The 72,089-nt window shown below is 40.6% G+C and overlaps 1 protein-coding gene across 1 annotated transcript; it reads left to right on the top strand.

The window, feature by feature from the left end:
• Nucleotides 1–12,321: 12,321 nt before the first annotated feature.
• Nucleotides 12,322–71,450, top strand: LOC128740409 (serine proteinase stubble). The gene is made up of 6 exons (XM_053835950.1): nucleotides 12,322–12,556; nucleotides 54,804–54,983; nucleotides 70,075–70,252; nucleotides 70,317–70,464; nucleotides 70,654–70,803; nucleotides 70,879–71,450. Exons 1-6 carry the CDS (start codon nucleotides 12,322–12,324, stop codon nucleotides 71,173–71,175), a joined length of 1,188 nt encoding a protein of 395 aa, XP_053691925.1. The 3' UTR covers nucleotides 71,176–71,450.
• The last annotated feature ends 639 nt before the right edge of the window (nucleotides 71,451–72,089 follow it).

The following is a 72,089-nucleotide window of genomic DNA, read 5'->3' as shown; positions in this document are numbered from 1 at the left end:
GTCCCGTATAATGTTCAATAACTCTACGGTATATGGCAGCAAGCGAAGGCTATTACCCAATGTGGTCCAGTCCATACTTAGGAAAGGCGGACCGGTGTGGTCATCGGCGTTAGGAACCAAAAGTTACCTAGGTTAGTTGGAAAGTACCTATCACCTCATGTGCTTGAGAGTGGCGAGTGCGTATCGTACAGTTTCACATGACGCAATCTGCGTCTTAGCGGGTATGATGCCTATTTGCATCATCATCAGCGAGGACGTAGAGTGCTTCAACCAACGTGGAACTAGAGGCATACGGAGTACCACAAGATAGGCTTCGATGACCACTTGGCAGCGGGCATGGACTGATTCCACAAAAGGCCGGTGGACACATCGACTTATCCGGGTGGGTCAACAGGCGCCACGGCGAAGTTAACGGTCACCTGATACAAATTCTGTCAGGGCTTGGTTGTGTAAGACAGTATCTGCACAAGTTTGGGCATGCGGAGTCCCCCGGGTGTCCTGAATGCGTGGATGTAGAGGAAACTGCAGAACATGCTTTCTTCATATGCCCTCGTTTCGCGGGCGCTAGAAGCAACATGATGGCAGTGAGCAGACAGGTCACTACTCCGGATAACTTAGTCCAAAGGATGTGTTCTAGCTCGTACGTCTGGGTACCGGTCAATGCGGCAGCTACCCAAATTGTACTTGAACTACAAAACCGCTGGAGAGCCGATCAACGGCGAGTTAATAGCCTAACTACCATAGTCCAGTAGTTATCTAATAGAGTGCGGTAAACACAATAGCCCCTCCATGAAGTAATACCGATAATGTGCAGCCAGGTGATTGAGGCTGGAGACTCGAGTAGGGTTTTAGTGGGTCCGGATCCTCACGCCCCATTAGGGGGTCGGGATACCTAACCCCACTCCCTGAGTTGTCTTCTCAGGTGTCTGATAGTACTGTATCTTCTAAGGTGCTCAGCAGATTTCCCTACTCGTAAAAAAGCCTCCTGGCAGCCACAATGAGCTCCTCATTCGTGACCGGAATGAGAGCGTCATTCTCTTGACCGTACGGGGTTAAGTCGTGTTGCGGAAATAACCCTTCCACTTGTGTGGGCTGGTTTCCTGCAGAATAGATGCACCCGTCATCTTTTTCATCACTACGTGGTTAGCACCATCCCGGGCGTTTAAATCCGCATCACGGCATAGCTCCTAGAAACAGAATTTCTTGCTACGCCTAATCTCTTTGTTGAGCGCCAATCAGGCCGCTCTAAGCTCAACACTACGCGCTTTGACAACCGCATCGGATCGGGTCCACCGCCACGGTACATTCTGACGCGACTGAAGCAACCGGATGTCGTAGGAAGCTACGAATTATTTCTCAAATCCGTGCGGGTGAGCTGGATGAAGTCCCAGTTCAGGACTGTTAGAGTGCCGTGAAAATACTGAATCGACGTATCCCAAGTAACAATTGCAAGTTTTATTACGTTTGTATAGTGGTTTTCATGACCAATTTCATAAAAGCGCTAATAAAACTATGAGCTCCACCAGAACTTTCAGATGACCGCTATAAAATTGCTTGCGCATTTAATTTCATCGTGCTTATTGATATGATAGGTCGATAAAATCAGCGCGCCACTGAAATTTTGCAATTTTCGAAAACTGGTTGTTTTAACAAATTGAAAATATTCAGTTAGTCAATCTCAATTTCTAGCAAAATCATTTTAGTTGCTTTCTCTGACAGGAAAACTGATTAATAATAACTTTCTTTCTGCAAAATACTTTGTTTTGATGAATTGTTGTTTGCGAGCTAAAACAAAATACTAGAATATGGCAATATGGCTTCGCCTAAAAAAATGATTTTGATGTTGAGCTTTGGTATTCTTCATAATAGCAGCAAAAAAACTGTATGGTCAGGGTGTTACCGTTTTAATAGCTCTATAAAGCTAACAGATTTATTGCGGTTTGACAAGTAACCGCGATAAGATCAATTTTGATTGGTGCGCCATTTTGTATTGTTACGCCACACTTGTGGTAAGTTTATAGGAGACGTGGTGCAGCCAACTAGTTTTAACGTGGTAATTTAAGCAACCACAATAAATTTGCTTTATTAACAGTTTTATTATGGTTTTCTAGCTAGCTATAAGTGTGGTTGGACTCGTATCTTCTTGGTATTGCGCAATACCACAATAAACCCAGAGGTAATGATTAATACCGCAATAAAACCTTTATAAAATTCAAATAAAACCAAGTGGCTTTAGAATTGATACTTGAGATGTATCACAAGCGAAATTTGAGAAGCCATCCACCGGCTAAAGAACAACAATACTGGATTGAAAACTACCGAGCGATCACTATTTGAATGTCACCTGACCTGAATGCCACCTACAAAGCGCTTTCCCAAGTCATCTTCCATCGACTGTCGCCAATAGCAAATATGTTCGTGGGAAGTTATTAGGCCGGCTTGATATAGGGTTGATCCACATCTTCACCCTGTAGGAGATCCTCCAGAAGTGTAGCAAATACCGAGTCCCAAAGCATCACCTGTTCATTGATTTTAAAGCCGTATATGATAGTGTACACCGGCAAGAGCTATGGAAAATTCCGAACAAAAACGGTTTTCCTGGCAAGCTTACTAGACTTGTCATGGCTACGATGGATGGGATCCAATGCTATGTGAGAATCTCGGGTGGATTATGGGACCCATACGAATCTCGCAGGGGACTTCGACAAGGAGATGGTCTCTCCTGCCTGCTATTCAACATTGCGCTTGAAGGTGTGATAAGACGATCAAATCAAAATCGTCAGGAATCAACTCGTAATTTCCATACCAATAAGCCGGTAGAAATGTAGATTCGGTTGGGTTCCAGTCGTTTATTTACTAAAACTAACTAAAAAATAAATGGTGCAGTAAACCATATAACCGTACAAAACTAATGAAACGCTAGTAGTTTATGTTTCCTAATTACCAGCGACTAAGTAGGAAACGCTTTACGCCTAGGTAGTTTATGCAATAAATCCGGAAGGAAACGTAAAATCAACAATCCAACGATCGATCGACTAACAGAAGGGTTAAAACATTTACACCAATAAAAATAGTTATTTCCTTTTTTGCCAGTCCATTAATGCTCTCCTTTCACGTATATAAGTTAGTACTAGCGGAGAAACAAAACTGTGGAACTAAACCAGTTGGTTATTGCAACAAAATTGTGTAAAGCAGTTTTGTTTTCGCCAGCTTGTACTATTTCATTGCTTCAGCCTTACGCATTCAAATTATTTAGTTGTTTCGGAATTGGTTGAAGGTATTTAAATTTGGAATAGAAAATAAGTCCATTTAGAAGAAATAAAAATTAATTGTAGGGTTTCTCTAAAAAAATCGGAACGTATATATTCCGTCTTGTATTAACAAATATACTGTTTCTTGAAAAGAAATTTTAAACATTTTTTACTTTTCATAAACAACTCCGTCAAACATGAATACAAAGTTTTAATAACATTTTTTCCAATATTGCGGGAAATTCAAAAATGGAGAAATGATAATTCCATACTTACAAGTTTAAAATTAACAACCGATGCGCGCGTTACTGCAAGTAAACTGGCGAGTGCACTTGGACGGTGCATGATACATATATAATACGCGAGAGCCAGATTATTATGGTTATTAATACTAATTCCATTTTTACGGCTCTCAATGACCATTAAAAGCATCGCATTGCAATAACAGGACGATGGCCACTAAAACTTATTTGAATTATATAACTTGAAAAGAAAAAAGCATTTCTCATCGTGAATTGAATAGTATCGTATTTTACCGGGGACTTATGAAGTTATAACATTTCATTTCTAATTCATCATTTCTACATTTAAAGCAATGCTCTAATACTTAATGTCTACCTATTGAGCATCACTAAAATACTACTAGCGACGCCACGTTTAACAACATCTGCTCTGTTCACTTGGCTAACAAACAGAAAATTTGTCAACTCGGTTAAACAAACATGCATTTCCTCTTCCCGGTTCGATACAGCGAGAGCAACTTTTACTGAATGGCGCGAAAAGTTAGTTACTAGTTTGTTGCGTTGGAAGGCGAAAAAAGTGTCCCAACTTCACCGTGGCAGTAGCGTGGCGTTTCGAGCCAACTCCAAATCAGTTGTCTGGCTGGTTTGTCATAATCACCGTCGATCCGGGAGTTCGGGGTCGCTATCGCGCAAGTTTTGTTTCATGGTCGATTATGCAACAACATGCAGCAACCGTCGGAGCCGACAAAAGACGCCCATCATCGCACTCGCAGAGAACGGAGCAACGACGGTAAAAGCGGTGGGAAGTTGTTGCCGTCTGCAAGCGCGTCTACCACCACCTCCAATGGCTGGGCTGGGTTGCCCGTTTCTACATTGTCAGGGGCGCCGAGAGAGAGAGGGCGGTACGATCACAACTAAGTGGATTATTCGTGGTGCGGCCGCGATTCGTTTCGGTTCGTTCTACTAGGAAAACGGCGGCTCACGGTTCCCGATCGATCGATCGCCCCGAAATCGAGGCTTGCAGCAAGTGAAGTACAATTGTACTGTAAATTAGTGAAAATAGGAAATTATCCACTCGACGCCGGGGGATCTTGAATTGCGCTGATTCAGTTTTTGTTCAAGAGTGAGTTTATAGCAAGTGGAAACCGTAGTACCATTCAGTAGAAGAAGGAAAAAATAAAGCAATATCAATACTATATCACTATAAATTTTACCATGTGAAAGTGAAATTGGATTGAGACACATCGATCGGATCGATGCGCACTGCAGCCGCAGACCAGACGATGGGCTTTTTGCTGCTGTGATTGTTGTTAGCTCGAATCCGGTGGTTATGCAGTGCGGCGGCTTCAGAGGCTAAGGCTAATCCGAAACGACGAAAAGACTCGCTTTCGTGTCGAACGGTGGTCTGTCTCGCGAGAGCTGGGGAACTTGCTGAACTGCGAAACGTATGCATTATCGTGGCAGGACATAGAGTAGTTAATAACGATGCGAAACTTTCGATGCCAAAACAAACGTGTGTCGGTCGAGTAAACACTGAGTGATCGCAAACCGACAGTGGTTGACAGTGCTGGAGAAGCCGTTGGATTAGTGTAAAAAGATCTTCTCCTTTAAAAGTGATTCAAACTAAATGACGCTAATTGTAATGTTTATTGTTGAGATTTGTGCCATGTCAATCGATGCAGTCAATCAATGCTGATAATTTCTCCACTTTTATCTAAAAACTGTTTTGGCCAGATAACCACAGGTGCTTGCGACACATATACTTACATATCACGATAGTTCAGAATAATGGTCACAGTGATCTAACTATAGTTCTTAAACAAGAAGTCTAAATTTTCCGAATCAAGTTTATATATCAGAATGCATGTTTGAAGAGTTTTTATTTCGAAGCTTTCAAAACGGTGTAAACTTTCAAAATTCAGCGTGCGACGGTCTCTTTTCTTCTTGCGATACCTATAGATAAACTATATCAATGACAATCAATAATGTTTTTAATATTAGCTAAAACCAATCGTTCATAAAAGTTTTGTGCCTTTTCTTATATTCCACTGTCGAACATAAATACTTAAAAAGGCTTCCAAAACTTAACGTTCCGTAATGCCCAGTAACCAACGTAGTCTCTCACACAATTTACATTCAATGTTCAGTTAAAAGTATATTCAGCTTCACAGAGACAAGCGAATGATATACACCTTCAAACCATACCAACCTCAAACGTGATTTTGTGGAACAGCAGTTATATAATCCGCAAATATACAATGCTAAAAAAATTAATACTTTTATACTACCTAGCTAATATAATTATGGCATGGATGGAATGAATGAAAGGAATTATTTGTCGCCATCTGTCGAACAGGGGATCACCCCGACTGCTGCAATTGTCCGACAAACCCATCATTAATGCCGCCCACAAAGTTTTCTCCCAGATGTTGTTAAGCTGTCTGCCACCAACAGCTTGATTCAGAAGCAAAAACTGTGTTAATTTAATGCCACCACAAAACACAGTCGATCGAATTTAGCTAAAGCAGGTTATGCAAGCGTCCGAAATTATTGTAGTAAATCAAAGCATTCGACTTTAATAAAAGATGGCCCGGCTGTGCTGTAACACATTGATGACGTACGTCACTTTGAAGCACCATTGATTGATTGGCAGTCAGATGTACAAAAACAATTTGTTCACACTGACTGTGTACGTAAACGTTTTTAACATTATGGAAAATTTTGAAAATTGGTGAAAAATACAGTATCAGCGAAAGTATGCTGGGATATTTTTGCCAAGAAATCCAATGTCATCGTTCGCTGGTGACCCTTTACTGCGACGATGATCTATCCAAAATGCAAGAGTGTGGATTTTGATATGAAGGGCCAAGAATAAAACTGAAGAAGCAGAATTGGAGTCTTTTTTCACATACAAGTAATCAGTTCCAGGCTGCGTTGAGAGTCATCTAAAAGACATTTCGCATAAGCGACTTCCTCAAAATGCTTGGCTTGGTGAACGGATGGATAACGCGTAATACAGACCCGATAGTGGTCTTTAGTAACAGCGTAGCGGAGAAAGTACTAGACCGTGTGGCACCGGGTGGTTTGACGAAGAATGCCAGCGGATATTGTCTGATAAGAACGCAGCGCGGGTACAAATACTGCGTAGAGCCACACGTCAGAATGTGGAGCGATACAAACAGAAGCAGAGACAGCAAACCGGACTCTTCAAGGAGAAGAAGCGCCACCAAAAGGAGGAGTGCGAAGAACTCGAACAGCTGTACTGCTTTCACGACACACGTAAGTTCTATCAGAGACAGAGATAAAGATGGAGGTATCTTGACTGACGACCGTGCGGTGATCGAAAGCTGGAAGCAGCACTACGATGAACACCTGAATGGCGTGCAGGTGGAAGACCATGATAGCGGAGGAAGTGGCCACATTGGTGTAGCAAGTAACGAAGACGTGCCAACCCCATCGATAAGGGTAGTTAAAGAGGCTATCCAGCGGCTGAAAAACAACAAAGCAGTGGGAAAGGATGGCATTGGAGCGGAACTTATTAAAATGGGCCCAGGGAAGTTAGCCGGCTGCTTGCATCAGCTGATTGTCAATATTTGGGATACGGAACGACTACCGGAGGAGTGGAAAGACGGGGTTATCTGCCCTATCTACAGAAAAAGGCGATAAACTGGATTGTGAGAACTACCGAGCGATCACTATCCTGAATGCCGCCTGCAAAGGGCTGTCCCAAGTCATCTTTCATCGACTATCGCCAATAGCCAATAGATTTGTGGGAAGTTACCAGGCCGGCTTCATGGAGGGCCGGTCTACAACGGACCAAATATTCACCCTACGGCAGATCCTCCAGAAGTTCCGCGAATTCCGAGTCCCCATGCATCACCTGTTCATCGATTTCAAAGCCGCATATGATAGCGTAAACCGACAAGAGCTATGGAAAATTTTGGATGAAAACGGCTTTCCGGGTAAGCTTACTAGACTTATCATGGCTACGATGGACGAGATCCAGTGCTGTGTGAGAATCTCGGGTGGATTGTCGGACCCATTCGAATCTCGCAGGGGACTTCGACGGCGATGGTCTTTCCTGCCTGCTATTCAACATTGCGCTTGAAGGTGTAATAAGACGAGCGGCGATCGAAATGCTGGGCACGGTTTTCAATAAATCCACTCAATTTATCTGCTATGCTGACGACGTGGATGCTGTCGGCGGTACATTTGAGGCGGTGGAAGATCAGTACACCAGACTAAAAGGCGACGCAGAGAAGATTGGATTGAAGATAAATACGTCTAAAACGAAGTACACGCTGGCGAGCGGGACCGAGCGCGACAGGGCCCGCTTGGGCAGTACCGTGATAATCGACGGGGATGAGTTAGAGGTAGTCGACGGGTTCGTATACCTTGGCTCACTGGCAACAGAGGACAACAATACCAGCCGTAAGATTAAAAGGCGTATTATCAGCGGAAGTCGAGCCTACTACGAACTCCACAAACACTTGCGGTCAACAATTTCAGCCCCCGTATAAAGTGCACACTGCACAAAACGCTAATTAGACCGGTTGTCCTCTACGGGCACGAAACGTGGACACTGCTAGAAGAGAACTTACAAGCACTCATAGTTTTCGAACGGCGGGTGCTAAGAACCATCTTTGGTGGAGTGCAATAGACCGGTGTATGGGGGCGAAGAATGAACCACGAGCCCGCCGCGTCTCTACGACAGGGCAGGACATGTTGCTAGAATGCCGGACAACTATCCTGCAAAAATAGTTTTCGCATCGAATCCGGTAGGAACGAGACGAAGAAGGGCATCGCGAACGAGGTGGCAAGACCAGATGGAGCGAGAACTGGCGAGCACTGGGTGCCCGCGGAACTAGAGACCAGTTGCCGTGGACCGAAACAGATGGAGAAATTATACTGCGCAGGCCTTGTCGTAAGACTTTAGGCCAATTAAGTAAGTAAATAAATGGTCTTTAGCCTTATCTTATCTAGCAATTCGTATCGCTAGCTCCTCGTGATACCAGCCGGAATACGCGCAACCTTAGCAGAGATCGAGTAACCAATCCCGGTGAAAATTAGGGTCGTACACCAACAGGGAAGGAGGCGCAGTGTTATCTCGGCACTATAAGATGGCAGCCTCATTGCGAGACTCGGTAGTGTGGTCCTAGTAAGGTAACCTACCTAAATCAGACTATTACGACTGACGAGCGTTCAAGCAAATACGGATCGGATTATTCGAAATCAAACTAAGCGATAAAACAAGGTACTTGGAAATGCAGATCGCTAAACTTCGCTGGTGGCGAACGGATCCTTTTTTGTTTTTACTGGTACTGACTTAATCGCGGTCAAACGTAAACTCTTTTTTGATTAAAGCAGAGGAGCGTTTAGTGCGAAAAATGTTAGACTGAATACTGGGCAAGTTTCGATCTGCGGCTAAAATGTGTGTGTGTGTGTGTGTGTGTGTGTGTGTGTGTGTGTGTGTGTGTGTGTGTGTGTGTGTGTGTGTGTGTGTGTGTGTGTGTGTGTGTGTGTGTGTGTGTGTGTGTGTGTGTGTGTGTGTGTGTGTGTGTGTGTGTGTGTGTGTGTGTGTGTGTGTGTGTGTGTGTGTGTGTGTGTGTGTGTGTGTGTGTGTGTGTGTGTGTGTGTGTGTGTGTGTGTGTGTGTGTGTGTGTGTGTGTGTGTGTGTGTGTGTGTGTGTGTGTGTGTGTGTGTGTGTGTGTGTGTGTGTGTGTGTGTGTGTGTGTGTGTGTGTGTGTGTGTGTGTGTGTGTGTGTGTGTGTGTGTGTGTGTGTGTGTGTGTGTGTGTGTGTGTGTGTGTGTGTGTGTGTGTGTGTGTGTGTGTGTGTGTGTGTGTGTGTGTGTGTGTGTGTGTGTGTGTGTGTGTGTGTGTGTGTGTGTGTGTGTGTGTGTGTGTGTGTGTGTGTGTGTGTGTGTGTGTGTGTGTGTGTGTGTGTGTGTGTGTGTGTGTGTGTGTGTGTGTGTGTGTGTGTGTGTGTGTGTGTGTGTGTGTGTGTGTGTGTGTGTGTGTGTGTGTGTGTGTGTGTGTGTGTGTGTGTGTGTGTGTGTGTGTGTGTGTGTGTGTGTGTGTGTGTGTGTGTGTGTGTGTGTGTGTGTGTGTGTGTGTGTGTGTGTGTGTGTGTGTGTGTGTGTGTGTGTGTGTGTGTGTGTGTGTGTGTGTGTGTGTGTGTGTGTGTGTGTGTGTGTGTGTGTGTGCGCGAAAGATGGAATGCTTGGACTGGTAGGACAAACACTAGATCTGAGACTTATTAATAACTTATTACTTATTAACTTATTATAAGCACTCGAGTACTAATCGAGAAATTCCGGGTTGGAGTCCCGGTGCCACGCTAAGCCCAATATTTTTAACCGCAGATCGAAACTTGCCCAGTATTCAGTCTAACATTTTTCGCACCAAACGCTCCTCTGCTTTAATCAAAAAAGAACGGATCCTGCTCGAACGGTTTGAACTTGGCATCGTAGCTTTGCAGGAAAACTGTCGCAAAAGAAAGAAGGTACGGAATATTCGCTGTACAGTTTTACCAGAGCGGTGACATTACCAGCGAACTGGGAACTGGCCTTGTAGTGTTGGGCGGAATGCAGGATCACGTGATAGACTGGAAGGCGATCAACGACGGAGTGTGTCTATTGAAGATTAACGACCGTTTCTTCAATTACAACATCATCAACGTGCACTGCCCCCACGATGGTATACCCGACGACGACTCGACGAAGGAAGCATTTTACGCGAAGCTGAAGTCAAGGTATGACAGCAGCTCGGCACGAGACATCAAGAACGTCATCGGGACTATGAACGTCCAGGTCGATAGGGAATAAATGGATAGACCGGTGATAGGACTCCATAGGCTGCAAACCGACACGAACGATAACGGCCAATGATAAACTAAACTTCGAAGCTTCCCGAGGCCCAGTGACCCGAAGCACCTTTTTTCCATGCAAAGATATCCACAAATCCATCTGGAGATTCCCCGATCAACATACAATGAACCGGACTGACCACGTTCTCATAGATTGCCAGTTCTTCTCAAACATCACGAACATACATACGGATATTGACTCTGACCATCACCTAGTAGCAGTAAGTGCACTCAAAACTGTCGAAGCCATTCCCGTCGGCTGAACATCAGGCAGCAAGATAGTCCGCAATCTACCGAGAACTACGTGCGAATACAGAATGAGGTACTGCTTTCTTCCGAGAAGTTAGCTGCTTCAAACCTGGAGAACGGTTGGGGCAGAATAAGCTTGTCCATCGAAGAGGCTCCAACCGCAGCACTATATGAAGAACCCCGGGATATACTAAATGATTGGTTTGATAAGGTATGCCAACACGTAGTGGAGAGAAAAAAAACTGCTTGGAAAAATTATCTGAGCATTGCCACGGCTATACACTGGGATATTTCTAGGATTTGGGTGGAGCAGAGGAAGCAATGGATGGACGGTGCGGTTTGTCCCATCTGCCAAAAGGGTGATCAACTCGGCTGCTGCTACTACCGGTCCGCTGGGAAATTCCACCTACAAGGTACTCTCTCAGTTCCTGTTACGCCGGCTGTTATCGATAGCTCAGGGTTTCGTAGGAATTGATGAGCGCTCGAGCGACTACGGTCCAGATTTTTACCATTCGACAGATCTTGCAGAAATATGGGAGTTCAACGTGCCCATGTATCACATATTTGTTGATTTCAAAGCAGCATACGATACAGTCAATCGCGGTCAGCTATGACAGATAATGCACAAACAAGCCCAAGTAACAATTTTTATGCTATTATTTATTATTATTGAATCGACAGGCTCGATATAGCCCCTATGATTTCAACATAAGTCTACATCACTAGCGCTTTACTGCTCCCGAACAATATGCATATGCACAATATGCGTAGGAGTGCAACGATCCTACTGAGCTCCACCGCTCACCCGAGATTCGAACATATGACTACTGGATTGTTAGATCAGCATCGCACGTCGAAACTAACTGCTGGCGAGTATTTTAGTTGTCAATAAAAACCTGAAATTAATCACACAAAACAGATGTATTTGTTATTTAATGGACGTAACTCAACGTAAACTCGTTTAGTTTGCGCGAATCAATCCACGTTTTTATTTTCACCAGAAAAAATGGCTTTTAATTATGTCTGTGGCATTAAACCAAGAACATTACTTTAACTTCAATGTTTTTCAAATCCCACAATCTGACATAATTTAATGACTTTTTCTCAGCACTGTCATCACTTAGCTCGTTGTTTAGTAAATTGCAACCATTGCCCATGGAATCACCTCGTTTATGGCAGTAAACGTAATGATAAAACGCTTAAAAATACGAACATAAATATAACAAAAATAAGCTACCCCGCTAGCAACCTTGATTATGCACTGAATCCATATCTGTAAACCCATGGCAATAGGCTATTAGCGACTTACAGGGTACGTGTGTGCAGACCAGAAAACAAACAAACCCCACCGACGCGTCATCGGGGGCAGGAGTTGCGGCAGGAGCGCGACCGGTGAGTGTAGCGTAACAAGTGATAGTAAAAGTGATTACGCGATCGCGTCGCTGCGGCGGTCACTACCAAGTTTGCGCGACCAGACCGAACCCCGGAGGCAAACTGTGGGAACCGGTTCCACCGAAAAAAAATAGTCAACCGCCGCGGATGGGGACCAGCGACAACAACTCAGCTGATGTTGGGAAGTGACAGCGACGGCGACGGCGGGAAAACAGAGTGACTTGTGATCGCGATCGCGCGCGCGTGTTTGTGTGTCTGCGTGTGTTTGTGTGTTGCTGTGAAGTATCCCACCGAGCAGGGCGGAAGCCGCGTTAGTGAGTTATGAGGAAAACATTTTTCCGCTGCTGGACCACCGCAGCTTCGTTGTCGTGTTCGCTGAGATTGACAGTGCCGGTGCTACTGTTGCTCTCTTGTTCGCTGGTGATATGCGGCGACGCAGGAGATGTGGAAAACTTTAACCGGCACTACAACGATGTCGTACAGCGGGATGATCTGCGCGCAACTATCAGCCGGCAGCTGCCGAAGCAAGGCAAGTTTTTCGAGGAGTTTGATCGGAGTGAGTAGTTATTGTCACTGCATGCCGGTTGTATTTTGGAAAGGTGGTTGTTAGACACGATTGGTGGCGGAAGTAAACATAAACAAGTATCACTAGCTATGAGGAGGCTGGCTGATTGTAACAATACGTAATCGTTTTAAAGTTACAGCAGTCAGCTGACAGTAGAAAATTGTGTCTGTAGTATTGTTGTCTTTATATATATGAATGTCAAAAGCGTTGTTCAGTTGTAGCTAAGCAGGTTAACAAATGGGGAGTACGATGTTTGTTGATTAGATTAGATCGAATCAACCCAAACTAAAACAAAAAATTAATATCATCTTTCAGTCTGGAAAAATTAGAAAATCGTGTAATGAACTTACTTTGGAAATGGGGAATCTGCTCATGATCCATGTAAAAGATCGGGATCCCTAAAGAGAACGATTAATCCGGGATTTTTTTCTCAAAAGATATACAACTTTTATCAAATTTCTTTAACCTAGTACGAATTTTAATAAAATCAGGGTTTCAAACTTTGGTCATTATTTACTAGTTAGAGTTGTAACCGAATTCGCCATTTTCCCCACCCTTCTTAAACTTTACTGTATTATTATTCATTATTAAATCAACGCGCTCAATTCAGCTTCAATAATTGACAGGTTGGGTATTCGGCTTTTGCAGTCTCAAAATAATATCAAAACGATACAGGACACCAGGATACCAAAAAATCCCTAGCAAAACGAAAAACGATATTTATATTCCTTTGAAACAGGCCGAAATCAACGGTCAAAACGTCGGATTTACAATAAACCATCGTTTTGACATTATTTTGAGACTGCAAAAGCCGAATACCAAACCTAAATACCATTCATAGTTGAAACCAATACGATAATTGTCACGTTTGTATATAAATAGTCATGTGAGTAAAACGGTAAAAACGTGTACAAATAAATCTTAAGAGAACTGCCTTTTCTTCTGCCTTCACTTTACTGTTGAATTCATAATGTGGCTTTTCGCTAGTGAGTCCTGCCTCGGACATATATTTAAACATATATGTATTGACTAAGTGAAGAACGGCTACGCTTCATTTGCAATAAATTTACGTTTCTACTCTTCCAAATAAATCTTTAATATAACCGAATAAGAGCTAATTGTAATCGTTAGATTAATCAAAATAATCGAATAACAAACCGCGGTGCTCCCCCAGACTGTTATTATAAAAAAAAACGCTCCATGAAATCGGACCTCACCGGTCAATTCGTGAGGTTGTATTGCATACCTGGTGAAATTTTCAAAATCCTCCATCCATCCATCCATCCATCCATCCATCCATCCATCCATCCATCCATCCATCCATCCATCCATCCATCCATCCATCCATCCATCCATCCATCCATCCATCCATCCATCCATCCATCCATCCATCCATCCATCCATCCATCCATCCATCCATCCATCCATCCATCCATCCATCCATCCATCCATCCATCCATCCATCCATCCATCCATCCATCCATCCATCCATCCATCCATCCATCCATCCATCCATCCATCCATCCATCCATCCATCCATCCATCCATCCATCCATCCATCCATCCATCCATCCATCCATCCATCCATCCATCCATCCATCCATCCATCCATCCATCCATCCATCCATCCATCCATCCATCCATCCATCCATCCATCCATCCATCCATCCATCCATCCATCCATCCATCCATCCATCCATCCATCCATCCATCCATCCATCCATCCATCCATCCATCCATCCATCCATCCATCCATCCATCCATCCATCCATCCATCCATCCATCCATCCATCCATCCATCCATCCATCCATCCATCCATCCATCCATCCATCCATCCATCCATCCATCCATCCATCCATCCATCCATCCATCCATCCATCCATCCATCCATCCATCCATCCATCCATCCATCCATCCATCCATCCATCCATCCATCCATCCATCCATCCATCCATCCATCCATCCATCCATCCATCCATCCATCCATCCATCCATCCATCCATCCATCCATCCATCCATCCATCCATCCATCCATCCATCCATCCATCCATCCATCCATCCATCCATCCATCCATCCATCCATCCATCCATCCATCCATCCATCCATCCATCCATCCATCCATCCATCCATCCATCCATCCATCCATCCATCCATCCATCCATCCATCCATCCATCCATCCATCCATCCATCCATCCATCCATCCATCCATCCATCCATCCATCCATCCATCCATCCATCCATCCATCCATCCATCCATCCATCCATCCATCCATCCATCCATCCATCCATCCATCCATCCATCCATCCATCCATCCATCCATCCATCCATCCATCCATCCATCCATCCATCCATCCATCCATCCATCCATCCATCCATCCATCCATCCATCCATCCATCCATCCATCCATCCATCCATCCATCCATCCATCCATCCATCCATCCATCCATCCATCCATCCATCCATCCATCCATCCATCCATCCATCCATCCATCCATCCATCCATCCATCCATCCATCCATCCATCCATCCATCCATCCATCCATCCATCCATCCATCCATCCATCCATCCATCCATCCATCCATCCATCCATCCATCCATCCATCCATCCATCCATCCATCCATCCATCCATCCATCCATCCATCCATCCATCCATCCATCCATCCATCCATCCATCCATCCATCCATCCATCCATCCATCCATCCATCCATCCATCCATCCATCCATCCATCCATCCATCCATCCATCCATCCATCCATCCATCCATCCATCCATCCATCCATCCATCCATCCATCCATCCATCCATCCATCCATCCATCCATCCATCCATCCATCCATCCATCCATCCATCCATCCATCCATCCATCCATCCATCCATCCATCCATCCATCCATCCATCCATCCATCCATCCATCCATCCATCCATCCATCCATCCATCCATCCATCCATCCATCCATCCATCCATCCATCCATCCATCCATCCATCCATCCATCCATCCATCCATCCATCCATCCATCCATCCATCCATCCATCCATCCATCCATCCATCCATCCATCCATCCATCCATCCATCCATCCATCCATCCATCCATCCATCCATCCATCCATCCATCCATCCATCCATCCATCCATCCATCCATCCATCCATCCATCCATCCATCCATCCATCCATCCATCCATCCATCCATCCATCCATCCATCCATCCATCCATCCATCCATCCATCCATCCATCCATCCATCCATCCATCCATCCATCCATCCATCCATCCATCCATCCATCCATCCATCCATCCATCCATCCATCCATCCATCCATCCATCCATCCATCCATCCATCCATCCATCCATCCATCCATCCATCCATCCATCCATCCATCCATCCATCCATCCATCCATCCATCCATCCATCCATCCATCCATCCATCCATCCATCCATCCATCCATCCATCCATCCATCCATCCATCCATCCATCCATCCATCCATCCATCCATCCATCCATCCATCCATCCATCCATCCATCCATCCATCCATCCATCCATCCATCCATCCATCCATCCATCCATCCATCCATCCATCCATCCATCCATCCATCCATCCATCCATCCATCCATCCATCCATCCATCCATCCATCCATCCATCCATCCATCCATCCATCCATCCATCCATCCATCCATCCATCCATCCATCCATCCATCCATCCATCCATCCATCCATCCATCCATCCATCCATCCATCCATCCATCCATCCATCCATCCATCCATCCATCCATCCATCCATCCATCCATCCATCCATCCATCCATCCATCCATCCATCCATCCATCCATCCATCCATCCATCCATCCATCCATCCATCCATCCATCCATCCATCCATCCATCCATCCATCCATCCATCCATCCATCCATCCATCCATCCATCCATCCATCCATCCATCCATCCATCCATCCATCCATCCATCCATCCATCCATCCATCCATCCATCCATCCATCCATCCATCCATCCATCCATCCATCCATCCATCCATCCATCCATCCATCCATCCATCCATCCATCCATCCATCCATCCATCCATCCATCCATCCATCCATCCATCCATCCATCCATCCATCCATCCATCCATCCATCCATCCATCCATCCATCCATCCATCCATCCATCCATCCATCCATCCATCCATCCATCCATCCATCCATCCATCCATCCATCCATCCATCCATCCATCCATCCATCCATCCATCCATCCATCCATCCATCCATCCATCCATCCATCCATCCATCCATCCATCCATCCATCCATCCATCCATCCATCCATCCATCCATCCATCCATCCATCCATCCATCCATCCATCCATCCATCCATCCATCCATCCATCCATCCATCCATCCATCCATCCATCCATCCATCCATCCATCCATCCATCCATCCATCCATCCATCCATCCATCCATCCATCCATCCATCCATCCATCCATCCATCCATCCATCCATCCATCCATCCATCCATCCATCCATCCATCCATCCATCCATCCATCCATCCATCCATCCATCCATCCATCCATCCATCCATCCATCCATCCATCCATCCATCCATCCATCCATCCATCCATCCATCCATCCATCCATCCATCCATCCATCCATCCATCCATCCATCCATCCATCCATCCATCCATCCATCCATCCATCCATCCATCCATCCATCCATCCATCCATCCATCCATCCATCCATCCATCCATCCATCCATCCATCCATCCATCCATCCATCCATCCATCCATCCATCCATCCATCCATCCATCCATCCATCCATCCATCCATCCATCCATCCATCCATCCATCCATCCATCCATCCATCACAGCGCAGACTTTCTTGCTAAAATCTCAATATCTCAAAATGCCTTTGGGCTACATTCAATCTTTTCATTTCTTAATGGAAACTCCAATTATGGGAGGGTTTTTTCAGCCCATTAAGCAATGGCATCTATTTTTCCGGTCTGTGGCCTAGTTCTAGTGGAAGCACAGGGGTTTTTGGCGTTCTTTAAATAAAAAATAGTAGACTACTTACAGTCTTGAGAAAATAGCTATAACATATTAAAATTGTATGTCGGCAAAATATTTTTATTGGCGAAAGAAAAGGCAAATAGGCTGAATTTAAAAACCTGCTGAAAATACCCTCGTGAACCCTATGTGGGTCTTGCTCACGGCACGCTTTTGTTTCTAGTAGTTTTTTTTCTGGTGAATCCAGATATATTCACTTTCACATTGTTGAAACTAGGGTAAAATGCCGTTTGTTTGACCAAAACATTAAGAAATAACCATACAGTAAACCATACTATACAAATAAACAAATACCATGTCATCATATTTCTCATTAAAATAACTTCTTTATGGCGAATAAAGATCAATTTTATTAGAACGGAATCCGGAGATATGCATTTTTACATCTCTAAAGAAGGATAATGCCCTTCTTTTGGCAAAAACTGCTTGAAAGAGATGCGCACCGTGAACAAGTACCACATCATTGGTATCCTATTGCTATTGTCATACAAATATCTTGAACCTAGTTTAACGGCATTTTGATATATAGAGATAAAGTGAGTGAGAACAGTGTGAGTTTTATTGTACTCTTATGGTGGTCTTCAAGACCAATTCTGGTCTTAAACGCATCATAAGAGTATCTTCATCTTCAGGTTTAGTTGAAAAATTTTCGGTGAAATAATGAAACTGATGAATATATCGCGTAACGTTTCAGCCTACTATTCTTCAGCTATCGTCTGACGCCTGTAAATATTTATTACCATTAAAATGTGCTATTTAGGTATTTTTCAACAATCAAATTCGCGATTTACAATTTTTACAAAAAACACACATCACAAAACTCTTACATTCTTCTAGTATTTACGCCACATTCATATCAGTTATTCAGCCTTCATCAGTGGGCTGGTTTTCCTTCCGTCCAACTGGCTTGTTGTTGTTACTCTGACGAAGCTTTAGGACTAGACCGTTGTATGCAGCATTGAATGTTCCGCATTCTCTCTGTAGATTCACGGTTTTGTTATCACCTAGGATTTTGATGTGGAACATTTCCGCTGTTGTTCTGGTCTCCTGGGTCTTTATCCGTTCTAAAACCCGAGTTTTGGCGAAGTCAAAGAGGTGTCCTTCCTCCACTGTATGCTGCGAGAGTCCCGATTTCGCCTCACCCTTTTTGGCATCATTTTTGTGTTCTGCTACCCTGGTTTCTAGCTTCCTTCCCGTTTGTCTGATGTAGACTTTTCCATCGTCCGTTCCACATGGTATCGAGTATACAACATTTCTCTGCTTTCCTGGTGGGACGGGATCTTTAAGTTTACTAAACAACCGATTCCGAATTTTATCTTGAGGTTTAAACGTTAATTCCGTATTATGTTTGTGCAAGATCTTCTTTAATTTTTCGCTTAGTCCAGGGATGTACGGGGTGGAGACGTATCTTACCTCACTAGTGGTTTGTTTAGTCGCTTGCAGAGAGTTATAGAGTTTGTGTACTCGATCTGCTAATATTTTCCGGACAAACCATGTGGGGTAATGGTTGATGCGCAAGATTAACTCTCTGGTAATATGTTTTATTTTGTTTATGTTTGCCCAGTTTCGCTAAAAATGGCGTCGAAACAAGAAGCATTCCGGGAGCGCGTTGTACACTTCTACGAACTGCAACAGAAATCTCGGCAAAATACTTTTTGATACAACATTTAAGAAGCAAATATGTTGCGGCTACGACTGTTTACCATATCCTAAGATGCCCAACAACTATTCGCAAGCAGGGTAGTGGAAGACCAGTCAAAATTATGGACGCAGAAGGACATCGTTCTCTTTCTCGTTTCTTTAACAACAAGCCCTCTGGTTTGACTATCAATTAAGATGCACCAGACGAATGTTTGAAGAAAATTTTGATCCCGTTTCTACAAAAACATCATGCAGATTGACAATACGTGTTTTGGTCGAATAGAGCATCATCGCATTAAGCCAAAAAAACTCAGCCATTCCTGAATACCCATTCGGTCCTATTTTTACCCGGAAAATCTGTTTTAGTTCGCCCAATCGAAGATTTCTTCGGGATTTTGAGTTCCTTAATGTACAAAAATAACTGGAGAGCCACGAATCGCAAACAGTTGATTGGTAGAATCAAGAGATGCATTTGCAAAGTTGTCATGACGGCCGTACAACGCTCCTGTTTCGACATCAAACGAAAGCTTCGCCGAACAGCCGATTACGGACTTTTTTCAAATGTACACTTTTTTTGCAACAATGGCTAATGTATCTTTAATTTCGGTAAATCAGATCTTCTTCATGTATCTTGGTCTTTTTTTGACAGCTTGAGAAAAAAAATCCAAAATTTTAGTTGCCACCCGTTATTATAAATAACACAAGAAACCATAGCCAAACACGTAACAGGTTCTCAACTTAATCTATTCAACATAGCCTGTGATTCCCAACAAAAAAATCATTTCATTCATTTGAATGCAATCACATGATTGCTCTAATTGTGAATTCAAGCCCATAACGCAACTGCCACTTATTGCAGCGATGCAAGTGCCCTAGTGCACAGTGGATAGCACTTTCCACAGTGAATCACTCTCTTCTTACCAGCAGTGACAGCAGCCTTTTCGACTACACTCCGTACAAACGCGGTACACTCACTAGGCGATCCATTCTCTACGCTATGCTGACTCAATAAGTTGCATTATGCAACGGCAAGCAGCACCGAAATTCCCCAAGTTCTCCTTGAACTGCGAAATCCGGTAAACTGGAACCGACGACGACGACGACGACGACGCCCGCCGGGTACGGAGATGGCATAATCTGACTGAAGCGAAGAGTCTGTGGTCGGCTTAGCCGGTTGTGATGTAAGAGTAAGAGTGGTCCGGTAAATCTTGCATAATTAGCGCACTAATGCATTTGAAGATGACTCTATCTTTGTTTATTTATAACTACTTTCCTAGCAAAAGAAATACAGCACGTGCATAAAATAAATAGTACCTTATAAATCTTAATCCAGCAGTGAAATGGCAACACAAATCAGGGGTCTCTCGCTGCAGCGTGAGTAAAGTGAGTAATCGAATCACAGTAAATACACGCTACTTGTAGCTGATATATCTTATAATTTTATCGCAACGAAAAAAAGTGTTTTCGTCACCATGATATTGATAGTAAAATTTTTAAGTTACACATTTAAGGTAGTTTAAAATCGGTTAAAAAACCAATACTAATGTTTGAGTATTATAATATTACTAACTTTCGATTCGAACCTAAAAACATATCAATTAATGTTGCAAAACTCTATATTTCAAATAGTTTTCCAAAAAGGTTGAAATGTACGTTATCCTTTAATGAACCCTTGAAAAGTACAAGTTAATAAATGCCGAAATTGTACCCGAGGGTCCATTTTAGTTGCAGGGTTCACTATCGGTAAACTTACCCTAGACTTAAGAATAATTATACTTAATTTAAAATAGCTCTGCATACATAGCACCACATTTAAAAGTCCCACTGCGGGCACACTGTACTCCTTCAAAGAGAAGGGACCTTAAAATATGCTCGAAGTTCGAGGTAATGCTCAAATAACAAGTGCAGTGATGCAAAGCTTTCGAGCTGCTAGAGAAATGCGCCTGTGTTTAGGCACTTCTGCGTAGTATGATTTCCTTTTCTCGAGGAAAGACTCAAGGTATAAGCGAGAAACCTTGCAGTTTCATCAATTTCTTGATTTCTAAGAATCAAATTCAACTGAAACTTGTTGTAAAATTCTAATACTTATACAATTATACTTTAATATATTTTTTTATAGATATAAATTTGATTCCAGCAATCGAGTTCAATTTTCCTACTAAGCCGATTGTACAAGTTAAATAAATCAATGTTACGCTAATTACTTTGAAATCCAACTTCGATGCGACGTAATATCAATCGAACAGCATGACTTACTAAAGCCCACCCGCTGTCCCATGCCACTTAATCCACTTGCAATATTATTAGATCACAACCGAATCATTTTAACCATTTAATGACGAAAATTCATCAAAAGACAATTGAAAGCGAAAGTCGTCGCCATCAGCAGACTGCCACCCCCATCGCATCAACACCCGGTCACTGCAAAACTGGCACACGAGCAGCAGCAGCAGCAAGAGGTTGCGTACAATGCAATAATGGTGACACGAAAATTTGGGAATTCGCTAAGTCTCCTTTTGACGTTTGCGTGGTCGAACTGTGGCTGGGTTTTTCGACTGCCGTGTCAGTGGATCAGTAGTAAATAGTAGAATCGTAGTAAGGAAAATGAAAGGGGCCACCACGGCGGCGCGGCGTACCGGTTCGGAAGTGGCGCGCGTCGGACTCATAAAACCATGATATTTTTTTTTTGTTACTCGCCGGACACAGTCGCGCAAACCCGGGCAGCATTGTGGGCAGTTGTTGCGTAATACTAGTCTGTCTTTCTTTTCGTTTTTTGTGAGAAGAGGACCTATTTTTTACGCTGAGTGTTCAACTTAATAAGTGGATTTGGAGGAATTGTGTAATGGATGAAACAGCAAAACTGTTAAGTGTGACATACTTTCGTTAGCCGTTCAGATTTAGGTTAAAAATATCGCTATGGTATCGCTATGGTAATGCAATTATTGTTAATATCAAGTACCTACAATATATGAAATTTAATTACAGTTTAACATATTATTTTGTATTTACTTGTTAGCTAAAACTGCATTATGTTTAAACTTTATTTTGATCCCCTGGTCGTCGTGTTCTTACCAGATTTGAAGAAATCACCATCTTCGCAGGCAAACTATCCAGAATTCTTGCAACACGCCCTGCCCCCTATATCCGTCCAGGCTTAGCCATCTTTGGTATACCAATTTCACAGTAGAATTGAGCGAGCTTATAGTTCATTCTCGTTCTTACGTTCTTCTGTATACCATAGAATATCTTTCTAGGCGCTCGTCTCTCGAAAGCTCCGAGCACTCGCAAATCCTCATCGTATCATTCCCGTAGAGAACAACCGGTCTAACGAGCGTCTTATGCAGGGTCACTTTGTGCGGGGGGTTAGTTTGTTCGACCGTAATTTCTTGTGAAACCCATAGTTAGCATGACTTCTGCTGATAATACGTCTTCGAATCTCACGGTTTTGGTGTCATATCAGATAGCCGCAGCTACATGGCTTGAAAGAGTCCTCTGTGCGATTCGAATAAACTCGATAATCTACCCGAAATCCAACCACAGTACTGTGTACCATCCACCGTAGATTGAATTAGTTTGATGAGCTCGTTGCGTTCTCGTCCATGACTTTCCATCGGCTCCATCGAATGAGTCCTGCTTGGTAACTTCTTACAATCCTATTTCCAATTAGTGAGAGTCAGCGGACAGTGATTTGGGGAAGTACTTTGTGTAAGGGTCAGTCCCGGTGTAGTGGTTAGCATTTACGCCACTCACGTCGAGGACTCGGGTTCAAATCTCAACCCTGCAGAAGTCACGAGTAACTATAATCTAACAAAAAAAAAGTACTTCTCATTCCCCTCGTTGATAATCCTCCTAAAGCTCGAGCCATTTAATATTTGGACGCATTGTTTATTTTACTGCAACGCTCCTAGTGGTAGAATCTGGAATATTTTGAAAGTAGTTTGTTTCGAAATGTTTCCTCTTTCAGTGCTGAAAAGTTAGTCACGATTAATTTTGTTTTAAAAAAGCTATATTAGATGGAAGCTGCGAACCGAAAAGTAATTTTGGACACCCATAACCCCCTTTCCAAAACCAAAGCAAAGCCTAGGTGCTACATTCCGTTATCGAAACTTGACCTTCTGTTTTGATACGACAGACTTCGCAGCCAGCTGTTAAGAGTGCAGGACAATTTCAGGGCCAGTTGCTACGATCCTATTGACTCTAACAGCCTCTCCCTGCCGAGATTCGAACATACGACGACTGGCTTATTAAACCAGCGTCATACCTCGAAGCCAACTGGGTGGCTCTTTCCGCAGACAAAAAAGTTGTTGAAATTGGCTAAATCAATTATGTGCAGCGTTCTCAAAAATTTCATAACAAGTGTTCAAAACAAATCATAACAAGTGTTGTAGTGGAACAAAGAATCGGTAGCTGCATTTCAAGGTGTTGAAAACGATTAGGGCAAACCCAGGGCTGTCAAGCGCGAAGTGGTCGACAAATGGAAGCAGTTCTTCGATGTACACGTCAATGGTGAAGTTGTCGAAGGCGGCGAAACGGAAGTTAACCTAGAAGTATCCAGCAATGTCCCAGCACCTGACCTCCAAGAAGTCAAACGAGAAATCGGGTTACTGAAGACCAACAATGTCGCTGGTAAGGACCGCCTACCGGCAAAGCTTTATTAACATGGTCGAGAAATGCTGCCAACGGCTGTATACTGGGTCATTTTTAAGATTTGGGAGGAGGAAAAGCTACCGGAGGTACGGATTACAGATGGAAGAAGTGGGTGGTCCCATCCCAGATCCTGTTACGTCGGCTGTCACCAAGAGCACAGCATTTCGTAGGGATTTACCTGATGAGCTTCATGGGGGCTCGCACAACTGCGGACTAGATGTTTACCATCCGATACATCTTGCAGAAAAGCCGGAAGTACAATGTGCCCACGCATCACGTCTTTATTGGTTTCAAAGCAGCATACGATACGGTCGATCGAGACTAACTATCACCGATAATACACGAATACAGTTTTATTTTTATTTTATTTTATTTTCTTACTTCATCGGAACTAATGTCTAAATGAAGATTTAAACTGTGGATGGGAAAAGCCTATTTGAGTTGAGATTTAATCCCATTCTCAAATCGGCATAAAAACCCATTATCTTTTAATAATAACAATAACATTGGTACACAAACTTAATCAAACATAGAGACATAAAATTCATATCAAGTCACACTATTTCTTATCCTATTCTTAAAAGTATTCGTCGATATTGTAAAGTCAAAATGTTCATACACCTCATTGAATAAACAACACATCGCGTGAATTGGTTCATGTAGTCCGTAACTTGTACGGTGAAAGGCAGGCCGTAGAAATCCTCGAGATCTAAGCGGTCGAGGCATAACATTTACATCAACCATACGTAGAAGTTCTGGAGCGTCGACCTCCCATTTCAAAAGTTGGGCAACGAAGACGGCTCTGGATACATCTCTCCTTTTACATAGGGTTTCCACATTCAGCAGTTTACAACGGTCCTCATAGGGTGGGAGATTTTGATGGTCCGACCACGGGAGATGTCTTAATGCGTGCCTTATAAATCTGCGTTGCACTGCTTCGATTCTTGTTGACCAAATGTCCGTGAACGGACTCCATACCACAGAAGCAGTCTCAAGAATGGAGCGTACTAGGGAAAAGTAAAGAGCTCGCAAACAATATGGGTCGCGGAAATCTTTAGCCACACGCATGATAAAACCCAGATTACGATTCGCCTTTGAAATAATGTCTGAGTAATGGTTGTTGAAGGTCATTCTAGTATCCAGCTCCACTCCTAGGTCTCTAACAACTTTGACCCGCTCAAGACAAGAGTTGTCGATTGTGTAATTGTACGCAATAGATGTTTTGCTTCGTGTGAAGGTGATGACTGAGCATTTGGAAGTACTGATGGTCAGGTTGTTTAAACGACACCAGTTTGTAAATTGGTTGATAAAGCCTTGTAATAGTTTGCAGTCCTCAACAGATCGTACAGAGAGAAACATCTTTAGATCATCAGCGTATAGTAGCTTGCAGCCCGATGGGATCACCGAGCAGACGTCATTAAAAAATATTATGAACAGTAATGGGCCTAGGTTGCTTCCTTGCGGGACTCCAGATCGACTGCAAAAGCCGTACGACTCAGTAGAGCCCAATTTAACTGAGAGTTGTCGATTTGTTAGATAAGTCTGAAGCCAGCAGCCGAAGCCATCAGAAGCTCCTAAGCGGTCTAGTTTCCGAAGCAAAATATGGTGGTCAATGCGGTCAAAAGCAGCTTTGAGATCTGTGTATATTGTGTCGACTTGGGCTGCGTCTTCTATCTGGCGAAGACAGAATGAACAGAACTGCAGTAGGTTGGTATTAATTGAGCGTTTGGGAACAAATCCATGTTGCTCTATCGAAATATATGATTTCACTTTACTAAACAGTAGCTCATTCACGAGGATCTCAAGTAACTTAGAACCAGCACATAAAGAGGTTATTCCACGGTAGTTCGCGATGTTGCATTTATCTCCTTTTTTAAATATTGGCAAAATATAAGATCTTTTCCAGGACCCCGGGAACTTACTTTGTCGAAGAGACAAATTGCAAATTTTCAGTAGCGGTTTATATAACGCATCAGCGCATTTTTTCAAAATTACAGACGGTATCCCATCAGGGCCTACACTGCACGATGATTTTAATTTCGAAAGGCCGGCTTTAATGTCAGCTTCGCAGAATTGTATAGAACCCATACTGAAGAGGTTTTCGGGAACATTGCGCATCGCTTCGTCAATTTGGGAAGGAAGAGCTGTAAGTGAATTATATACGCTGGAAAAATGCTTCGCAAATAAATCACACGTTTTCTGTTGGCTGTCGGATTCGGAATTTCCCAGGAACATTTTAGATGGCAGCCCAAAATGTTTACGTTTTTCGTTGACGAAAGACCAGAAGCGCTTCGGATTCTGTTTCAGATCACTTTGCATACGTCTAGCGTAGCACGAATAAAGTTGTCGGTTGTAGCATCGATATTCATTGCTAATTTGACAAAAAGCAAGTTTAGTTGTGGGATTACGCCTATTTGTATACCTCCTTAAAGCAGCAGATCGTTTACGCTTCAAATGCCGAAGTCTGGATGTAGACCAAGGTGGCTTCACGCGCGGTCGCCGTGTTGGCACGTATAAATGCAGAAAACCCGAGATTATTGTGTTAAAGTAATCAGTTAAAGTAAACAGCTGAATCCACATCGACAAAGCTGTCATGCAAGGTCCAATCGACACTAAGTAATGATTCGTTCAGTGCAACAAAATCAGCTTTGCTGAAGTTCAACTCGTTAGTCATCGCGAAACTTTCATACGAAACGGGCAGGGAAACACGTAATGCAAGTAAGAGCGGGGGATGAAAAGCATCAGCTTCGATAATTGGCTCAAGAGCTTCAGATACAATGCAGGCATCTTTAGCTTCATCGTTAACAAATATAAGGTCTAGCGTACGACATATGCTGTTGACAACCGTGTTCATTTGTCTCATGTTCAAGAGAGCAAACCCATCGATCAGCGCAGTACTAGCCAGAGAAAAAGTTGAAGAGCTGGGATCGGGAAATGCAGCTCCATGTGGGCCCCTAAGCCACGATAAGTTTGGCTGATTATAATCCCCAAAGACAATATGCAAGTCATTGGGTTGCAAGGCGTTCGACTGCCGTAAGACTGAATCGATATGAGATTCAACTGACGACACGTTAGTAGCACTGTCAGGGCTTATGTAAGCGACACCAAGGCAAATAGTTCTATCTAATCCGAAAATTTTTACCCAAAGCTCTTCCACTACGTCAGAAATTTGAACCGACGAGATTTGCGAGTTCAAACGGTTAGCAACTGCTATTAAAACGCCACCACCACGTCTCTTTCCTGTTTTGCGTGGATTACGGTCATTCCTGAACACGTTATAGGCATTTCCAAACAATTGTGCTGAATGAAAGCACTCGTTGAGCCAAGTCTCAGTGAGAATAATAACGTCATATTGTATATCCGAAATCGCAACGAAAAATTCATCCACTTTGGTTCGCAGGCCTCTTACGTTTCGATATATCATATTTCCGGATAAACTAATATGTCGGATCAAGCTATATTGGGTCGAGTGATCTGTTTCGTGCACATCTCGCCAAATACCAAATACATGAAAGGAAGAGGCTCAAAGGAAACAAACGCGCGCCCTCCACGGACGATAACAGTTGACGGTGACAAACTAGAAGTGGTAGATGAGCTCGTGTATTTGGGATCGCAGGTGACCGCGGACAACAATACTAGTAAGGAGCGCATCCAGCGGCGCATTCAAGCGGGAAATCGGGCCTACTTTGCCCTTCGCACAACGCTACAATTAAGAAGCATACGCTGCCGTGCGAAGCTGACACAGTATAAAACCTTTATTTGACCAGTAGTTCTTTATGAACTTGAAGAAGCCGTCATGCTGCTCACGAAGGGCATTCGCGCCCTTGTCGTATTCGAGCGGAAGGTACTGCGGATGCTTTTTGGAGGAGTACAAACTGAAAGTGGAGAGTGGCGGAGGCGTTTGAATCACGAGCTACATGCACTAGTTGGAAAGATTCTCATCATACATCTGATGAAAGTCGGTAGGCTACGGTGGGCCGAACACGTTGTAAGGATGTCGATCGAGAGGGCGACGAAAAAAGGTTTTCTTCGACAACCTACCGGCAGTAGATGGCTCGACCAGGTCGAAAATGATTTGCCACTTCTAAAACGATCGGGAAATTGACTACGAATGGCCCAATAGCGAGGTGATTGGAGACGACTGCTTGAAACAGCACGAGGCACCTTGACTGTAGGCTGTTGACCCCAGCTAGCACCAAATCGTACATCAATAACCGGAAATTATCGTAAATCACTGTTAATAAATTCGGAATCGTAAATAAAGCTTAATAAAGTCCACCCAAGTTGATTTTCAGTCGTATATAATCATAATAGCTGACATATATACGATATTCAGCACAGAATCGTGTAGCAGTACGGAGCGGGTCGGGCTTAATACGATACTATCGTATATAATTACTTATATCGACAAAACGCGTATGTTTATTCCTCATCCTCCAAAATACCACGGATATGCCAATATTGCACACCAAATACATTTTATTAGCATGTATATATGTACGTAATGCTGATTTTTACCTTTTATATACATATAAAAATGCAAGCTAGGGACGACGATGACAATGACGACGAAGACAAGACTATCAGATTATGACATCGCTAAGAAATTCAATACCAGCTCATCTTTACCATGCTGAGACAGCAATCTGCTTCTCACTACGACCAAGTGCTTCCGTTTTCTATTAAACCAAAAACTATTTGCTCTCCCTCCGAATGATGCCTGAATACTGTTTTCACTTACAACCATCTTACAATCATCTTGCGCAGAAAGAACACAAATATAGTGCAAAACTAATCGCTTCTTCGCACACTGGATACAAGAGGATCTTAAAAATAACATTGCAAAGACAATTTTATTGACTGAAACGATTTGACCCGTGACCCTGAGATCATGCATTTGGTAGCGCTCCGGCAGAAAAAAAGATGAAACTAACGGGTGATAACTAAAATTATGGATTTTTTTCTCAAGCTGTCAAAATAAGACGAAGATACATGGAGAAGATCTGATCTACCGAAATTAAAGATACATTATCCATTGTTGAAAAAAAAATTAGTGTACATTTGAAAACGGTCCGTAATCGGCTGTTCGGCGAAGCTTTCGTTTGACGTCGAAACAAGAGCGTTGTACGGCCGTCATGTCAACTTTGTGAATGCATCTCTTGTTTCTACCAATCAACTTTTTGCAATTCGTGGTTCTCCAGTTATTTTTGTACACCAAGGAACTCAAAATGCCGAAGAAATCTTCGATTGGGCGCACTGAGACAGATTTTTCGGGTCGTGGTTTTTGGGTAAAAATGGGATCGAATGGGCATTCAGGAACGATTGAGTTTTTTTGGAGTAATGCGATGATGCTCTATCCGGCCAAAACACGTATTGTCCATCCGCATGATGTTTTTGTAGAAACGGGATCAAAATTTTCTTCAAACATTCGTCTGCTGCATCTTAATTAACCAGAGGGCTTGCTGTTGAAGAAACAAGAAAGAGAACGATGTCCTTTTGCGTCCATAATTTTGGCTGGTCTTCCACTACCTTGCTTGCGAATAGTTGTTGGGCATCTTAGGATATGGTAAATAGTCGAAGCCGCAACATATTCGCTTTTTAAATGTTGTACCGTATACTTTTTGCCGAGATTTCTGTGGCAGTTCGTAGAACTGTACAACGCGCTCTCGAAATGGTTCTTGTTTCGACGTCATTTTAAGCAAAACAAGGCAAGCATAAACAAAACAAAAAATATTGATAAAAAGAGGAGAGAGAGAGAGAGAGAGACAGAGAGAGACAGAGAGAGAGAGAGAGAGAGAGAGAGAGAGAGAGAGAGAGAGAGAGAGAGAGAGAGAGAGAGAGAGAGAGGAGAGAGAGAGCTAACACATACATACTCTCATTTCTCTCTGAGCTCGTTTGTTGTGGAGTATAGGGGCCTCAAAAAAATCCAAAATTTTAGTTGTCACCCGTTAGAGAAAACTAAAATAAGAGAATGGTTAAAGTAACTCAATAGCTCGTGAGTAAAGAAATTTGGTTAGGACGAGGAGATTTTGTTACTCTTTCTGGTTTACTTCCCAAGCAAAGACATCAAGTTGATATAGGTTTAGGTCATCGTAAAGAATCTTCGACCTGTTGGGACGGCAAGATTCTGTCCATTTTTACAATCAGTCACGAAGCGCGGATTTCCAGTTGGATAATGTTTAGTTATTTTCAATTTTTCAGTAGTTCGCACTGAAAGAACAGCAGTGTTCTTTATTTGGGTCTACGAGTAGAAGAATTTCTGATCGTTTGTGGCAAAAATATAGAAAACCGATAAGGAAATCGTTAATCCATGAGCGTTTAAAACCTGACCTCTTTATTAAACAAATTTTTTGATAGACAACTTACTTACTTACTTACTTATGTGCCCACGTCCGCCGGTCCGGCGGAACAAATGAAATCAGAGATCTCCACTGCTGACGGTTACCCGCCATGGCTTTTACCTGTCGCCAGAACAGGTTCTCGTCTACAGCCCGGATGTCGTTGGCTAAGCTCCGTCGCCATGAGCCTCTGGGTCTGCCTCTTCTACGCTGTCCTTGTGGATTCCAGTCGAGTGCTTCTCTGCAAACCCCGTTCGCTCCTTTCTTCAAGGTGTGTCCGATCCACTTCCACCTACGTTTACGAATTTCTGTGGCTATCGGCCGTTGATGACACCGACGATGGAGTTCCTCAATGGATATCCAGTTATCAGGTCACCAGGCACGAATGATGTATCACAGGCACCGGTTAATGAATACCTGCAGTTTTTGCGTTGTCTCCGCTGAGACGCACCACGTTTCGCAGGCATACAGCAGTACGGATTTAACGTTTGAATTAAAGATTCGGGTTTTCGTACGTAGAGTGATCTGGTTTGAGCGCCAAATGTTTCGCAGACCTGCAAAGGCACCCCTGGCCTTCCTGATCCGTGTGGCTACATCAGTCTTGGTACCACCATCGGGCGTTGTTTGGCTACCAAGATATTGAAAGGCGTCTACCTGCTCAACTTGTTGTCCCGCTACTGTGAAGTTGATGGAATTGTCAGTGTTCACTACCATAGACTTAGTTTTTGCTACATTGACTGTGAGACCTGCTGCCTGGGAGCTCTCGGAGAGGTCGTCTAACTTGCTCTGCATATCGTTTCGGCATTTTGCGAGCGAAACAATGTCGTCGGCTAGGTCGAGGTCATTTAGCTGCTCCATCGTTAGAGGATTCCAAGGCAATCATCGATTTGGTCTACTGTCAATTGCTCCAACTAATATCTCACCCATAACGATGAGAAACAGAAGCGGTGATAAAATGCAGCCCTGTCTCACGCCAGCAGTAACCCTTATGGGGTCGGACAAGACGCCGTCGTGTAAAACCTTGCACGAGAACGCCTCGTACTGAGCCTCGATGAGATGGACTAGCTTATCTGGAACTCCTCTACGCCTAAGTACGCCCCAGATGTTTTCGTGATTGAGTCGGTCGAACGCCTTCTCGAAGTCAACGAACACCAGCAGAAGAGAGTCCTGGAATTCGTTGATCTGCTCCAATATAATGCGGAGCGTTGTGATATGGTCTACACATGATCGGCCAGCACAGAATCCAGGTTGCTGCCGCCGGAGAGTAGCGTCGATCTTCTCCTGGATCCGGTTGAGGATTACCTTACAGAGTACTTTGAGAGTAATACAGAGCAACGTGATGCCACGCTAGTTACCGCGTTCAGTTAGGTTTGATAGACAACCAACTGTTTTATTCATACGGCCTAATAACTCGCAACAATGATGATAGAAAGTCCACCAAACGTGTGTCGCTGGTTTAATGATTGCAAATACTCGCGAGCTACTGAGTTACTTTGGCCATTTCCTCATTGCAGTTTTCTCTCTACTAACTGCGCTTTGCCAGTAAAACACTGAGAATTGAGATTATTTTCAGAGCAGGGGATAAGCCTGGAGTCAACGTTAATGCTTCAATAGTATCTGATGTCATTGATGTCTGAGAAGGACCGGCAGTCGATTTGAAGGTTTGGTGACGTGTAGGTGTACTTGTGAGCAGTGTACGCTCCCTCCTAGCCGATCTTAGCGTTGAAATCGTAGATGATGGATGATCTTAATGTCATATTTCAGGCAGTGGCCATATTCAACTGTACGTAGAATTCCTCCTTGTCACCATCGTAGTGGGGGCTGTGCACTTTGATAAAATTTTCAAGGATATCCTGAACCGGCCCTTGATTCTCAAACTGCTGCTTCGAGGACTAATTGACCACCACTCCCAATCATCCGTTTCCTCTTTTCGCCAATCCATAGAAAACTGCCGTTATCTGAATCCGACTAATCTTAAATAGTTGTAATCCTCATAGCTGTGCGGAGACATTGGTTTCCTTTACCGACCAGAACGAGGATTTTTTTGGATTAGAAATTTGTTTCAGTATAGGTAAAAGCCCATTCGCGTAAAGTGGTTTTTGCTAAGAACGAGTTGAAAAAATATGTTCTAAATTGCTGAAGCAGAACAATTGAAAAACTATCTACGGCAACATTAACGGTAATCACATGATTCAGTAGGAGGTTCGAAGACCAAAAACAAAACAGTTGTGGAGAAATTGAAATCGTTCCTACTCACTGAAAATATGATAGAGTAGAGTTGTTACAAGGCATTGCGAATCGATTTGAACAATCGGTTCATATGTCGGCTTATTATATAAGGAAACTTCAATTAGTAACTGTGGAAAAAATCAAGATTTTAATTTGAATTTTAATCGAATTTCATATCATGTTTCGTATCTTTTCTTGTTTTATGTTCATTTAAACCGGAATTGATTGCAACATATTTTGCGCTAGTTTAACACACTTTCCAAATCCAATGCTAAGGCATTTTTCCACTACATTTTCCCAAATGATTACAATACAGACACTACGGTGCGTCTTCTTCATGCATCATAGTTGCATCGATAAAAAATATAGACCATAACAAATTTGTCACACCGTTTGCGTTGAAAATCACACAGCACAGCTTCATTGACCATGCAAAGATTTTTCTTTGCGTGATTTTCCATTTCACTGATTGTCAACTTGCATCCTTGTGCAAATTTACTGCCAAATAAAATGATTACTCACAGCGTAAATCGGATAAATATATCGCAATTTATTGCTGTATATTATACATACACGTAGTGATGTTTAAAAGTCACGTGACCGGTTAGTTGCAACATGCGGCCAAGCTCGAAAAAAGCAGTAAAGAGTATGAACATGACGACGCACAGTGCGTTGAACGTATGGGACTGCGGGACAAAAATCAAAACTGCTAGTTTTAGACATTTTATCAAGCTAGTGTAATGAAAAAAGTTGTTTGTGATAATCGAAGCTAGTATTTGCTTAAATGTCTCAAAATATTTATATAATGGCAAAAATGTCCCAAACGCCAAATTTTTACGCAAGCATTGCAAAAGTTTTTCATCATTATATGGGTTGCCCTCAGCTATATAACTACCAAAGTTGTTTGTGAAAACGGCATTTGTACTAGAAATACTTTGGTGGATTCAGCAATGCTATCTAGTGTTAGATTAAGTAGCACTTGAAGATCAACTTTGGCTGCAATTTCGGTAATCGAAAAGTTTTTCTTCAGTGCATGAAAGTTTGGAAAGCTATATTTATGGAAGACGTTCAAGCATTTCTAAGCAAAATATACTATCGTATTAACAAATCTATATCTGTGGACAGAGCTAGTGTTTAAGTAATACTTCAGCATTTTTTACCATTCCCAGCCGTAACGGAAAAGTAAATATTAATTTTCCGTGGCATAATTTGAGACAAAGTCTGCAGCTCGACGTTCTGTTTTCGTTGGGCAATTTTTGAAAACCTTTTAATTAGATCCACGAAACGAATATCCAGCAGGAAAACCGTTATCATTGATTATTCGTCATTATTATCAACCCGAGAAACGGGAAAAAACGGCTGCCGGTATTAAGTTTATTTTTTTTAAAGAAATATTTACTCGCTATATGAAGTAAAATCGCTTTGAGTTTAATTTTGAACAGTAATAGCACAAAGCTTCATAAACAGTGCTTTCTTCTAACAAGGATAACATAATATAGTAGAATCAACGGAAATCTGACGGTTTATCAGTGCTTGACGTTGATCTACAAATATTGAAATATCTTGCAGAGTTGCAGGTAGTTGCAGCTAAAACCTATTCGATCTTGTAGAGGACACTTCGAACAATTATTCTGTGTACGTTTTAGCTTGGAAGTCGGTGGAACATTTTTTAAATCGGTAATCAAAGTTGGAGTTCTGTTTTTTTGAAGGATAATATCTATGTCGTTTCTATGGGGCAATTTTTTAGGAGTGAGGTTAAAATGAATTCCATCTAAAACCAAAATTTATTCTACTAACCTTGATTGTTATTTTCCATTTTAAAGATTTTGATTACACAAATTATGAAACTTTTACGAGCGTGATGAATAACCTTTAAAAATGAAAGCAAAATTTGTAAGTCAAATCCACTCTGCAACTTGACAGTTTGAACGCTTGTAATAGTAGTTGTGGCGCTTTCCTAAGCGAACTAATACTTATTTATATAGCAGAAGGTATCTATAAACAATTCTAAATACTCAGTATACCCGATTAAAAAAAAGTGAAAAACGATTTTTGTCTATGGCTCAACGCACTGTGCGACGGCACGATAACAGTGGAGGAAATAAAACGGTTTCGCACCGTACTAACGAAAGGCCATATAACTAGGGTGCTTCCTATTTAGATTAAGATTCAATTTCAAACAAAACAGTCATTACTTGCGCTACCCACCCTACCGATTCCATATGATAATCATATGAAAATCAGTACCCATCAATCCGGCATTAAGCTGCATGGATAGCAAGTAAAACCGAAGCCGGGTGCCGACACTACTATAGGACCGCCAGATTGCGGTCGCTGCTGTAGTCACCAAACCGGAGAAAGTAAATTTTACGTTGCCTTCGCACTATACAAGCAGGATGGCAAAAATAATCCTCAACCCATCAGTTGCTATATGGCTCGACTCAGTACAGACGAAGCAATCAAAGGCAAAAATATAAAAAATGGCTAATGAAATCGGTGACGGTAGCAGTTTTACACGGCAATCATTGTACGGCCTTTTGTGCGTTTCAACACCCACTCTATGTGACTACCATGGCAATTTTTAGCAAATTTGCCGAGCAATCGTCGCGTTTGCCACTAATTAGACTAGTTCAGGTTCGACTGTGAGCAGCAAGTTGCCACTGAATTCCACTTTCAAAACTACTATAAAATTGATTGAGCTCTGATCTCACGCCACGGAACATGGTTCACAATTTGTTGAATGCTTCTGTTTTCTTCGTGATTATTTTAATTTAACGAATTAAAGTAAATTATATTGGAGAATTAAAATTGGAAGTAAATTTTACTATTCAATAAATTTTTCTATGATGAAATTAAACGGCAGTTAATAATAACATCTATAGGTCAAGATTCGTACGCAAAACTATTACTGTTCCGACACTGAACTTCAAACATTGCTTTTCTTCAGTATTTATCTTATTTTTTATTTGACTGAACTCATATGTTTAGTATAACCTACGATCCATGTGCTTTTAGTAGATACCAATTTCAATATTACCATTATCGAATAGCTGCATCTCTACTGCGAACAAAACCATTTTTCTTATTCATAAAATTTTCATCAACAAAAGGGTTAGTTAGTCGTTCAATTTAGTTTAGTTTAGTTTACTAGTCCATTAAAATTGTACTTCTTGTGTTATCGTGTTTACGTTTATCTGAGATTTTAGTACCTACATTTCAATTAACACTGAGTTAGCATCATAAGTTAAGATTAACAATTAGAAGGAAGATGTTAGTAGTAGTAACATAAATGTATGCTTAATGTAGTATTTTCTAATAATTGTAAAAGAGAGTAATTCTTCATGTACTTCATATACATGTGTTTCATGTATTTCATGTACTTAAATCTATAACTCAAATATATGATAAATGATAAAGTATTACATGATAATGAACTTCCCTAGCAACGCAGTTGTTATAAATAAGTTGTAATAACTGATATATGACTAAAACAGGTCGTAAGCGTGTTGCTTGGTTTCTCCTTGATACATGAAACTATTGATCTTATATTGCCATACCATGATGATTACTACTGAATTCGACATTGTTCAGAATGGTTATGCGGCTGTAAGGTCATCATTTTCAAATGAAGAACAATTTCATTCAGCTAGATAATGGAAAGCACCAAATAACCCATTTTGTAAAACGATCCCGCGCTGTGAATGGGGCCATCTTTCCACTACATACGGGAGCACGCAATCTAAGCTCCATACTAACTGAAGAAACGATTAAATTTTTACCGTAAAACAAAACTCCAAAACACTCTCCGGTGACTTCAATCACTTCCCCCGAGCACTGGGAATGTAGGTACCCTACGGGCCGGACCGGGCCCTACAAGTGCAAGCGACGAACCCGTTGCAATCATGATTTGGAATCGAAACAATTCTCCGCCGGTACACACACACACCCCGTTCCATAACAAAACAGTTTAGTTGGACAGACGGAAAAGAAACCAACTATTAAATGAATCCCATTTCTACGTTTCGTTTCGGCGCCGCCGCATCAGCAGCGGTCGTCCAACAATGGCGCTCTGTTTTGTTTCATAAAACAAACAAACCGCATCGCGTCACACCAATTACGACCCCGACGACTCTCCTGTTGTTGCTCCACCGAACCACACCGACCACACTTGTTTTTGGTACGGAATATGTTCCGGCATCTCCGGCAACGGTCGGTCCCAACTCCGGGAGGGAGGTAATTTATAGTGCGAAATTAATTGTGGAATAACTCCTTTCGTTTTATTTGCTTTCCTAGCGCATACAACATATACTTCCTTTACCTATCGAAGCATTGCATGCTTCGAACGGTGCAGGTTATGCTGGGGAACTCAGCAAGGAACTCAGTGAAGCAAACAGTGCTGCAAAATGCGAGTGTTGATCGATTTCAATCCGAAGTGAGACCGCAATTACAGTACAGTTTAACTAAATTTGCTTAGTTATGGTTCAATCGATTTTTAGTACATATGTATTTATAAATTTTTTAATGGCGTTATTCCAATTTCATTTCAGATATTGATTCACGTTAGTTTATCTTATGCTTCCCGCAATCATTTTGTGTTAAGTTTATTATTATTCTCACTCTTCCTATGTTTTGTTAATATTCCAGTTTCGATTCAATTTCGATTCAACATGCTCTCAATTATTTTTTTATTCAGCCATCTTCATCAGCCTCAACTCTAAGCACACAACGGCTGTACCATGTAAACTACATTAAACCACCACTACTTAATTATTCTTTCTTTATATAGGGTATTGTCGTTATCGTCGGGCCAATGTTATGGTCGGGCCATCACGATTTTACAGTTTTAGTAACTCATGATGTCTATGATACAACCATTGTAAAACTTCTTACTGTTATAGCTAACTTTTCACAGTATTGCGAGTTTCAATCGTGTATTCAAAACACCCGTAGTGAATTCAGTGATTAAATCTTACAAAAAAAGTTTTCCAGGCGCAATGAACTTTTCTTCAAGAAATGATTCATGAAATGCAATTAACGAAATATATTTTGAAAATGTAAGAAGTGTGTTGTGTTGCACACGAAGACTATAGAAAAATCCCCTCCAGTAAGGTGTTTGGGAAGGCTAAGGTGAAATACTAGAAAAGCGCTATTTGTAAAGGTCGGGCCACTTGAGTGGTCTTGGTTGGGCCACCATAATTTTAAGCGCAGAAGCGCAATAATCGCTAGAGAATGTCAGTCACGTATAATTTGACGAAATAAAGCAAAATTAATTCGATAAAAACCTAGATTTTTGTTGTTTTTTTCATTGTAGTTGTACACTTTGGAAAAGGCGATTGTAGCAATATTGATTTTACAAGATCGCCAAAATTTCGCAAAAATGCAGCTAAAAATAGGGTATTTGTACCTATATGAGTCGCTGTTCACGGAATTCATTCTTTTCATGTCTATATAAAATTTCAATACATATGTCTTAGATTTTCTGCGGTGGCCCAACCTGCACAACATGGCCCAACTATGACAACATTTTTTGTCTTCACGTAAATGCCTATAACTTTTTTATTTTTCAAGCAATCAGTTCAAGACTTTCCGGTAATATATCTTATTCTTAGACCTTTGCAACGATGTATTTAGATTTCCAAAACTCCTTTTGAAACGAAAGTTATGGGTGGATTCCAAAACGTGGCCCAACCACGACGACACTCCCCTACTAGTAATGTATTGTTCACTAACGTAGAAAGCCTTGCATTTCTCAATCTTAGTTAAGAGGAACTTAACATATGCACAGCAAGCAACCGTTGCTGGTAATTTAAGCTATTTTATACATATTTTCCAGATTTCTTGAAGGTTGATACCAGTGCTCGAAAGAAAGGACAGCCCAGCATGAATGCGAATATGAACCCATTCGAATATAATACCCATGCGCATACAGCTTTATCCCTGCTAGTATTCTTTCATGTGTCAACCCATGGACATGACTACTGAACTGCGGACAGCCCAACAAACATTTTTGTTTAAGTTAAGAGTAGCTTATTCAACTATTGTTTTGCTAACAAGCGCTTGATAAGCTACTATATAACAAGAATGTTCCTTGGGAGTGTTTGTCTTTCTCAGTTTTCTCTCCTTCGGAACAATTCATTCATAAATTGCAGTGCTGAGTGTAAAGAAACTGACTAAAGAAATGACTAAAGAAACTGACTAAAGAAAAGCCACTCGCGGCCTCCATCATTAAATCTAATTTACTCAACGATGATTGTTGTGCGTGACTCTGTTCGATGTTGCTTGAAAAAGTTCTTACAACATTTTTTTCGAGCTCAACATTTAAGCGATTTTATGAACTGTACGCTACAAATTTGATTGCTTGGTGCTTTCGTTAGGCAGCACGGATCAATTTCGGGACGCTACGATGATATTTGTTGCCGTTTGCTTGCAGTCAATATTTTGTGCCGCGTTCATCGACTGATACTCCGCAAGTTTTTGAGCAAAAGACTCAGGAGGTTTCATCGAGATTCATGCCAACTTGGTTTCGACGAACCGAAAATGAGTTACCTGTCACTTCTTTAGTCAGTTTCTTTAGCTAAATGATTGTTTGACTACCCTGTCAGTCAATTTTCATGCTCTTTTAGATTTCAAAGTATGCCTTTTTTTTGGAAACGATGATTCTACAATTGATGAAGGGACGGTAAGGGAAAGTAATGAAGAAGGATTTTTTCGGGAATGAAGGGGAAGGGTGGAAAGGAAGGGGGGGTAATAGGTAGCTATGCTTAACAAGTTGTCGTTGTGACTCCTATCTTTTGTCCAATGCTGGAAGGTGCATGGGTCGAACCAAGCTGTAATCAGAGATTATAACCGGATCGGATAACCGGATTACAGCTTGGTTCGACCCATGCACCTTCCAGCATTGGACAAAAGATAGGAGTCACAACGACAACTTGTTAATCATAGCTACCTATTACCCCCCCCCCCCTTCCTTTCCACCCTTCCCCTTCATTCCCGAAAAAATCCTTCTTCATTACTTTCCCTTACCGTCCCTTCATCAATTGTAGAATCATCGTTTCAAAAAAAAAACAATATTAATATATGCCTGACCGCATTTCAAGGTCATGACTAAGGTCACGAGTTTGTTCAAAGTATGCCTGCTTTTTAATATCAACCAAAACCTGACTGAAGAAAATTAATTAAAATTTCGGAGCAATATTTACCCACGTTTATTGTAATTTCGTTTGCCCTTAAAATGATTGAATGATTCACATTTGATTTCATTCACTATTATCGAGCACTAGCTGAGTGCCCGATCTTACTATGGGCGCCTTTGTTTCACAGCCATTTGTACATCAGCTATTGTAACCGAAATGCTTATAATGCAAAAATATAACGCTTGTTCCTCTTTTGGATGTTCCTCCCCATTTGCTTCCTCTCTTTAGTCTACCCGTCCACTTGCACATCTGTTTTCTTTACGGAAATCACTATGAAACCCAGTAAAGAAAGAGAAACAAAGACATTTTTCCTATTTGCACCTTCCGCTTTTAACAATGGCCACCCCACCCATAAAAAATGAGTAGTTTTGTTATTGTACTTTTCTGAACACAGCTTTTTATTATTTTAAGTTTAGTACTGCATCCTATCCTGCCATATAAAGCTGACCATGAGAAAAACATGCTGTTTCCAGATCGACTCCACACTGTTTGAATGATTGCCCCTGTAACTCAAATACAATCGGACAACAACACTTTACACTAATGATCGAACACTTTTGATTCGATGTCGCGACCCAGTTAGCACCAAATCGTACATCAATAATCGAAAATTATCGCAAATAACTGTTAACAAATTCGGAATCGTAACTAAAGCTCAATAAAGTCCGCCCAAGTTGATTTTCAGTCGTATATAATGATAATAGCTGCCAGACATACGATATTCAGCACAGAATCGTATAGTAGAACAGAGCGGGTCGGGCTTAATCGGATAATATCGTAAATATTTACTTAAATCGATGAAACGCGTATCTTTATTCCTCATCACGTATATTGCCTCCGAAATACCACGGATATTCCAATTTTGCGCATCAAATACGATTTACTAGCATGTATATATGTACGTAATGCTGATTTTTAACTTTTATATACATATAAAAATGCTAGCTGGGGAGTCACTTTGATTCGGTGCATAATTACACTTGACAAATCTACAGCTGTGAGCAGTTTAGAGTTTCGTAATCTGATTTTTTCTTTTGTACGGATAAATTGTTACAGTCATGTGGGTGTTATTCCCCGCTTCCTGTCCCACCGTCACTTATGGGAGAACCGCGCAAACATTTCGAAGCCTCACCCTGTGATGAGCCCCCCCCCCCCCTTTTTGTCAGCCCCTTCAGTTCTGATTCCCTTATGTCAAGGAACATATATGCCAAGTTTGATAAAGAACAGTCAAGGCATTTCGGAGTTATGGTCTCCTCCCTTATTACCCCCCTCTCTTTGCCAACCAAGGTGCAGATTCCCTGTTGTCCCAGAACATTTGTGCCAAGTTTTTTAAAGAACGGTCAAGGCGTTTCGGAGTTATGGTTTCCCCCCCTATTTGAGACCCTATTCTATTTCTATTTTGTTTCTATTTTGTCAAGGAACATGAGTGTCAAATTTGATGAAGAATCGTCCAGGCATTTCGGAGTTATGGCCTCCCTACCTGTTATGAATCCCCCCCTCTTTTTGTCAACCCATCAGTGCTGATTCCCTTATGTCAAGGAGCATGTATACCAAGTTTGGTGAAGAACCGCAGGCATTTAGGAGTTATGGCCTCTCCCCCTCTTATCAACCCCCCAGAGGGAATTCTTTTATATCAAGGAATTTGTGTGCCAAGTTTGGTGGAGATCGATCAAGGCGTTCTGGAGTTATGGTGGAACATACATACAAACATACAAACATACTCACGCTCACTTTTATGTAGGGTACGGCAGGGTATTTCCAGCCCATTAAGCGGTAGCCTGAACAATATTCAGGAATTACGTTGAAACTATATTTATTCGAGACAAGATTTTTATACCAGTTGAAAGAATATTATTTACTGAATATCGGCGTGTATTTTGGTTTTAATGAAACGCTACTGAATTTCGCGAGAAATGATGAAGTCGCTGCAGCTAAATTGAGCCCATTTTCTATAGTGGTGACTGTGTTTTCTAAATCCGACCGGCCGAAATAGCCTGCACAGGGATTAGATACTTTTCAAAAACAAATCAAAAGAGAGACCGATTGATAACGTGTCGATATTGCCTACATTCCAGGCTCATTGTAAATAACTAGTTTTGCAGTGACAACAGCTTGCTTGCTTATATCTCCGGAAGTATTGAGTTTTGAAAGACACTATTTTCACATTTTTAAAGGAAATTACCCAAGGAATTCGAAAAAAAATATTATTTTTAAGCACCAGTATTGTTATATTGTTAACCTCAATTTGAAAACTAAATTTACATTTTTCTTTCAATGAAGACAATTTGGTCTCAAAAATTCCAACTTCATCGTGTTTTGCAGATTTTTTACATAAGAATCGCCCTGATGTATTCTTCGCCAATCCCGAGATACAGCGTTTTAAAGCAAGCAATACCCCATTTTTCATGTAAAACTATAAGCAAAATAACTTTTTTTAAGTAGGGATTCTCTACGCTATGTAAAAATACTTTGCCATATCGGGAAGGCGTTTATAAACGAAGTTTTTCTTAACAGTGTTGCCACCTTTTCAGATTTTCGTTTGATTTATAGCGCTAGAAGAGGCAATGTAACTTCAAAAAGGCGTACAAAATACGTTAATTAGTTTGTTGTAAACTATTTTCCATCTCGCTAATAGACATGAGCTCTTACCTTCCTTGTTTATTGCGTTTGCTGTTGCTAGGAGACTAATATTCCTTTAAGTAATGTCACAAATCTTGCGTAAAACTGAAAAGTTGGCAACACGGTTTAGAAAAACCTTTTTATATACTGTATAAATGCTATTCCGATATGCCAAAGTATTTTTACATTGCGAAGAGAATTACTGCTTCAAAAAAAAAGTTATTTTGTTCTTAGTTTTACATTAAAAATGGGAAATTGCTTGCTTTAAAATATTCTATCTCGAGATCGGTAAAGAATACCTCGGGGCGGTGAGTGATTCTTATGCAAAAATAATCTGCGGAACACGATGAAGTTGAAATCATTGAGATAAAATTGTCTTCATTGAGAAAAAGCTGTAAATTTAGTTTTCAAATTGCGTGTAAACATGTTTGGAAGCACTGGTGCTCAAAAATATTACCTTCTTCGGATTCCTTGGATGATTTCTTTTGAAAATGTGAAAATTGTGTCTTTCTAAACTTAATATTTCCGGAGATATAAGCAAACGAAAATTAGATTTTTTTGACAAAAAAGGGTACTTTCCTTAAAAATGAAGGTGCTCCCATTAATCGAGGAAATGTCCGATCGACACCAAATTTTCGATTTTTGCTCTCTGACCGAAAACGAACAATCTGGCGAAATTTGGTTCAAATTCGTGAAGATCAATTACACGTTTACATTACACTTTTTCTCGATCACTTGGCATGGAATGACCCTGGGATGGTTCGATCACTTTGACCCAATTTTGATTCATTTGACAGTACTCACGGTCTCACCCAAGCCAAATATGACAATGTTGTATATGGGACATGTGTAGAACTAGTTCTAATCTACAATCTTTCTGAACAAAGTTTTGCTGTATCTTTTGTAGTTACGGTGCTACAATGCTAGTAGCCCATCAGTGACTAAATGAACGTTCATTTAGTCACTAATAAGATACTAGCATTGTAGCGCCGTAACTACAAAAGATACAACAAAACTTCATTCAGCAAATATTTCTTTAATTATGTAAAAACTAAATTGAAATCGAACAATTATCCGACAGAAATGTATCTCAACGAAACGGTTGCTGATAACCCAGATGAAATTTGCAATCTATTTTCAACTTTTTTTCAAGGAACTTATACTGCTTTTTCGGAAACAGATCGGGATTACAGATATTTCGATTTCCTCCCAGAATTTACTACTGATATCACTATCAAAAAAATCGAAGCACATGTTATTTTAGAAGGTTTAACTAAGTTGGATTCTTCCAAGGGTTGCGGACCCGACGGTATTCCTCCCGTGTTTTTGAAAAAGTTAGCATTAGAACTTACAGCTCCATTGTATTGGCTTTTTAACATGTCACTAGAATCCGGCAACTTCCCTAAGGCATGGAAAGCCTCATACCTCATTCCAATTTTTAAAAGCGGTAAAAAATCTGATATAAGTAACTATCGAGGTATTGCTATTATTTCTTGTATTCCCAAACTTTTTGAAGCAATCATTAATGAATCGTTGTTCAATCAAGTCAAAAATAGAATATCTAATATGCAACATGGGTTTTTTAAGGGCCGCTCAACTAATACAAATCTAATTGAATTCGTTATTTATTCGCTGAATGCAATGGACAAAGGGAGCTATGTAGAAGCATTATATACTGATTTCAGCAAAGCATTTGATCGCGTTGATATACCCATGCTATTATTTAAATTACAAAAAATAGGAGTCCAATCAGATCTGCTTAAATGGATCGAATCCTATCTGACTAATCGTCAGCAAATAGTCAAATTTGAAGGGAAAAAGTCAAACCCTCTAGAAGTAACCTCTGGAGTTCCCCAAGGTTCACATTTAGGCCCTCTTTTGTTTATTTTATTTGTGAACGATATCTCTTTCTTGCTGAGAAATGTTAGGGTATTAGTATATGCCGATGATATGAAGCTCTTTTTAGAAATAACAAACGAGAAGGACGTCAGAGTATTCCAACTCGAAATACAGGTTTTCTATATTTGGTGTAACAGAAGTCTTCTTCAACTTAACACTCATAAATGTAGATCAATAGCCTTCAGTAGAAAAAGAAACATGCCAAACATTACAATTTCTCTAGGAAATAATTTGGTTGAAAAGTGTAAAAAAATCAGAGATTTAGGAGTTATATTAGACTCAAAACTAACATTTATTGAACATTATAACACAATTATCAACAGAGCTAACAGTATGCTAGGATTTATAAAAAGATTTAGCTACGACTTCCGAGACCCATACACAATAAAAACACTATATCTTGCATATGTGAGGTCAATATTAGAATACTGTAGCATAGTCTGGTCACCATTTTCATTAATACACCAGGAACGAATAGAATCAGTACAAAAACAATTCGTGCTGTTTGCTTTGCGTAAACTAAATTGGACAAGCTTCCCTCTTCCCTCTTATGAAGCCCGCTGCTTGCTTATAAATATACAGACACTAAAACAGCGACGTGAGTTCGCCAAAGTGTCATTTGTAAACGATATTGTTTCACACCGTATAGATTCTATGGAAATTTTATCCAAACTCAGCTTTTATGTACCGAACCGTCAATTGCGGAACCGAAATATATTTAGCATAAGTCACTGTCGCACAAACTATGCCAAATTCGGGCCTTTAAATCAGATGATGATCGCCTATAACCAACATTGCGAAAATATTGACTTTAATATGTCTAAATTAAAATTAAAACAATACTTTAATTCTACGCGTTAGATGCAAAAAATGTAAGCAATATTATGTAATTTAAAAGTTGCACTGTTCAGTTTTCTTTGTAGACTGTGTTGTAGTAATAGAACTAATATAATGTAATAACTAATGTAAAAGGTCTACTATGATTTGACGACTAAATAAATAAATAAATAAAAAATTATAGATAATAACCTGTTCTACAGATATCCCTTAAATAATATTGTCGTATTTGGCTCCGTTAAGACGGTACTGTCAAATGAATCAAAATTAAATCAAAGTGATCGAACCATCCCTAGAATGACCCATATCTAAAATTAAAATATGCCAAAATATAAATCTGCTTTCCAGTTGAGCAATACAGTCAAGCAGTCCAGTCGAACAGTCGAGTCGAGCAGTCGAGTCGAGCAGTGGAGTCGAGTAGTCCAGTCGAGCAGTGGAATCAAGCAACTGAGTCGAGCGTCGAATCAAACAGTTGAGTCGAGCAGTCTAATCGAGCAGATAAATCATGCTGGCCAGTCGGGCAGTCGAGTCGAACAGTCCACTCGAGCAGTTCAATCGTGCAGTTAAGTCGAGCAGTCGGGTCGAGTAGTAAGTCAAGCAAATGTGTCAGGCGGTCGAATAGAGTAGTTAAGTCGAGTAGTCCACTCAAATAGTTAAATCGAGCTGTTCAGTCATGCAGTCAAGTCGATCTGTCCAATCAAGCAGTTGAGTCGAGCAGTCGAATCGAACAGTCCAGTCGAGCAGTTCAATTAAGCAGTCCAGTCGAGCAATCAAATCGAGCAGTCTAATCGACCAGTCCAGTCGAGCAGTCTAGTTAACCAGTTGAGCAATCGAGCAGTCCAGCAGCCGACCAGTGAGGTGACTGAGAATACAACCCATTGCTACGAAAGAATGAGGTCCTGTCAGGGACCTATTTTTAGTTGCCGATAAGCCTCTTATGACGTCCTGTCAGAGACCTAGTTTTCGGTACAGATATAAGCCTCTTATATAATTATACCTAATAATATAAATTTGCAAGTTAGGCTGAAACTGATATTTTCGGCTAAAATTGGAAAAAAGTTAAAAACAGTATATACTGTCAAATAATATGATCCTACTTCACGGCAACCCTGCCGGGTGAGTATGGTCTCAACATTCATTGGGCTCCGCCGTTTTCGCTAGCGGCACTCACACGAGCTTTTCTCGGCTGCCGCACATGTGGTTGCATTCAAACCTTCGATCGTTTGTTGTTGTTTTTTTTCTTTCATCCACTTGTCCTCCCATCCCATTCCAACCCAGCGCGCGCGACCGACGCAAACCGTCCGGCTAACGGGTGTCTTTGGCCCCCCAAAAGGAAAAACCTGCAGACTTCAGTTCACTATCAACTGCCAAGGCGATCGTTTGTCTGGCAGTCTGCGGTGTGCGCGATTCGAGGTTCCGACGGTGGTCTTTGTCACCACCACGTCGACCGACGGTGTGGGGGTGGGACTATTAACAGAAGAAAGGCCGCCCTTGGCCAGAGGCACACGCGCGACTTGTGTGAGACAAAGAACCGGAACCTGCACGTTGTTAGGCAGGCCTTGGCATCTTAATCCCGGACCTCGGCAGAAGCAGTGTTTGTATCGAAAGTGAAATTGTCCGTTTCCAGCTTGGTGTGCAAAAAAAAAGAAGAGAATTCTCATCGCGGTGAGGTCTTCGCCTCTGGCGAGGAGGTCTCGGTGGGTTCATTGTCTCCCTGATCGCTTCGTAACCGCACTGTATGACTGCTGCCAGACCTTTACACAGTTGTAATACGATGGGGAACCTCGGCGATAAAATACAACCTATTAATGGCTTTCTTTTCAGTGCATACACTTAGTATTAAATAGGTGCTGTGAAATTTGCCAGCGAAGTAGTGCGCAATAATTTCGAAGTGATGCAAGCATAAGTGAATACGATGTGTAAAGCTGAATAAAAGTGAAATGAAACAGGACCGAAAATATGACTTAATTGCGTAACAGGTGTGAGTGACGAAACCAAGGTACACCTTCACCTGTGGAGCCCGTCACTTGGGTCACAGTAGAAGCACCGCAGCGTCAAGAAGAGACAACGTTCGAGTACCTTTCGTTGCTTGAGCATCAATTTTCGTTGCTTGAATAGGTCGTGGAAAAAAATATCACGGTACCTTTTACCACTGAAGAATCTCGACCGTAATCTGCGCGGTAAGATCTCCCAGATGATTTGCCCGTCGCGTAATCGCGCTGCCATTAGTGGACGGCGGAAAAAAGCACTTTGGAGTCGCCAAAGGGGGGACGACATCAGCGTGACTAGATGTGTTTCGACATTTGTTGGTTTGCTGATGTGCTTTGGAGCCGTACTGGCGGAAAGGACACCCTCACCACGGCAGGAGCAGGATATTCTTATACTGGATGCATTGGGAAAACGGCAGTCTTTTAGCAGTCATAACAATGTGGATTATGGGCCAAACTCGATCATGGAACTTTTGGGAAGAAGTATGTTTAATTTTCTGGTCTACATTAATGGTGTTTATACTCTTGTGTGCTAAACTCCTACGCATATAGTATTTTCATTGCATAATCATAAGTATATACGTAATATGGACATTGAACGGAGTTTGTCAAAAGTTAAAAAAAATAAATCCCAGGGTGATAGATGTTTAAAGTAATTGCATCCTATTCATTGTTGAACCTTAGTTCAGCTGAAATACGGTCATCGACGTGTGACTTATAAACTGCAAATTTAATCAAATAATTTTGGTGTACAAATATATAGTGATGTCGATTATCTGGATACCTGGATCTGGATCTGGAGAATATGTCCAGAATTGAATAGGCCACTACCGTGAGCTCTCTTTTTTGTGCAAAAGTGGTTTTAAGATTTTGAACAATGTCTAATAATAACATCCTTTTTGAAACTAGCAGTATCGGATGTTCAAAACATCATTCTAAGAGATAAGTACAAAATAAAAAACCTAACTGGAGAAAGAATTCGTATCTGTCGGGTGATTTGATAGTGAAGTGATTTTTTGCTTGTGATAGGGTAGTTGCTCCAATAGCTGTGGCAGCACCTATAGTTGCGCTAATATTCACTAATAATCCATATTTTCGTCATCAAAGTATTTTAAAAAACAATTAACTTTATTATATAACTAGTTGAACCCGAATCTTACGATCCGGATAATATAAATGTCTGTTCAGAATTCCGAAAACTGCGGATACATTCTATTAGCCAGTGTTTGCGAAGATGTTTAATCTTTGTATTAGTTCTTTGAGTTCTTATATTGCATAATATAGCTCTAAAATGTTGTACATAAAAGAGTCAACTGCTGGAAACTGAAACAATTAGTTTTAATGGTCGTATTTAACTGAATAAAAGCTTCTGGCTGTTTGCAACATTTATGTAGTCTGATTAAAGTAAAATGTTGCTTAGAAAATTCTTGATCGTTTGCTATTATTAACTTATTTTTTACAATGCGACTTGGTCCGGTCTGATTTAACACCGACCATACGATATCGCGACAAGCAATCGAGTTGAACAGGCGATTCGAGCAGTCGAAACAAGCAATCGAGTCAAGCAGTAGGGTCGAGCAGTCGAGTCAAACAGTCAAGTCGAGCATTCTAGTCGAACAGTTAAATCAAGCTGTTCAGTTAAGCAGTCCGGTCGAGTAGTTCAGCCGAGCAGTTGAAACGAGTGGTCGAGTCAAGCAGCCAAGTCGAGCAGTTAAATCGTGCAATCCAGTCGAGCAGTTTAATCGAGCAGTTAAGTCGAGTAGTCCAGTCGAGCAGTTGAACCGAATAGCCTAGTCGAGCACTTGAGTGGAGCAGTTGAATCGAATGGTTTAATCAAGCAGTCAGATCATGCGGTTAAGTCGAACAGTTGAGTCGAGATGTTCATTCGAGCAGTTCGTTTGAGCAGTCGAGTCGATCAGGTGAGTCTAGTAGTCCAGTCGAACGGTTTATTCGAGCAGTTGAGTCGAGTAGTCCAGTTGAGCAGCTGAGTCGAGCAGTCAAGTCGAGTAGTCCAGTCGAGCAGTTGAGTCGAATAGTCCAGTCATGCAATTGAATCGAGCAGTTAAGTCGAGCTGTCGAATCAAACAGAAGACAAGCAGTTGAGACGAACAGTCTAGTCGAGCAGTTAAATCAAGCTATTTAGTCAAGCAGTCCAGCCGAGCAGTTCAGTCGAGCAGTCGAGTTGGGCAGTTAAACAGACCAGTCTAATCGAGCAGTTTAATCGAGCAGTCCAATCGGACAGTTTAATCGAGCAGTTAAGACGAGTAGTCCAGTCGATCAGTTGAATCGAGTAGTCTATTCGCGCAGTTGGATCGAGTAGTCTAGTCGAGCAGTTGAGTTTAGCAGTCTAGTCGAGCAGTCGGGTCAAGCGGTTCAGTCGAGCAGTTAAGTCGAACAGTTGAGTCGAGCAGTTCAGTCGAGTAGTCCAGTTGAGCAGTTGAATTGAGCAGTTAAGTCGAGCTGTCGAATCGAACTGTTAAGTCAAGCAATTGAGTCGAGCAGTCGGGTTGAGTGGCTAAGTCGAACAGTCTAGTCGAGCTATTGGATCAAGCTGTCAGTAGAGTCGAGCAATCAAATCGAGTAGTCTAGTCGAGCAGTTGAATCGAGCAATCGGGTTGAGCAGTTGGGTCGAGCAGCCGATTCGAATAGTCCAATCGAGTAGTTGAGTCAAGCAGTTCATTCGAGTAGTCGAGTCGAGTAGTTGAGTCGAGTAGTCCAGTTGAGCAGTGGAATCAAGCAGTTGAACCGAGCAGTTGAGTCGAAGGTCGAATCAAACAGTTGAGTCGAGCAGTCTAGTCGAGCAGATAAATCATATATTACACTAATCTCAAGTTTTTAGTCTTGACCTTGAAATGTGGTCATACATATATTAATATTTTTTTGAAACGATGGTTCTACAATCGAGGTAGGGGAAAGAAATGAAAATTTTTTTGGTGAAGGAGGGGAAGAGCGGAAAGGAAGGGGGGGTATTGGTAGCTATGCTTGACAAGTAGTCATTTTGACTCCTACCTTTTGTCCAATGCTGGAAGGTGCATGGGTCGAACCAAGCTATAATCTGAGATTATAACCGGATTCGAACCCACAACACCCGCCAGGGCATGTGGTTTGCTGGTACTTGTACCTTTGAACCATAGAGGCGCTGGACAAAAGGAGACCGCAAAATCCACTTCTCAAGAATAGCGACGCGTTTGGTTGGGTTATCGACACATATTGTGCCGCTTCCTACATCCATTGCAGATTACCACCGAGCGAGAAGTTTAATCTAACTAGTTTTACTACTAGTTTATAGCTACCAATACCCCCCCCCCCCCCCCTTCCTTTCCGCTCTTCCCCTCCTTCACCAAAAAAATTTTCATTTCTTTCCCCTACCGTCCCTTCATCGATTGTAGAACCATCGTTTCAAAAAAATATTAGATAAATCATGCTGCCCAGTCAAGCAGTCCAGTCGAGCAATCGGATCGAACGGTCCAGTCGAGCAGTTCAATCGTGCAGTTAAGTCGGGCAGTCGGGTCGAGTAGTTAGTCAAGCAAAAACTCGAGCTGTTCAGTCAAGCAGCAGTCGAGCAGTTCAGTTAGGCAGTCCAGTCGAGCAATCAAATCGAGCAGTCTAACCGACCAGTCCAGTCGAGCAGTCTAGTCAACCAGTTGAGCAATCGAGCATTCCAGCAGTCGACCAGTGAGGTGACTGAGAATACAACCCATTGCTACGAAAGCATGACTTCCAGGGATGGCACGATTACTTTGACTCAATTCACATTCATTTGACAGTACCGCCTCAGCCAAGCAAAACTTGACAAAGTTTTATATAGGACATTTGTAGAATTAGTTATTATCTACAATTTTGCTAAATATAGTTATGTTGTATCTTTTGTGCTACAATGCTGACTTACAACGAATATACGTTATATACGGGGGAGGATCTCATAACTCACAAACTCCGTGGTTTTTCATTTAATTGATCATAAATTCGAATAGAGCATACAAATATCAACTATATAACATAAGAAATTACATGTTTACTCCAAAAATAAAAGCACGAGAGATTTTAGAATTTCGGAAATAGGGGTTCGTTATGAGTCAGGTAACACAGTAGTACGGCATTATACGGGTGATTCGATTATCCGGGCTGAAAATAAAAATGAACACCCGGATAATCGAATCCGGGCTATATTAAGGAATTCATATCAAAATCTACAACATGCCCAGAATGACTACTTTATTATTATTCCTATGTCATTTCAGAATGTGAAAATATGCTGGTTTTCTATTAGGCCATTACAAATAATTTATAAAGTGTTTGTCCTTCCGGGGTTGGGCCACTGAAGTGGGGGGCGAAAAAAAAAACAAAGAGATTTTTTAATCGTGCAAAAAATATGAATTTTAGATATTGTGGATTTTCGGCTTTCCAGTTAGTTTTATATCGAAAACGGTGTTTTTATACTACCTGACGTATCGGTCTTTGGTTTTGGTCATTCCATGCCAAGTGACTGAGAAAAAGTTCAAACGTGTAATCGATTTTCACGGATTTGAACCAAATTTTGCTAGATTGTTCGTTTTCGGTCAGAAAGCAAAAATCGAAAATTTGGTGCCGATCCGATATTCCCTCGATTAATGGGAGCACCTCCATTTTTAAGGAAAATACTCTATTTTGTCAAAACCTCTTATTTTCTTTTATCTCCGGAAATATTGAGTTTAGAAAAACACTATTTCACATTTTCAAAGGAAATCATCCAAGGAATTCGAAAAAGATATTATTTTTGAGCACCAGTCCTGCCAAACATTTTCAAACTCAATTTGAAAACTATATTTACATTTTTATCTCAATGAAGAAAATTTTATCTCAATAATTTTAACTTCATCGTGTTTCGCAGATTTTTTACCTTTGTTATACTATAACAAAGGTTTTTTACATAAAAATCACACATTGCCCCGAGGTATTCCTTGCCGATCCTAAGATACAGCGTTTTAAGGCAAGCAACTTCCCATTTTTAATGTAAAACTAAGAGCAAAATACCTTTTTTTGAAGCAGTAAATCTCTACGCAATGTAGAAATACTTTGGCATATCCGAAAAGCATTTAAACAGTATACAAAAAGGTTTTTCTTAACAGTGTTGCCAACTTTTCAGTTTCCCGCATGATTAAGGGAATATTATTCTTCTAGCAACAATAAACGCAATAAGCAAGGAAGGTAAGAGCTCATGTCTATCAGCGAGATGAAAAACAGTTTACAAGGCTATGATCAAACAACTAACGTATATTTTACGCCTTTTTGAAGTAACATTTCCTCAAATAGTGCTATGAATCAAACGAAAAACTGAAAAACTGGTAACACCGTTAAGAAAAACCCGAATTAATCCACCTAGTGGCGTGACCTGGCCTTTCTACTAGATTATTTTTTATTTAAAATATAACCTAAATTATGTTCTAAAATCTGGTGAAGTATTATCGATACGGACACTCCTTGGAATTTAAAAAAAATTCTCTAAAATTTGACAAATTTTTCGAAAATACCCAAATTTTACTTTCTTTCAATAAAACTCAAACAAAATCAAATTCTACGTATAATTTTGAACAAAATATATGTCAACTTTTTTCTTATGCCCAGCCGTTCTCAAGTTATTGTTAATTCAAGTTAATGTTAAAATCTAAAAATTATGTCCTATGGCAGCGTTTCTGAAATGGGGGTTCGTGAACCTCCAAGGTTCGTCAAAAATTTAGTTCGCTGCAGAAAAGTATAGGGAATTTCGACAGGGGGTTCGCGAACCAACAAAGGTTAGGAACCGCTGTCCTAGGGTAATACTACGCGAGGTATCCGAGAACCATGTAGTCGACCATTACGGATTTAAAGAAAATTTTGTCAGACTATTCGTTTTAGGTCAAAAAACAAAAGCCCAAAATTGGCCCTGATTGCTCCTTCCCACGGTTAATGGGATCACCTCCTTTTCACAGAAATTTTTGTTAAACCCTCTTATTTTCTTTTACTTATATCTCCGAAAATATTTGGTTTAAGAAAAAATCATCTTCACATTTGGAAAGAAAATTAACCAAGAAATCCTAAAAAATATTATTTTCTAACGGCAGTGCTACCAAATACTTTTTAATTTGATTTGAAAACAAAATTTCTTTTCGTTAGCTCTTCATAATTTTGACAAATCTGACGGAACATGTTTTGAGATTCTCATTTTATGATTTTTATCATTTCAGTGTAATTTTTTTATTGAAAATTCACTTGATTTTCGACGACTTTTTCTTTGACGTCATTTTGAACAAGTAGGTTTTGAGGTATGATTTTTTTAAAACATAATAACCTCATTTCTAAACACACCCGTTTGAAAAATTACGCTTGACGAAAAAATACGTCCTCGGATTTTTTCTCGGCTTAATCAGTCTCAAAAATATCAAAAACGAGTTTGGTCTCTACATCCGACAGTTTCGATGATTTATTTCATTTTGAGACTGATAAAGCCGAGAAAAAATTCTCACAACCCAAATAGCCATGTTTCAGCACACTGCAGTTGATCAATTTTTGCGCACCATTTTTAAAAAACAATTCAGTTGTGCACTATGGTCAAAGGATTTAGGTGTGTACATTATTTTAGCACCAAACTAATGCATTTGGAGCCGTTAAAATTTAAACTTCCGTCCGTTGGTAATCAACGACTAGACAAGAAAATGTAACCATAGTGAGTAGAAATCAAAATATGCGTTTATGTTTTAATGTGTTAATGTTATATTCTGTTGTTGAAATAAACAAAAATGACAGTTACCTTTGAAAAAGGCCAAAACCAAAGACCGAAATGTCAGGCAGCATAAAAAAGCCGTTTTCGATATAAAACTGACTGGAAAGCCGAAAATCCACAATACAATATATGTACGTCAGTCGATTTTAAAAGGTTTTTAGGTATTTTTACTTAAAGTTTAAACGTTATACGTTATTATTTTCCATGCAAAAATTTTCGAAAAACAGACAAAAACGAAAAAAAAAATTTTGGCCGATTTTCGGAAATTCCATTGTTCGAATTTCCATTTCTGTTTCGTGCTAGAAGCGTTTATTCCACCCGTACATGCATTGTTTGAGTTTTCAGGCTGTAGATCCCTCAGGCAATCGATGTTATAAAAAAATATAACTCATATCCTACAAATTACTTTTTCGCCCGCCGATTTTTCAAGCCAATTTTTTAAGAGGGGGGGGGGTGACAAAAACTTTGAGAATAATTTGCAATGGCCTTATTAAGCTCGCAATTGAAACAGGAATTTAACAGATTCTGTTTTCTATTGGGTGTATTGATACATGTTCACAGTTAAACATGGAAGCGAATATTTTGAAAATGTTCTGCACAAAATTAAAATTAATTACACATTTTCATTAGATCTACCTACCGTTTATCTCAATTTTTCGACACAAAAGTTCAGTTTTGTGAAATTGACACACATAATTAACTGTAATTATAGGGGTTAAGTTGTTTCGCGAAATTGAGCTTAATTGAACACACCGTTGATTGGCAATCAAATCTGAAATTATTGTCCAGCACAGCAGCTGAACGACATTGCCCAAACCGATCATTATGCACCTCTGTTCTGATTTCTCCACTAGGTTACTAGGTCCAGCCGAAATGTACATATTGTTGTATACGAATAGCTTACGCACCATGAGTGACTGCATAATCGCACTTTTCACACTGACCACTTGAACGCTTCGCTTGACTAACCACAAAAAATCGTCGATAATCTCGATTGCTACATGGTGCATTTCGTTCCGCTCTTGCTCTTTTTTTTCCAGTGATCCCGCAGACGTGCCGCTACAAGGGCCGTAAGTTCGAGTGCGGCCTGTCCATTTCGTGCGTGCTGGGCGGGGGAAAACCGATCGATCTCTGCTCCGGCGGTATGATCTGGTCCTGCTGCATCGATCGCGATCTCCAGCCGGACGCCGATCCCGAACAAGGCGCCGTCCACAATGCCAGTGAGTATGCGAACCGTGTTGGCAGCTTCGGCGCAAAAAAAACCATGCCGCGCTGCCAACTCGGACAGGAATCCGGTTGGAACAATAATAAGATTAATGTTGCTGCTGCGAGCAAGCTAAGGAATCGAATGCCGGCAGCTTTATATTGATAAGCAGTGTTCACTTTTATGGTGGGAGATAAATAGGATCACGTGAAGCAATTGATTGAGCTTTTGGATGCACCTGGCGTATATAATTGTTATTGGATAAATCTACAAATGCATATATTATGGTTCTGCATAAATAACTTTCCAGATTGACAATTTTGAATATTTTCACTAAACTTCAAATTGATTTAGTAAACGAAGAATTATGTCCAGCTAGGTGATGATGAGAATAATATTATTTACGTTGATTTCAAGATTTAGAATGCATGCGATTTTCACCAAAATTGGATTTAGATGCTTCAAATATTTATAATAAAAATATATCAAATTTTTCTATACTTTGTCATATAGGGGGACTGGGGGTATAATGCCCACGTTAAGAAGAATATCATATTATTCATCAATGCGGAATGCATTTCCAGAAACTAGACTATAAACCCTAAAGTAGAACAGTTTTTTACCTAACATGCTCGTCCTGAAGCATAAAAATCAATAAAACACGTTTAAATCGTGAAATTATATAAGGCATTTGAAAATTTGTTTTCAGATTCGTTAGGGGTAAAATGCGCATAGGTGTGTACAAAACGAACCACAACAAAGGGTCAAAATGCACCACAACAAATTGGCAAAATGCGCTGTCTGTTTTATTTTAATGCAAACCCGGCACGACTCAGAACAGCGTGAGGACCTACCTACTTGTTAAATCTGTTATTCCGGATCGCGGTTTTGCAATCGCCAGGTCCATCTTCGCTGGAGCGGTCGATGCTAACATATCACACAAGGGTTTTTCTTGGTACTTTGCCGGTAATGCGTCTTTCACTGTTTTTCACTGGTTTTCACTACCACCGCAAGTGGCAGGTTCCGGCCAAGACCGACGGTGGGTTTTTCTTATGTAGCTTCGCGACATCTTAACAGCGTTTTTCGGAGCGAATCAGAATTAAAACAACACTTTGCCTTTTGCTTTTACCAACGTTTTGACGTTTGCCTAAAAGTGTATGGGCTACTAGATCGATTAACGTTTGGTTGCACTGCAACTAAATTCATGATTCTCACGGCGCATTTTTCCCCGCTAGAACTTGTTAAAAAAAACCTTTAAATCACATAAATAATAATTCAATTAAGCAATTTTACATTGGCTGCTGGATACCGAGACCATTGTTCAAAACAAAAGCCATTTACAGATACGTAATATTGTTTATTGGTGGCGTAATGTCTTACGAAAAAAGTTGCGAAAATTGTAAGAAATAAGCCTGCAAATATTTTTTTTGTTTTTTCATAGGATTTATGTAATTTAGAAAGCTTATATGCACAACACAAGTTTGTAATGTAAAATAAAAGCGATTGGCACCTTAATTACAGTTTAAAAGTGACTAATTCGTGAAATATTACAGCGGCGCATTTTGCCCCGACTGGGCATTTTACCACCAGTTACCCTACATTTAATACAGTAGCAACAATTCTTAACCAACACGAATCCGACCTTGAATGAAAACGCGAAAATTACTATTATGTATTACTATTACATTCAATTAAGAACCCACCTGTGGTTGAGAAACTGGTGCTAAATAGTTAATCTCATTAATCTTAAGTGCATAGAATGCACGACACCCATCAGACCAGTGCATAAATGAAAATTATTTCTAAATTACTCCCTCATCTGCAAATAATTAACATTCCACTGGCTTATTCCCACCCAATTGTGCTGGCATGACTGGTGATAATAATTTATCAACTTCATCTATTGCGAAATGCAGCCCAGGGTCATGGTTCGTTTCCGGCATGGTAACTGCTGCGGCCACCTCTGCAGTCAGCTTAACCGCAAGACGACTTCGCTTCAGTGCCCAAGTCGTCCCGCGACAGCGGAAGTCCCACACGCATTCGCTGGCTGACGGCAAGGGTGCTGCACTGTTACACACGATGGCGCAAAAATGAGGCAACCAGACAAAGAAAGTACCAAGCACTAGACTCACGCAATAATGCAAAATGATGAGGCAATCATGATGTTGTCAAATTATTGACATTACCCGATTCAATGCAGCGTTACACTGAAAGAAAGGGAAAATTTCGGCAGCAGGCCGATAAACAATTTTCCCTTTTCAATGCACAATGAGTTCGTCGCTTTGCTGACGTAGGTTTGTGGTCTCTCGCTCAACCACCAAGCTGGCTTGAACATATCTTCGTAGGTTGCCTTGCTCGAAATTCGCCGCTGGGGCAAGAAGACTTCAACTTTGCAAAACCCTGAGGCTTTCTATCTGTCCCAAGCGTAGTCCTAATACGTAGTGTCGTCTGCCACCCCGGTTCGTATCCGTGAAAGGTAAAGAATAAACAGCAAACCAAGCTGGAGCGAGGTAACTTAGACATGGTAATGGATGCTTTCGCATTTGTTGATGATTATGAAAATTGTGATGATGATTATTATTATTTTCGCTTTAGCCGTCATTGTGTAATACAAAACAAGCTTTAATTGGGGGTATGCACCAGGCAGCCGAGGCAATCTCTCACGCATTAAAGAAAATTAGGGCAATTCAAGTACTTAGGTACGTGTTAGTCCTTCACGTCAATGGAGCTGATTTTTGCTCCGTAAAAAGTTTGGACATTACCACTTCACTTTCAAGCAGACGATGTCAGAGTTATGTAAATTAAGTGCAACAGTAAAGTAAGTAAGTCAGGAAGCATCTAACTCCACGATTGATGTTGTTTCATTATGGATCAAACTCTTCACAGTGCTTTGCAAAACAGTAAAAGCAAACAAACCGTCAAAGTGCGGATCACACCAAATGGGTTCGACATCAATGTCATTGTTGTGAAATTGAGAAACACTCCTAATTTAAAGCATGCCCCAGTTAGCAATGCTCGCCTTTAGTTACCTTAGGAGCGGCGTTAAAATTATTTATACTTTTCGTCTCGTATTATGATGCATAATTCAAGTGCCCATTATGATCTCCACCTGTCAAAATAGATGCTCGCTGATATGCCACCTAAGGCACGGTCCACGAAGCAGCATAACCTTGCATGGACGGTGTTATGCTGAATGCTTCAGCATGCCTTGTTTCTAACAGCAGACCTGTCGACAAGTGTCAAAACGGATGTTTTACTTGCGTGACGATTAGAGCACCTGCTCAAATGATTTTGAAATTAATACGTGTAGCTACAGACCATAAATCCGTTTGCTTCTCCAAAAATCTTTCTTTCACAACTTTAACGCTCAATTCAAATTAAACTATACCTGTTAAAACGATTTTTCAAGCAAATAAATCGCACCTAAAAACACACTTTGAAAAAACCCGCTGTAGATCCATACATGAAAGGAACATTGCGAACCTTGCAAAATGATGTGCCATTTTAAATTTAGATGCGATTTCAAATAATGTTATATAGGGTTTATTTCTAATTCCCGTGGTAGCAAGTAAAGCCATTCTAATTTTCATCATTTGTTGGATGGATTTAATGAATACTCCAAAAGTTCTTGTGCCGATTTGACTAAAACACACCTACCTTCCGATTAGAGATGCCAATACCGAGGGAGTATTTCGAAAACCGGTTTTTCGGTATTGATAAATTCAATACCGGTAAAACCGGTGAAAAACCGGTAAAAGCCAATACTAGAAAAATAAATTTAAAAAATTGTAAAATTTGTAGAAAATGTTTCCATTAATCAATGGTACTCAATTTTTTGGAACAGCTAATTGACTAGCTCTCTTAAAAAGTAATAAGTACGGAAAAAGTGGTTATCGTGTCAACTATAAAACGAGACAGGCTTTACTGGGAAACTGCATACAATTTGAGTAATACCAAAATATATGGTCTTGTGGTCCAAATTGACAGCTTATTTTCCTACTAATTTTATTAAAGCCCTGTTCTTGCGGAAACATCTGTGATACGTGGTGCCAGGTAATTGAAATATTTACAGGTTTTTCGAATTATTTTGAGTGACATAGAGCATTAGTGAATTTTGAGACACGCATTTTAAGGCGGAAGATAAATAATTGATCAGGAACTGAACAAGATCGGAAAAAACTGCATTACATAGCTCGTTTCACGCGGCTCGCAGTATGAATGGTTCTTACAAGTCAGTCTACGCTCACAGCGATGCAATCTTTGATAGTGGTTTCAGAAAACAGTCATACTGTCTATCCGTTGAGGATTGCCAACAACGAGTCAATAACCGAACTCCTCTTCCGTAATATGCTATAACATTTTTTAAAGCACTCCGTAATTTTTCACTGAAGATTTTCTGAAGAGCTACAATGTGTATTGCACATTTTTACTGTTGCGCAATATTCTTAATTGTATTCTTAATTCTTAAAGTCACTATCTTTAGACTTAGATAAATATTTTCCGTTTGTTAAAATTATATAATTGAGCTGTTATTTTCAGAACCTCGAATCTTTGAATTGAATTCGCCCTATACGTTAACAATCTGAACGGCAATGGAAGCTTCTTGAGTTATTTTTTCAATAAATTTACCATGTAAAAAAATACCGAAAATACCGGTTTTTGATCACGTAAAAACCGGTATTTCGGAATTGAAAAATAATACGGTAATACCGGTAAAACCGGTTTCGGTAAAACCGGTAAAGCATCCTTACTTCCGATCCGTGAACTTTGAAACCACTGAAAAGCGACTATTAAAGCATATCATTGAAATTACGCAACTGACTTTCTTTCTTAAATTCGTCGTACCGTTTTAAAATCCGTCCATCAAAATTTTTCATCGTCCGAACTAAAAATCACAACAATGTTTACGAAGCTAACGCAAATGTATTTGTGTAGGAGGGCATGACAAATGTTATTCTGCAAAATTTCTGCAGGTCAAGCAAGTTTTCCTGGCTGTAGAATAACGACAATACCTTGCGTGAGTTATTTTCATTTATGAATAACGGAAATTAAAACGATAGTCGACATTGTCTTCTTCGTCGCACGAAAAAACGTAGGAAATTTGGCTGGTAGGACTTCTTGAATGATAAAAAGCATTTAAATAGATCTCAGCTCACTTTGATTGATCGCGTATGATAGACAACTAATTAAAATATTAGAGAATAACTAGTTTTGCATTGTGTGTCATAAAAATGCTGATATTTTTAATAATTTGTGTTGGATAGAATGGGAATAGGCAATTACGACGATGTAGCAACATACCCCAATACTTTTCTGTCGGGACGACATAATCAAGAAGTCAATCAATTGAAATTCAATTCAATTAAAATTCATCGGTACGTTAGAATATCAGATATCTAATCATGTCGAGCATATTCGACTGTAGCATTCAATTCAATGGAAATTGCGATTAGATTATTTAAACAATGTGAAAATCAATTCTTTTTTTTTTGTATAGTTTGAGAGAGAGACTGCAACATGGTTGAGTCAGCTATTTCATAGCACTATAGCCACTCGGAGTCCAGTAGACTGAACTTTACGAATAATGTCGACCGAAATCGTTAGGCACCCTTGCTGTATTGAATCACCTATGTAGAAATAAGCCACAACCTGCTTTCATCGTGATTTCCGACCACCTAACATAAGCACCACAGTATGGTTTGCTATTCAAGCGTGACAAGGAAGAGTGTTCAAATTATTGCAAAAATCCAAATCCATTCCAAGTTGTATGGCCATTTCATCAGAAATGAGTACACCATTTTTGTCGGATTCGCACATACTAGAAATCTTGAAACTAAGTAAAGAAAAGGCTTCATTTAATGTGCCACTTTCGAAAAGGAGTGTTTTAAGTAGCCCTCGCAGCGTTTCTACTACTGAGTGGGAGGAGTCTCCTTTTTCTTTCAATTTCATACGCTGTTCAGCCACACGAAAACTTGCACTACAAACCTTTTACAATGCTTTGACCAACGTTTGGTTTTTTGAAATTTTTTTAAATAATCAAATGGTTATCAAATGATATTGATCTGTGGTCGTATTGGCTTCAACGTCTTCCAGTTTTCTCTTCAGTTCTCATAGCTGGTCTCGGTACTGTTGTAAAAGGCTGAAGTATATTTAATATATAACAACAACTTGCAATAACCAAGGGTATTGAAACCGGGATTTTTCATCGCAATTTCCACAACTGGAAACTGTCATCAACTCTTTGCTCAGCTTTACCCTTCCTAGACCTTTAGAGTGACGGAATGTTTCATCCAAATTTCCATGTGAATGTACTGCAATAAATCTACAGATTTATCTGGAACTTCATCAGGAAATCGTTCTTCCTTCGAAACAACATCCTCGTTTTCAAACGATGTCGCCTTCAATTGGGTCATCGTATGAAAGATCAGAATAGTTTGTCTCTTTTGACGCAGGACTACGTCTTACGGCAAGGTTTGGGAGAGGGTGTCATTCCAAAAAATCGAAAAATTCGAGCGTCACGAGAAATGAAAAATTTTCAGCGCTAATAGCTTAGCGGTTTCCAGATCGATTATATATATTTTTAGGCCAGTCGATCGGAAAATATTCTACGCATCCACACCAATAATGAAACCTATTGATTTCAAAGTAGGGAAATGTCCCCGGTTATGAAACAGGTTTTGTTTTTCAGCCATAGCTTTTGATCGGATCATCCAATTTAAAATCTTTTTGAAACATTGGAGTTTAAACGGTTACCTATCTTTCTGCCAAAGGAAGTATATGGTTTTTGTTTAAAACACGAAAGTTATAGAAAAATTTCAAACCATGGTTTTTTGTGGCTAAAGAAAAATGTCCACGGTTGTGAAACACCTCGGGAAATCGTTAGAAAAGAAAAGAAAATATAGACATATCGAAGGAAAATCAAAAATTAAAATCATTTATTCATGTAAAATACTAAAAATACAAACTCATTGATCAATTTCTTCGTTTAATCGCCTAATTCTGAATCGCAAGAAGTGCATGTAAAAAAGCAAGCAGTCATTTTGGCACATTTGAAATGCCCTGGCCTGATACTGTGTTACAAGGAATTGAGTTATTGCTAAACCTAAATAAATCCTGCTGCCATAAAGACTCATAATGCCCCAATTAAAATTATGTATGTTTATATGAAGTATAAAATAAGTGATTTTCTAGATGTGTCACAACCAGAGAACTTGACTGTTTCATAACCGGGGCAGAAGCCATATTGCAAAAAAATTATGCAATAATTTTTGAATCAATTATTTCACCTAAAATTTGTCTGTGTGATGAAATAGAGGTCCAAAACTAAACTTATATGCTTTTACCTGACCGTTTTTATTCCATTTGGTACACAATATAATCAATTGCAAAACATGCGAAAAAACTTTTTTGGGAGTTTTTTCAAACACGTTTCCTACAAAGCATTGTAAATATTGAAGTTTGACCGTTGTTTGCTCAAAAGTTATATTACTATGAGACTAGACGTTGGTAGTAATTTGACAGCACTAGGATAATAAAATCGTGAAAAACTACAGGTGTTTCACAACCGGGGCTGTTTCACAATAGGGGACAATCCCCTACGTACTATACAAAAAATGAAAATAATGAAGTATTGTCCAACTGGAAATCCTCGCTTCATGATTGGTTGATGATTTTTTGCGACGTTCTAAACCTATACCAATGTCTGTTCTTGGGAAGTAAGCCAAAACAAGTCTCCTCGTCCCAACAAGATTTCTTAACACCGCGATTAAACCTAGACTATTTTGATGTCCTTGCTTGGGAAGTACGCCAGGTCAGAAAGAGTGACAAAGCCCTCTCGTGACAACAAATTTCTTACGAACGCGATTAAACCTAGTCCAATTTGATTTCTGTGTTAGGGAAGTGTGCCAAAAAAATTACAAAAATTCCTTGCCCCAACAGATTGCAATTTCTTTACGGCAAGATGATTAAACCCAGACGAATTTGATATCTGTGTTGAAAAAATGCGCTAATACAGTACACTGATGTCGCTTTTTACGCGTTTTAACGCGGTTTTTTACGCGACTATTTTTACGCGAATTTCGGAATTTACGCGGTTTTTTTATGCGAAATTCGGAATTTACGCGGTTTTTTTACGGGATTTTCGGAATTTACGCGGTTTTTTTACGCAAATTTCGGAATTTACGCGGCTTTTTTACGCAATTTTCGGAATTTACGCGAATGTGCTCAAAACGTCTATTTTTTCGCGTAGTGTTGAAATCCACAAAGTTTTTTTTACGCGAAATTTTGGTTTTTTTTACGCGAATTTGGAATTTACGCGGTTTTTTGTTACGCGAATTTCGGAATTTACGCGGTTTTTTACGCGGGACGCGGTTTTTTACGCGGGACGCGGTTTTAATATAATTCTGTATGGATACGCATGTTTTCCGTTTCATTGGGAGTGTAGTGAAAAGATGTGCTGTTGATAAAATGGAATTGAATTGGTAAAATCCTTTTAATGTGGAGGAACCATTGGTAATAGAAACAATCTATAAATTCTGCAAGGTAGCAAAAAAGCAATCGAAGATTCTTTACGGCGCTTAAACCTATACCAATTTGATATCTGTGCTTGGGAAGTACCTCAGAGTGCAAAACCACCCCTCTTCTTCAATCGACGTTATCGTTTCAGCATTAAACCTAGTTCAATGTGATGTCCTGAACGTAAACAATCCTAACAAATTAAAGTATAAAACCACCTCTTTTCTTCAACCGCCTTTATCATTTAAGATTGAAATTAGTTCAAATTGAAGTCCTGAAGTTGAAACGTCATCGAAAAGTGAGCGGTCATCTTTCCCTTTTGCCAGATTGTATCCATATAGGAACTGCAAGAATTTGTTCGAAACTGTTGTCTTGCATTTGTGCATGTGACGTGACACAGAAATCACAAAACGAGGAAAATCAGCGACTCTCTTATCAGAGAATAGTTTTGAATGCTTCATTTGCTGCTTTGCATCAGTTAGTTGCTGGCAATTCTTTACATAGTTTCCATAGTCAAGCATTACATTTAGATTAATTTCTTTCGAAAATGGAGGCAGGAGGGACCCGTGATGCTAATGTTTATTTGACTATCAACTCAGTATAAATAAGGCAGTAATGTACAAAACATTTTGCAAACAATTTTAACTTATTTAGTCATGATTGAAATGAGAATGAATAAAACGCTATAAAAAATTATCGGCTTGCAAAAATTTGGATTTCTCAACATAACAATTTTTTGATATCACCAAATCAAATACATAAATACATATACACTCAACCCCCGCTAATATGAAAAACAGCTCGTTCAGATTGGGCGAGTTAATTTTTAATCTGAATATTTGGTAACTCTATTCATTTTCACATACGCGCAAGACGCGCACCCTATTAACTTGTTGTTTTGATTTGACGAAAACAATTAATATTTTGAAAACATTTCAAACATGCGCGAATTCTAAAGGTTCGATTTGTAGAAGACAAAATTGGCTCGGGAGTTTCGACTAAAATGGTCTATTTTGAGTGCTGGAGAGAGGTAGGTTGCATATGAGCTGTATTGCCAAAGCTCCGGAGCAAGAGGAAACGCATTAAGATTTTTTGCTTTTTTTATTTACCGGTCAACTTTAACGTCAATTGTGTGTGACGCTTGATCGGTTTTTAATGTGAACGCATTCATACCACCGGGGTACAGATTAAAAATATTCAGTTTGAAGTTAAAGTGAGATTTGAGGCGCTATTAACATTCATTCGAAAATAATTGAATATTCTCACCCTGTAGTCTCAACAAACCCTAGATATGCTGCATGCAGCATGTATACATGTAGAATCGTATTAATACATGCATGGATATATGCTACTATCGCCACAAAGAGACTTACATAGTCCTGCGTCACCTATACGCGGTCGTGTCTTGTACACAACCTCTGTGAGTTTTTTATTACATTAATATTGTTAAACTTTTTTGGGCTCGCACCACATATATAGCATTTTTGATATGAAGTATTCGAAATTGCACCACAAACTTTGCCGTCAATCATGGTGCATACCATCAGAATGGGTTATGCAAATTTTTGCTCCTAGAGAATTTTGAGTTTCCGTGGCCACGAGTTTTGCTTTCTGATTATCTATACTAGATTTTTCTCGAATTGTAAGTTCTTTTGTCTCTTTATAGAATCGAATTCCTATTTACATACAAATTCAACGCTGTATCTTGAAGCACTACGAGTTGCTTGGCCGTATGGTCTAATAAAGCTTGTAACTGCACTTCGGTTATAGACTCCGAATCGCAAATACATTCTTTGGGAGGCAAGTAGTTTTCACGAGCTTTTTTTTTATACTGAATATGATAGACAAAGTTGGAGAAATTACTCTTCATATAGAAGTTAAACGCTTCATCTGAAAACTCTGACAGGATATTCAGAGGACGAATCTACCGCTTTCCAAGCGGTTCTTATACGCGTGGGACGCGATGGACTTGATTGCATCGTTTCTGCAAGAAATTTAGCGGCATTTTCATTTCGTTCCCTTCTAGCTGCTCAAATGAATAGCAGCATATGAAAGCTCCGAAGCACACTTATCGGTCCTCAGGTCAGCAATTCGCTTTCTTTTGCTCCGATCAGTTAGGCTCGAAAAACATCTCTTCTGTCGCTGCTTTTGATCCGACAAATCTCCATTTACAAATGATCTAGGAAATACACATGGCGAAAGCCACGTTCTGTTTTTTCCTGGCATCTTTTAATGCGAAAAAAAAGAGATTTTCAAATTCTATTAAAATGCTCAACAAAAGAACTTTAACCTTCCAGTGTGTCATGCGGCTTTCTGACATTTGGTTTGTAATTTCACACAAAATACCACAATACATCGATCAATTTCTTCTTTAAATCTTCTCTGCTCAGTTACAAGATTACTGTTCAGGTACTCCAGTACTCATTACAGAAATTTCACGTAGCACTCTACGGGGTGTGTCCACTGGAGAAACTGGAGAGCGTAGAGCTCTACCAAACGCTATGTCAATAGGGCGTTTGGTAGAGCTCTAATGGTTCTACGCTCTTTCTAACCTGCTAGATAGAGCTGTAGATAACTCGGTAGAGAACAATTTTGCTTTTGTAACGATTTCACAACATGACGCCATATTTTTCTGATGCTATCAATAAACAAATTGCTTATACTATACACAGCGAAGCGAAGTGTGCGTAATCCAAATCGAAATTAAGGGTGATTTTTCGACGTAAGACTACGTCTTACGGCAAGGTTTGGAACAGGGTGTCATTCCAAAAAATCGAAAAATACGAGCGTTGCGAAAAATGAAAGATTTTTCAGGTCGATTTTAAATTTTTGACGTAGGACTACGTCTTTGTTTACTATACTGGAACTGGGTAGCACTTTGTAAAAACGAGAAATAGAAGTGTAACGTTTGAATGAAATATTTCAAACGCTAATAGCTACTATACTACTGAACGAAACATAACAGTTAATATGTCGTTGGATAGATAAAAGTTCCAGCAATTTTATAGTAACATACTAATAATAATTTTTTATACGCTAAATAGTGAAAATGTGTGTAAAGATTCAAGGTCGAATTTTTCCATACATTTCCCTTGTTATCGCCTAGCTTCACAGGCACGGACGACAATTAGATACACCAAAGGATTTGGATCCAAATGATAACCTTGAGATCACTTTGTAAGCCACACCCCTTTTCCAATCCAATCGGCAACATCGATGGCTATTGACGGCAACACCGGTCCCAAAGACAAGCGGAATCAGAGGGCAATGGCCAACGTGAATCCCACACGATGTACTTAACATTACATTTTGCATTATCCCCATCGCAGACATGCGAAATTGTTCGATAGCTTGCTCAATCAGTGTCGGACAATCATTTAAGCAGCAGCAGCCGATATGGTTTCCTCCACCACCTACACTAGCTTACAAGCAGCAGCGGCAGTGCCAGTGACTATAAAATGGTACTCTTGGTTCGCCGTCTGCTCATTCATCGCACAATCGCACTGACGGACGGTCAGTATTTACCATCGACGGCTATTGGTGGCGAAAGCAACGGCATTTGGCGGCAAACACCAGCGATCGGAGCCAACAACGATAGCAATCGGGAGGTAACAACGATAGCATTTTGGCGGCTATTGGAGGCAAATCCAAGAACCTTTGCGGCATCTCATGTCATTTTCGATGACAATTCGAGGCACCCAATGGCATTTTGGCCGTTATTTTCGCAAACTAACAGCAAATGGAAACGGATCGACTGACGGGCAGCAAATTCAGCAGTAGGCCGTTGTGGTCTTAAACAGTTCTTATAAGAACTATAGTAATTGAAGAATGAAAAGATTTTTCTACACTTTTCTAAATGGTTAACGTTGCAACGTTCCATGGAAAATGCTTGCTCATTCAGCGTCGGATAATCATTCGAGCAGCAGCAGCAATTGATCTGGTTTCCCCCACCACCTACACTAACTTACAAGCAGCAGCGGCAGTGCCAGTGACTATAAAATGGTACTCTTGGTTCGCCGTCTGCTCATTCATCGCACAATCGCATTGACGGACGGTCAGTATTTACCATCGACGGCTATTGGTGGCGAGAGCAACGGCATTTATAATGAGTATTATATGACACAGTCCTACGTCACCATTTCGTACAACCCTTAGGGCTGTATACCTTGTAGTTTTTTTTAAATATTTTTAATCGATCGGAAAATATTTTACGCATCCGCCCCAATTATGAAACCTATTGATTTCAAAGTACGTACTACGTGCGTACGTAAGTACGTACGTATGTAGCATGTATTTATGCTGCATATAGCATGTATACAGGAAGAATCGAATGACTACATGCATGAATACATGCTACTATCACTACAAAGAGTTACGTGGTCCTGCGTCACCTATTTTTCCTACACTAAATTTTAATTACTTTCCGGTCGTACAAAAAAAGCAAAACAATGATATAATGAATTATCGTAAACAAACAAATGCGTTAGAGTTGTCAAAAGCGCCATGCGCAAAAGTATTGTAAGTGGCTCCGGTGTTTCCCAAGTATCCCCGGATGACGGTACTGTTTATTGATTTGTTCAATGCTTATTTTCCAGTTATCTAATAATTGATTACTGAGATTTACAATTAACTCTATTGCACTGGTTTTTAGACATATTTCCATACACGTTGAGCAGTTCCAAGCACACGAACTCACGATCCTGACTTTGTCTTGTTTTGTTAGCAACTTGTACATTTTCTTTCAAATTCTACAAAAAAAATTAATCTTCACATTGTTTCAATATTCTAATCTAGCATAGAGCTAGATAGCGAACGATTTTAGTTGTAGCTCACCAGGAAAATAGGAATTTAGTTGATTCCACTAAAATGTGTAACAATGACTGAATGGAAATCGCAATCACTAATAAGACGATTGCAATTTCCATCCAACTACCGATAGTATCGTCTGAAGTATCTACTAACTTCCTGATTACATCGTCCCGGCAAGAAAAAATATCTATGTCATAGAAGAGTAATTGAATCGTTGTACGAGTTAAGTTAGGAAAGTTTTACGTTTTATTCTGCTGCTAAATTTGTTATTGAGTAGGTGGAAGTCATCTTTGACCGGACACTAGGATTTCTCAAAAACAAAACTTTATAAAATATTCGGGAAGCAAGTAACAATAGTAAATTGCAAGATTTCATGGTGTTTCAATCATGACATCTTTGTTTCAAAAGGTAAACAAATGAGAACTACCGAACGGTAGGTACAACCAATTAAACAAAGAGAATCGAGTAAATTCATAAAAATATTTTTAATAAATAAAAGATGTCATATCTATACGTTGGCTTGATAAAGTTGTTTTCCGAAACAGTTTAAATTTGACATAAAAGTACAAGATTTTGATGAAAAAACTTAATTTTTTTAAACTGTGTCGTGTCTTCTATGGCCGGATGTTCGTGTTTTATTGCATCACCAGCGTTCAATTCATGCACGAAAAAGTATGAATTTTTGCTTTTCTTTTACTCTTTTGTAATAATTCTCAGCTAGAAAAAAAATATCAGAGAATTTGACGTTTTGCAATCACCTATAAGAGTATTTCGAACCGAACGAGTACTTAAATCGATGGACAGGAACACTGCTTTTAACAGTTCCCGAAGCAACGCATCGTCAGCATTCATATTTATATCACAAGCTAACATCAAATCCCATGCTTCATTCCACGTTTAGGCGACATAATCAATCTGTTTGACTTTTATCCATCATCATCATCGTCGTCATCTTCATCATCCGCGCCATACGCGGCACCACCGTCCGGTGGTCATTCCGGTGGTCGTCCCCCACAAACAACCCCATCACAAATAGCAGCAATGTTTCCCACCTCCGGCAACAACTACAATTCGAAACCATCTTCCTCGTATCACCATCTCTATCCGGTAACCACCAGTACAAATCCACCGGAGTGGGGATACGAGAGTAATCACTTGGGAAACGGGTTGAACACTCCATTCGGCGGGCATCACCATCGACCACCGACGAATCATTTCACCGGAGGAACATTGCACGATGATTCCGAACACGGCCCTACAGCCAGTGCCATCTATAGCGATCGACCGTTTAGTTTTGGTACACGACCGAACGTTGTCGGGTCGGTATTCGGGGGTGGATCCGGTGGTAGTTCTGTGGGACAGAGGCCGTCTTCCATCTACAGCTACCAGCCAGGTTCCAACCAGCAAGAGGACGATGGATATGGAATCGAGAATGGTATTTGCCAATGAAGACGTTACTACTTTCTGGTAGACCCTGTAGAAAACTCTGTTTCTCGAGGACCTGCTTTTCTGCATACTTTCTTTTTACGAAGCACAAAAACCTTCCTGTTCCTGCTGCCAACTGGGCTCCTAGCGCTCACTGTAGTTCACACGCCCAAAACACCAAATCCAGCAAATATCACGCTTAACTCAAAAGCAATCAAATCGAGCACCAGCTTAACTACAGCACTGTCGCATTTTCCAGTCTTCACCTATTTTCAATTCGTAGATTAACTTTTCAATGCATGACCGAACTATCTGTGTAGGCAAATCTAATCAACATCCTTCCCTTTGCTATCCCTTAGGTTGTGGTGAACTGTACACGAGAACCAACCGCATTGTTGGCGGTCACTCGACAGGCTTCGGAACGCATCCCTGGCAGGCGGCTTTGATCAAAACCGGTTTCCTCACAAAGAAGCTGAGCTGTGGCGGTGCGCTGGTCTCCAACCGATGGGTCGTGACAGCTGCTCACTGTGTTGCCACGTAGATTTTGCTCTATATCTAACTAATCCTCTGTTGATTAATTGAATATCTTTGTCAATTTTAGAACACCAAACAGCAACCTCAAAGTACGGCTCGGCGAATGGGATGTCCGGGACCAGGACGAACGACTGAACCACGAAGAGTACAGCATCGAACGGAAGGAAGTTCATCCTAGCTATTCACCGAGCGATTTTCGAAATGATCTCGCATTGGTAAGATTTTTCTAACAAGATTTTCTTGGTTACAATTGTCCGCAAATAATATGGGATTGGAAAGATCTTATAAACTAATTTCATGTTATTGAACAAGCCAGATACGCTTTTATTGTTAGTTATTAGACCTTAGTATGTATTTGTTTCAGTGCATGTGGTTTCATAATATAAATTCACTCTAATTTTTAGGTTAAATTAGACCGCAAAGTAGTCTTCCGGCAGCACATCCTGCCGGTTTGCCTACCGCCGAAGCACACCAAACTGGTCGGCAAAATGGCCACTGTAGCTGGCTGGGGTCGAACCCGGCACGGGCAGAGCACGGTTCCGTCGGTTCTACAGGTAACAATTGTTTCCGGCAGTAAAACAACTTCAGAACTCTAACTTGATTTGACTATGCTTTTGGTATTATTTCAGGAAGTGGACGTCGAAGTGATACCGAACGATCGCTGCCAGCGCTGGTTTCGCGCTGCCGGCCGGCGGGAAACGATCCACGAGGTGTTCCTGTGTGCCGGCTACAAGGAAGGTGGCCGCGATAGCTGCCAGGGTGACTCGGGAGGGCCGCTAACTCTTACTTTGGACGGTAGAAAAACGCTAATCGGGCTGGTGTCCTGGGGCATCGGTTGTGGCCGAGAACATTTGCCCGGAGTCTACACCAACATTCAGAAGTTCGTGCCTTGGATCGAAAAAGTATTGGGAAAGGAGTTTGCCTAGAGAGAAACGGCCATTCGACAAATTCGAAGACGTCGGTGTCATATCCTGTGTGTAAATAGTCATCGGAACGGAGAGAGGAATTACTATCACGAAGTTCTACTGTTTAGTTTAGGCGATTAGATTTACGCTGTAATTGGATTTATTATTATTTACTGAGATGTAAATTGTTAGGTACACGCTGTTATTGAGGCGCAACATTTTTCATATCTTCATTTGTTTGTAGTGTTGTGGGAGGGATGCGACAGTATTTTTGTTCACTAGAGCTGCACAATGAGCGATAGTAATTTATTAGTAACTTATTTTACTTAGGTTGTTGGATCCGTTCTAGTTTTGCTAGATTCGTACTGACTTTTACCAGTTATAAAGTGTCTATAATGAGAAAGTTGAACTTAGAGAATAAATAATTCAAACCACAAATTTGTTACTAAATTTTTTTTCTATACTATCCATCAACCGGTAGAGAATAATTCACAGATTTTCGAAATCCGGAATAAAAACTACTGCAGAAAAAGTTCCGAATAAAATGCAATAACTTTCACAAGCCATGTCCGCAGTCTACCCTTTGTTAACCCTCAAACAGGCAACGATGCGATTAAGCTAATAATTATTTTTTCATGAAAATGAACTCAAATTTTTACTTACATGCAAAAATAATTATTTAAAGGTGTATCAGGCAGGTAAAAACCCAATTTCTCCTTTTCGGTAGCAACATGGGACCTTTACTTTTCTTGCTGTTCTTTAACGACGCTGACGACCTGAAATTGTTTGTTCCAATACAAAACATCGTTGACTGCCGCCACCTGCAAGAGCTGCTCGTTTTGTTCGGTGAATGCTGCAAGCTGAACTGGCTCATTGTGAGCATTGCCAAATGCGAGCTGATGAGTTTTTACCGCATTAAAAACCCGATTTACTTA

This window comes from Sabethes cyaneus, chromosome 3, assembly GCF_943734655.1.
Source record: "Sabethes cyaneus chromosome 3, idSabCyanKW18_F2, whole genome shotgun sequence".
NCBI classification, from domain to species: Eukaryota; Metazoa; Arthropoda; class Insecta; order Diptera; family Culicidae; genus Sabethes; species Sabethes cyaneus.
The sequence above is the reverse complement of the archived record's forward strand: the minus strand, read 5'-3'. Positions and strand labels throughout refer to the sequence as shown.

Excerpts from the sequence above, each read along its gene's own strand:
- LOC128740409 (XM_053835950.1), top strand. The coding sequence starts at position 12,322 with ATGAGGAAAACATTTTTCCGCTGCTGGACCACCGCAGCTTCGTTGTCG. Across the intron at positions 12,557-54,803 it reads TTTCGAGGAGTTTGATCGGA|TGATCCCGCAGACGTGCCGC; the intron begins GTGAGTAGTTAT and ends TTTTTTTTCCAG. Across the intron at positions 70,465-70,653 it reads TTCGAAATGATCTCGCATTG|GTTAAATTAGACCGCAAAGT; the intron begins GTAAGATTTTTC and ends TCTAATTTTTAG.